At 37.5% G+C, this 67,920-nt stretch overlaps 1 protein-coding gene and 1 non-coding gene across 7 annotated transcripts; one reads left to right on the top strand and one right to left on the bottom strand.

Annotated features, from left to right (window-relative positions):
* Nucleotides 1-29,053: 29,053 nt before the first annotated feature.
* LOC132029643 (histone deacetylase 2) lies at nt 29,054-39,269 on the bottom strand. Of its 6 annotated transcripts, none has more exons than XM_059418935.1 (14): nt 38,982-39,267; nt 37,711-37,766; nt 34,040-34,157; nt 33,110-33,172; nt 32,914-32,982; nt 32,670-32,836; nt 32,508-32,572; nt 32,384-32,430; nt 32,175-32,219; nt 32,047-32,097; nt 30,766-30,852; nt 29,661-29,748; nt 29,450-29,556; nt 29,054-29,328 (listed from the first exon to the last, which is right to left on the bottom strand). In XM_059418935.1, exons 1-13 carry the CDS (start codon nt 39,162-39,164, stop codon nt 29,453-29,455), a joined length of 1,143 nt encoding a protein of 380 aa, XP_059274918.1. In that variant the 5' UTR covers nt 39,165-39,267; the 3' UTR covers nt 29,054-29,328; nt 29,450-29,452. The 6 variants fall into 6 exon arrangements, 4 of the variants coding, with proteins under 4 accessions (XP_059274918.1, XP_059274917.1, XP_059274920.1 ...); XR_009407884.1 differs by lacking the exon at nt 29,054-29,328 and adding an exon at nt 30,566-30,610 and having other exon boundaries at nt 29,523-29,556; nt 38,982-39,269; XM_059418934.1 differs by having other exon boundaries at nt 29,054-29,556; nt 38,982-39,265.
* On the top strand, nt 36,284-36,384 carry LOC132032220 (U6 spliceosomal RNA). Its single transcript, XR_009408370.1, has one exon. It is a non-coding gene; the product is annotated as a U6 spliceosomal RNA (small nuclear RNA).
* Nucleotides 39,270-67,920: the final 28,651 nt, after the last annotated feature.

The following is a 67,920-nucleotide window of genomic DNA, read 5'->3' as shown; positions in this document are numbered from 1 at the left end:
ATGCAATGCTGTGTGATATGCGAATGCAATGTTGTGTACACATGCACTCCGGACGGAAGTATCGACGTCTCGGTAGCACAACCCATGGGGGACTTGCGAAGTCCATGTACCACTCATTTCGGATCTTTGACCAACAGTCGAATGAGACTCCGGATCTTTGCCCACTGAGAATCGTTATCGGCACAAACCATAGAGGACCCGCAGAGTCCATGTACCACTAGTTCAGGATCTTTGCCCAACAGTCGAACGAGTCTCCAGATTTTTGCCCACGGAGGATCTTTATCAAATCATGTCATATAATATCACATCACCCGGAACCATTTCCCATCGGGCATTTAAAATATTTTCTCTTATAGATACCATAAGTCTTCTCATAAATCAGTTCCAAACCATTTCCATCATGTATGAATGTATGAATAGATAATGCTAAATCAATGCAATAATGCCAACGAATATGCTATGGAAGCCACAACACTATAAGCGCTATTAAGACTTATATAAATCAACTCAACAGTAAGCATGATCTCATCATCAATAGTCCGATTAATATAACAAGTACCAAGCATGGGTACTCCAACAATATCATGAAAAGGCTACACAAGCCATATAGAACTCTATCCTCGGATCAAATGTAAAAAAGTAAGATACTACAATATCATGAAAAGGTATAATAATAGTCTCCAATATCTACTATCACCATGTGGCATCGAGCCAACAACCATAGAACAAATCAAGTCACAACACAACGAGGTGGCTAACCCCAATCACACAACAGGGCCCAACCTAAGATACTATCCAACCCAACTTCATATCCGAAGATTTACATGCTTTCTCCGATAATATCATCTAAATATATGCTTCGCTAAACGAAGTCTCACCATAGGGTAAGCCGTAACCTACCTGGAAGGCCGAACAACAATAACACCAACAATCACTCCTTAGTCTTTTCTTTCCGCTGAGCCTCGAAATCAAGAAAGTCTAAGCATTTTCTAATCATGGAATTAGAATCAAGAAGAATATCAAAACCAATCCTACTTCTATCAAGACCCAAATTCCCAACCTGTGGAATAGGATTTATGAACTAGAAGAGTGAAATTAGGGATCTAAAGGTCCCAACATGAAATTAAACCTCTAGATGATCAATTACCATAATTATCAAGCTATAATAATCAACAATTCACTCTAATTCGGATTCTAGGCAAAACCCCCAAATTTGAGTATAAAGCTTAACTTCTAAATCCATAAATTAGCCTCTAATTAGGAAGAAGTTATGAAATAAGGGTTCTAATCATCAATTTAATGCTTATTGAAGCTAACCCAACCAACAAATCATGATTTAGAAGCCTAGATAAAATATCCATTGTTGACAGCTAATTTTTGACCTCCTGTAATTTATTTTAAGTGCTCGGAGTCCTTGGACAATAAATAAAATCAGTTGTGCACCCCAAAGGGTCTAGGTGAATTTTTATGAAATTATTTGGGATAATATTTCACCCTTTAAATTGATAAGGAAATCTCTAGGATATTTTAAATTTTTTGTGGAAATTAAGTAGGATTTTTATGATATTCAGGGAATATTTTTATTCAAATTAATCAAAGGAAAAACCATTTTGAATAATTATTTACTTAATTAATTTAATCAAGAAAAATTAGATTAATGAGTAATTTATTCTATTTTTTATTGTCCAAGGCACTTTGAGTAATTAAAAGAATTGACCATTTTACCCCTTAAATCTTGATTTTGTGTGTGTCTGCATAGTTGCTTAATTTTTTTTTTATCTGGTTAAGTAGTTTAGAACCAGTATCTGCAAAATGATTTTACATGAGTCATGTTTTAAATTAATTGAGTCCTAATAGGCTAATAATTGATTTTATTTTTTTGAATATTTATCCCCAACCCTCCATACATATATGTATACACCATGTATATACAAATATACATTGTGTATATATGTTAAGGGCCCAATCATTTTTTTTTATAAAAAAAAAGGACTGTGTCCGATCCGATATGGACCAGACCCGGTCCATTAACGGATTAAAGGGGGAGGATAATATACTCCTCCCCCCATTCTCATTTCAAGACCCTAGGGGTCGTTTAGGAAAAGAAGAAAGGGGGAGGCGGCTAGGGGTAAAACCCTAGCGCCGCCCTACTGCCCTTCAACCACCCTGCCTACTTTCAGTCTTGTTTCATCACGTTTGGCTGTATAACGTGAGGGAGAGGACGAAGCATTAATAACTTCGTCATTCTCTCCACAAAACCCGGCCAAACAGGCCCCTAAAGGTACAAACCCCCTCCTTTTTATACTTTCCATCATTATGATGGTGATAAAGCTTTTGAACCGTTGATTTTTTATTTCTACCTCGAATCTGGACCGTGTATTAGATTTGTAAGTGAGGACTTGTATAAATCTACAAGTCCCACATCGGTAGTGTGAGGTCTGAGATGTATTCTGGGGTTTCTATAAATAGAACCCCATTTGTTCAAGAAAAAGGAGGTTGGAAACCAAAAAGGGCTTGAAAATTATGATTTGTTAAAGTCTTAAAGTTTCCATCAGTCAAAAATTTTATGTTTAACCTAAGGGTTTAGTTTTTAGTTCTAAAATTTATGTCCTTTATTTGTTTTGTGGTGTGAGTGGCTTGAGTTTGGCATTGGAAGTATAGAAGCCTCCAATTTCGTCGTTTGCCCCCGATTGCACTCGCAAAAGGTAAAGACCTTTTAGTTTATTGCCTTCTATTTTAGATTCTGCATGTATCATGCTTATTTAAGGTGCTTTTATGTGTGGTTAGAATGTAGTTTCAAGCTAATATGCTGGTTTGATTTGGTCTTTTCATTAAGAATTTATGTTCATATCTTGTTATTTTACTATGACTAGTTGTTTTTTATATGTAGTTTAGACTGCAATTTAGGCTGATAATGTTGGTTTGGTTTGGATTTCCATATAGATTGTTGTCTTATCATGCTTGTTCAAATATAATCAAGTGCTTTATGTGGGGTCTAGAATGAGTTTAAGTTAATTTGTTTGTCTGATGTGTGGTATAATTCTTATGCTTTGAGTTGGAGTCAAGAGGGTCTGTCAAGTGTCATGATGGGTCTAGTCCTGTGTGCCCCATGTAATAGGCTTGGTTTAGAGGGGTTAGTTTGAAGTTACAGGGCTTTTGAGTGATTTACTTACCTCACATTCTTGGTTGTGTCCATTGGAAATATGTCTTGGTCTGAAGGTCGATTAAAAGAGGGTCAAGAGGCTTGTTTAAAGTGAGTTGTTTGATCTGGTGTTGAATGATCTATTTGGGCAATGTGTTTCTTTTCTTGATGTTGTTTATAGGTTTAAGATAGGTCATGTCTGGACTTAGTCGAGTCCTGTGTAGTTTTGCCTGATCACATGTCTGGTTGGGGGATTGATGGTTGACATATATTAGACCTAGTCCAATCCTGTTAGGTTTTACTTGACCATGTGTTTTAGTTTGAAAATTGAAGGTTTACTGTGTGCTCTGTGGGGTTTTATTTGTTTTACTTGAATGTGTTTGAGGGTGTTGGTGGCTACAGGTAGATCAAATGCCTTGGTTGCCCTGATCTCTGTTGTTTTATCTAAGTAATATGTATTTGATTAAAAACTTGGTATTTTAAATCACCTTGGCATATGGTGAGATAGAAGTTTTAAAATAATGATTCTGGGAAGGGAAGGGATTTAAATTTGATCAAAAGCATTTCATTTAGCTTGTCTTTATCTGATGGTCTTGCTTATGGTAAGTGTGGGAACTTGCTGAACCTACCTCTGAGTAGAATCTTTGGAGTGTGTAGTTATGTTGTGTTGAGTCTAAAAGGTTTTCAACGTTGCTAAAATGAACTGGGTTCAGAGCAGTCTTAAAGTGGTTTATGTTTTGGCTAAAATGGGCAATCATTTAGTTAAGTAGGACTGTCAAGAAGATAATTGTCATGTTTGCCTTAACCTATTAATGAGATGTATCCATCATGTAAATGGCATTAAAAGACAAGGGGCTTAAGGAGTGGTAGTTTGACAAGGAGTATGTCTATATATGTGAGTCTATTTTGGTCCATTATGTGTAGAAATAGTCATGGACATGTTGTGTGAAGAAAAAACCTTATTTTTTAGGACTGATCACCTAGTTATGCTAACTGTAAAGATAAAGAATAAAAGAAGGAAGGGTAATGGGAACCTTGTCATAAGTCTTGCTTATTTTGTCTTTGTATGGCTTCCTTGGATGCTTTTGCATTCCCTTTCTGATGTTGTGAACTAAGTTCTCTTAAAAAGAGTGATAATAAGGCTAGAATAATGGTTGAAGTCTGTTGTTGTTTCTCTCTGTGTGATTTGGTCCTGATGGAAAAAGAAATGTGTGTTTTCTTTAAAATGCAGTGTGGTCAAGAGTAAAGATCCCTTCATGGTTATAATTTGGCTTGAAGTTGCTTAGAAACACTAGTTTGTTATGGCTGTTATATGTTTATGGTGGGTCTGTTCCCAGTGTATCATGTTTGAACTTGGTAGTAAAAGTCTTTAAAAGCTGGACCTAGTTTCATAAGTTCATTGTGGGAGTTGTGACAGAGTTGGTTTGTTTTGAACCTTTCCATGACCCTTAGTGGTGTCACTAGAGTATGAGGATGAGCTTATAAAGGAGGGGAGAGAGGTCTTGGGAGAGTGAAAGGTGAGCCTGGGCACGAACTGGAGGTCAGTGGAACCCAGGATCCCTTTTGCTGAAAGGAGATTCAGGAGGAGGAGATGGGGAGGTGATGACCCCACCCTATCCTGCTTCCCTTTCCTTACCTTGAGACCCCATCCTTTTCTTTTAGAAGTTTTCCTCATGATCTTGGGACTCACAAAGGTCTTGGGTAAGGAAAAGCAGTTTAGCCATGTCTAAAAGGAGAAAGGGAAGATACACCTAGAATCAAATAAATTGTTGTTGATGTTTGAAAAGTCCAAGTATATGTGATTTCTGCCATGTCTCTTGAAAGTATGCATTCCTTTATCTGGGGAGTTTGCTTGTCTTGAGACTTATTGTTTAAACCAGTTATGTGTAAGAAAAAATGAGGGTTGATAAGTGTAGTGTAGTGACATGAGTCCATACCATGAGAGACTAAGTGTCAACTGTTGCTTGTCATCTGCTTTTGTTGTTGGCCATGTGCCTTCTGTTCATCTTTCCTTAGCTTGTTTATCCATGACATGATGTCTGAGACTTTGCCACTTTGGTTTATAGATTGAAACTTGCTCCCTATGTGATGATTGAATCCTTTGTTTGCCAAACTATGATCATGCCATAAATCTATTTCTTGTCTTATTTTCCTTTCCTTTTGGTTCTTTGAGAAAAAACTTATGGTTAGTCCAAGTATGTTGAAAGGACATTTTCTGAGTGTCAAAACTGTTTTAAGGCTTCTGTCTAAGTGCCCATACAACTTACCCACTTGAATCCCTCTTTCTTTAACAAAAGTTTTCAAAGCTCATTTATTTGTTAACAAGTAGCCCTGATTAATGAACCAGCCTGTTATATGCTGAGTTAATAAAAGAGAGCTAAGCTTCAAAAGATGCCAGTTTCTGAATATGTGCTCTAAAGTTCTAAACATTGCCATGAGCCTTGATTGCTTGTAAGGCCTTCCCTAGGCCCTTGTCTATGAGAATGTTGTGCTTGTTGTGATATTGACCTGGTCATGTGTAACCTTGAGGTTAGTTGGGATGAGATGTATGCTGACACTTGAATTAGCTTAACCTGCTCTGTTCTCTCTAAGAAATGACTTTGACCTTAATGAAGTGGATGGATCTGTTTGTTCTGAACATGTGCTTTTGGAATCCTTTATACTAGGCCTTAGAATAGGAGACCCTGAGAGAAACAAACCTACATGTGAACACCGAGAAGGCTGAAAATAGACCAAAGCCACATGACTTAAGAAGACCTTTTTAAGGGGCCTTAGGAAAATGAGAAGAGTAAAGCCAGGCCCAGCCTGGGTCACAATAGTCTCCTTCAAATAAGAGGCCCCATGGTACTTCTGTGGTCTGTGGAGGCTGAGGTTTATTGCCAAGAATTCTAGAAAATCATCTAGATCTTATCCCCTAGGCCTAGTGAGACTCCCCTCCCCCAGCTTAGAGTTAGCACTGATCTAGCAAGATTGATTTTTGGCTTTGATTAAATGAAGAACAATTGTGCACATGAATTCAATTAAGAGGCAAAGATGGGAGGTTAGGCACAGGTGCAGATTTTGCTTGCTTATCTTTCCTTATCTAGTTTCTTCCACTTGTCCTTGAGAGTATATCAGCTACCCTCCTACCCTGCCATAGTCCTGTATCTGTTTGATTCTATGTGCTCTTCTCATTTTGGTAAGAGGCAAAGATGTTCTAGTTACTTCATGGTGGTATGTTTGGTGTTGTCCCCCTCCCCCCCCCCCTTTTGAGTGTTATAGCTTGTGTGTGCCCTTGTTGTGATCATGTGCCTTCCATTTATCTACCCAGTTCATTCCACATTTGATATGTTAGCTATTTCACCTTTCCCTCCATGACTATGTTATTTTGTCTTGTCTCATTTATAAATTTATGGGCTGTAGTGTGTCAACTCATGACTGTGGGCTTGGTTTTTTACTTCTTTGACTCATTTAGTCTGCTTTGGGACCTTCCTCATAAGTGTGTATGGTCTTATTTTACTACTGTAAGTCCATGAATTTATGTGTTTGTGGAAGCACATTATGGGTGAATGTGGGCAGTTGTGCAGAGGCTTATCCTGGGTTCTGGTTGTGTTTTTGTATGGCTGAATTGGTATGGGACAAGGAAATTTGGGGTGAGGTTTAGTCTTAGCCTTCCTCGGTGACTAGCCGTGCCTGGGGTTCGTGAAACCCCTTGGAACTTTTGCGACATCGGGAATACGGGGGCAACGACTTACCCTTTCTCCTCATTGCCAAAGACCAGCCAATAGGCCTGGTGGTATTCACATGTAAGCCTTGCCACAGCTGCCTAGCTTGGCCCGAAAATCTGTTGTGATATACTTGTATATGTTTTATGTATATGGCCTTCCTTCTTAGTATGATTATGATAGTTTGGGCCTACCCTGATATACACATGTATGTTTGATGTATATTGTCCCCCTGATATACACTTGTATGTTTGATGTATATTGTCCTTTTTATTTAGTATAATAGTGATAAGTTCAAAAATTATCACTAACCGGTTCCCTTTTTTCTTTCCTCCTTCACCACATGACCACTCGGGTCGAGTCAGCCTTCCTATTAGGCCTCAGGCCCAACAAGGAAAATTCTTTCCTCGGAGGTGTTGAATCCGCAAAGATGAACAAAAAGCTTGGCGCACAAAAGGCCCAAAGAATGGGTGAAAATGGCAGGCTAGGGGCTTGGTACGCCCCTAGTCTTTACATTATCTATTCATTATTATCTTTCACCTTTTAATTTCGATGTATTTGTCAAACTTGTACAAACTCATGTTATAGTGGAATCTTTATAGTGCAAACTAGTAGTCTTAGGACAACGGTGCTCATACCGTCTAGATTGACTCTAAGTCCCCAAGAAATTTCTTTCAAAAACCCGGACTTAGCGTAATGATTTTTGATGACTTAAATTGGATTAACCAAACTATTTTACATAGCTTTAAATCTTTAAAACAAGGAAAACATAAAGAGTATTTCAAAAAATGCTTTGAGTATTGCAAATGTATTAAAACAGACTGTTTTCCCCAAAAAGCCAAAAACTAAGTTTTGTTTTTTTTGGAACCAACGGATAAAAATAGGCAAGTATTCTCGTGATTAGCTTGGTATACTTTGGGGCCAAACCCTACTAATTTTGGACAAAAAATAGACAAGGACAAGATTGGCGAAAACAAAAAGGATTCAAGGGCCGAAAGCCCATTTATAAGAGAAACAAATGGGGAGGATTTAAACACTCCTAAAGCCCTTTTAACAAATTCATCTGGGGCCCAAAATAGATAAAGTCTCTTCAAAAATCAAATGTTGGCTATAAAATCCCAAAACACAAAACCAATTTCATAAATTGTCTTAAACAATGTCTTTCCTAAAAAATGACACCTCTGTATATATACAAGTTCTCGGATAAGTTGTTCTAAACGTGTTATACGGATCACACCGAATAAAGTATGAGTTAAGCATGAATAAAAACGGAACATTTCAAAAACATATTAAGTTTACATTCCTCAAGCCAACATGTATAAAGATAACAACTTTATACTCATTTTCCAAACAAGATACACCACCTTTACATTCAAAAAGGGGGGAATTATTTTACCCGGATATTATAAATCCGAACCTACGTACCTTATACATAAAAGGAACATCTTCGAATCTTCTTCAAAAAATGATATGCAAAATGACAAGATTTTTACGAGAATAAACACTAAATAGACAGTTCAGGCAAATATTCATACTTTGGAATTCAAATGGCAACCGTATAGTACGGATCCTTAATACTGGGGTGCCTAACACCTTCCCCAGGGGATCATCAGAACCCTTACCTAGAACTCTGGATTGCGAAGGATTTTTCACGGTATTTGAATAAACCCTCCACCCCTGGTTTTCCTAATTTTCTAAAAATTAGGTGGTGACTCTTTTAAAACAAAGTCCGAAAGAGCACTAACGAGTTTGTAGTAGCTTTTTACGCCTTAACACCGCGTAAAAAGCGAACTGTTACATCCATTAAACCCACTTTAATCTTCCATTACTTAATAAAATAACAAGAGAAGGGATTCTAAGATGATTAGGAATAATGGAATAGCAAAGAGGTTAGAAGGACTTACCACCAAGAATCTTCTAGAATTGTTCCCAAGAGCTCAATTCTCGGAATAGAATTAAATGAGGGACTAAGGGTTTTTAACACTTCATTTAATGAACTCACTGCCCGTCACCCACTTCCGCAACAAGATTGACGCTCCAGCGGCGCCGCCCTAGTGGTCCCTTGACTGCTACAGCGGTCATGCCCAAATGGCATAGACCGCTTTAGCGGCAGGTTGACCGCTATAGCGGTACTGCTGCCGCGGTGCTGGTGTCGCCAAAGCGGGCACTAGACACCAGAAAATTCCCAAGTTTCACAACTCAACCCGAATTTCCGACTAGCTCCCGAGGCCATCTGCTCACAAACGATACACACATATAAAAACACGCTACGAACGCACCCGTGGCCTTGGAATTCCCAACGGAGGTGTTGTTGACCGAGTCAACCCTTGATACCTCAATTTCGACTTCCCAACCCAAGTCCAAAAATGTATCTGAGTACATCGGGAACCGAACCAGATATATACGCAAGTTCTAAAAGGACATCCGGACCTCTCGGAATCGACGGATTTCGAAAAAAGGTCCGTTTATCCAAAAGTCAACTTTGAGTCAACTCTTTTTCGCTTAAAGCCAATTTTTCTCAAAAAGTCACCAAAATCAACCCCGAACACCTCGGGAAGCATGTCAACGGACCTATCGAGTCAAACGTCAGCTAACCAAGCTCGGGAAAGAATTAAAAGGGTCGAAAATGCAATAACGACCAAACGGGTCGTTACATCCCCCAATTGAAAGTGTCTGAGATTTGTTCGCCGATTGTAATATTTCTCCATTCCTTTCTTTTGAGCCACGACTCGTAAGAATGATTTTTCACGGTGTTCTTTCGTTAGATCCAATTTCATTGCCATAGCTTCATTATTTGATTCTTCGGTGGCATGAGTGAACCTCAAACTAGGTTCCCCCTCTTCAATCGGAATTAACGCTTCCGTGCCATACACTAGAGAAAATAGAGTTTCTCCAGTGCTAGTCTTCGGTATGGTTCTGTATGCCCATAATACTTCCGGCAAAGTTTCTCTCCACTTCCCTTTTGTTAAAGCCAACTTTTTCTTCAGATTTTGAATGATCGTTTTGTTCGTAGACTCAGCTTGACCATTTGCACTCCCGTGATACGGAGTGGACATAATCCTTTTGATTTTGAGTCCATCAAAGAACTCCATGACTTTTCTACCAACAAATTGTCGCCCATTATCGCAACTGATCTCTTTCGGTATTCTGAACTGACAAATAATATGATCCCAAATGAAATCAATGACTTCTCTTTCTCAATTTTCTTGAAAGTCCCTGCTTCAATCCATTTAGAGAAATAATCAGTCATAATCAAAATGAATTTTACCTGACCGGGAGCCGCTGACAATGGTCCTATTATGTTCATTCCCCATTTCATGAAAGGCCAAGGTGAAACGACCGGATGCAACATTCTGCCGGTTGATGAATCATGTAAACATGCCTTTGACATTCATCACACTTTTGGATGAAAGTTTTGGCGCCTTCCTCTATCATCGACTAATAATATCCGGCTCTAATTAGCTTTTGTACCAATAATTCTGCCCCGAAATGATTTCCACAATGCCCTTCATGTACTTCGCGCATTACATAATCAGTTTCTCCAGGACCCAAATATCTTGCCAAATGTCCATAAAATGATCTCCTGTACAATTGACCGTCGACTATGCAATATCTGGCAGCCTTCGTACGAAGTGCTCTTTACTCCTTCGGATCAGTTAGAAGCTTACTATCCTTCAAGTAATCAACATACTTGTTTCGCCAGTCCCAAGTCAAGCTTGTGGGATTTATCTCTCTGTGGTAGTTATCTATGGCTGAATTTAGGAGTTGTACCACTTTCCCGGTGCCTACACGTTCAACATCCACTAATGATCCTAAATTTGCTAAGTCATCCGCCTCACCATTTTGCTCTCGGGTCACATGCCCTATCCTGCATTCCTTAAACCGACGCATTAATACTTGAATTTTATCCGCGTACTTCTGCATTCTTTCTTCTTTTGCATCGAAAATCCCATTCACATGACTCACTACCAAGAGTGAATCACACTTGGCTTCGACTGACTCAGCCCTCAAGCTTCTTGTCAATTCCAAACCTGCAACCATAGCCTCATACTTGGCTTCATTGTTAGTTAATTTCACAATTCTTATCATCTGTCTAATGACTTCGCCCGTAGGTGTTCTAAGCACAATTCCTAGTCCGGACCCTTTTACGTTGGATGCACCAACCGTAAACCAGGTCCAAACTCCCGATACAGTCCCTGAAGCTAATACAAGCTCCTTCTCCAACCGAAATCATACCCGGAGTAAAATCTGCTATGAAATCGGCCAAAACTTGGGATTTTATTGCCGTTCGGGGCTTGTATTCTATATCATACCCACTAATTTCAATAACCGATTTAGCCAACCTACCCAACAATTCAGGTTTATGCATTATATTTCTTAAGGGATAGGTTGTTACAACACAAATGAGATGATATTGAAAATATGGTCTTCATTTTCTAGCCGAAGTTATTAATGCCAATGCCAGTTTTTCTAAATGGTGGTACCTAGTTTATGCACTAGCCAGAGTTCTACTTACATAATAAATTGGAAATTGTATACATTGGTCTTCTCGGACTAGTGGAACACTTACAACAACCTCTGATACGGCCAGGTATAGGAACAATTGTTCGTCCGCTTTTGGTTTATGCAGCAACGATGGACTAGAAAGGTATTTCTTCAAATATTTCAATGCTTGTTGGCATTCCGGAGTCCAATCGAAGTCCTTTTTATTTTTTAAAAGCGAAAAGAATTTGTGACATTTTTTCGAGGACCTGGAAATGAACCGACTTAGGGTAGCTATCCTTCTGGTAAGGCTTTGCACCGTCTTCACATCCCCAATGACTTCTGGAATTTCTTCAACAGCTTTAAATTTATCTGGATTTATTTCAATCCCTCTGTTTGATATCAGAAAGCCTAGAAAATTGCCCGAGCCTACTCTAAAAGCACATTTCATCGGATTCTGCTTCATGTTGTACTTTCGAAGAACATCAAACGTTTCCTGCAAGTGCTTCAAATGGTCTCCTGTTTCCAGGGAATTAACCAAAATATCATCTATATAAACCTCCATTGTATTACCTATTTGTTTTTCAAACATCCCATCATTTTTTAAACCGAATAGCATTACATTATAACAATATTTTCCATAATTAGTAATAAAAGAAGTTTTCTCTTGATCCTCCGGATTCATACTTATTTGGTTATACCCGGAGTAAGCGTCAAGAAAATTCAACATCTCATGCCCTACCGTAGCGTGGATCATACGATCAATGTAAGGCAAAAGAAAAGAATCCTTCGGGCAAGCTTTATTTAAATCTTTGAAATCTATACACATCCTAAATTTATTACCTTTTTTAGGCACTACAACCACATTTGCCAACCATTTAGGATATTCAACTTCTCAGATAGAGCCAATATTTAATAACTTGGTTACCTCTTCCTTAACAAACCTGTTTTTGACCTCTGCAATGGACCTCCGCTTCTGCTTTACCGGCGGAAAATTTGGATCCAGGCTCAACTTATGAGTTGTGATCTCTGATGGTATACCTGTCATGTCTAAATGGGACCATGCATAACAATCTGTATTAGCTTTAAGAAATTTAATAAACTTACTCCTGAGCTCCGGAGTTAACTCGGTGCCCAGGTATACCTTCCTTTCAGGCCATTTGATGAACAAGACCACTTGCTCGAGTTCCTCTATGGTCGAATTCGTAGCATCTGAATCATCCAGTACAACAAATGATCTGGGAACTCGATAAAGATCTTCCTCCTCATCAATATCTTCAGTTTCTTCTTCTAACTTCTCTGGTTTTGTAACTTCTACTTCCTCCGAGAGTTTTTTCGGACCCTCCGATTTCTGTAATTGCTATTTATCCGATATTTTCCTATTATTCGCGTCTTTCTCTTTTTCCAACGTTCCTTCAATTGCAAACATTTCTTCAGCTGCTAGTTGATCCCCCCGAGTTTTCTTTATCCCCTCCGGAGTAGGAAACTTCAGCGTCATATGCAGAGTCGATGGCACAGCCTCCATAGCATGTATCCATGGTCTACCAAGTAACGCGTTATACCTCATTACACTGTCTATGACAAGGAACTTCATTAGCCGCACCGTTCCGGCCGTATCAACTGGCAGGATGATTTCCTCTTTTGTCGTTTCACTTACCATATTGAAACCATTCAGAACTCGAACTACTGGAACAATTTGATCGAGTAAAGTCATTTGCTCTAACACCCTCCATTGGATTATATTGGCCGAGCTACTGGATCAATCAAAATACGTTTAACAAGAAACTTATTAATATTAACAAAAATTACCAACGCGAAATTGTGCGGATGGGAAATATTTTCTGCATCTTCATGATTAAAAGTGATCGTCTCATTCCATAGGTAATCCCTGGATCTCTTCTCTCGAAGCGCCGACACCTTCATTTTCTTTGAAGCCACGATGGTGGTTTCGGGAACGCCTGCTCCTTCGATAATCATGTTAATAAGATGTTGTGGATTAACTGGTTCCGCGGGCTTATTTGCATCTTTATTTTTGTCGTAATTTTCCTTGGCCCGATGTTACACCTCGAGAAAACTTCCGTTGGTACGCAAGGAAAAGAACTAGTGATGAGTGCGAAGAGTGCGAGTGTGTTATGTTCATGATCAATGTGTGTAAGTGGGCGGGAATAGCTGGAATGAAAAGTCGAGAAATGTGAAAAGTTGAGAGTTGGAAAAACTGCCCAGGGGTCGTATAGTGAAATACGGACCGTAAATTGGTATACGGTCCGTAAACTGGCAGTCGTAAATTGGCATGTAAGATTGCAAGTTTCTGCCAATTGAGCAAATGATTAAAAACGACCGGGAGGACGGACCGTAAAGTGATTTACGGCCCGTAAACCATGGTCGTAAATCACCATGCATGCTGCCAAAGTTTTTGGTTCTGCTTAAGGTTAAAGACGGCCGCGAGGGACGGTCCGTAAACCGAAATACGGACCGTAAACCTCCATGGACGACCACTGTTCACCTCAGCACAGATTTCCAATTCATTAAATATGAGGACCAAGACTTATTTTATTTCATTTCTACACTACACCAGTTCTCTCTAGAATCATCTCTCTACTTACATTCCACAAGTTTTCAAGGATTAGAAGTCACCAACAACATAAACAAGTGAATCAAGTGTAAGCAAGCTATTAAGTACCATTCAAGTCAAGAAATGCAAATGGAGAAAAACTAGGGTTTGCTCGAGGTGGAGTGTTATCAACCAAAGCTTGTTCTCACATCATCTAAGGTAAGATTCATGATATTTATATGTCGCTTAAGGTACTTAAGAGTTAAAATGCTTGGACATATAAGAGTATAGCCAAATGGGTCATGAATGATGAATAGTGACGTTTTGAGAAATAGTTTGAATCAAGTTGTGATTGTTGTTGTGTCGTGGTGTGAATGCATTATAAATGACATTTAGAACATAAAATAAGCATTGGATGTGAAAGAATGAGACGATGGACTTTTAGCTATAATTATGGAGAATTGGTATGAAGTTATGAAATGCGAATAAGGCAAATGAATGACGATTGTTACTAGTGATATTATGATTGTAGGTATGAATGATTGAGGGTTGATATGGAATATGGCGGGAAGTAGTATAAACAAAGGAAACGTCGCTCGATTTTCTTTAGCCTTAAGAAGTATGTTCTTGTAATTGATTAGCTAATGACGATACGAACCCTCGAAGGTAAAGACGCAAGCATTGAAGGAGGACGAGCCAAGAATAGAGTAGCTAAACAAAGAAAGGTATGTGAGGCAAATCCTTTTCTTCCTAAGGCATGAGTCTTATGGCATGAAACTCCTCGTTTACTATAAATGTCCCTATCTCTAAGAAAATAAAGAATCCTCACTCATGACTAGCTATACGAGATAAGAGATACGAGTTGAATACGATGATAATAGTAAGCTAAAGTCTAGAAATGCTATAGCCTATGATATGATGCCTCTAAGAAGCTAATGATGTCAAGCATACTATGATAAGCATGTTATGATGAGCATATTATGATAGAATGAGTATAAGATGATATTGATTATTACACCGCACCTATAGGGTCGGGCGGCAGTTATTACGATTATGCATATATGATAAGATATGGTAGCACTATGTTAAGCCACGATACGCCCATGAAATGAATGATAGTGATGTTAAGTACGATGGAACCATGATATGCTTATAAGACGATTCATAATCATAAATCTATAAGATGTAAGATAATGAGTATATGGTATGTAGGCACAGATATATGTTTGATGACGGTAGAGTAAAACAAAGCCACAACATGACTATGAAACGAGTGATAGTAATGAGCCTATGATGCATGTACGATATGAGATATATGTGATGTGATCGAGCCCTCGTGGCCGAATACGATATGCTGTCGAGCCTATGAGGCCGAATACGGATAGTGATTAAATGTGTATAAATAGATGCGACATTATGAAAAGTATATGTATGTGTTATGGTGAATGCAAGATGATGAATAGATATGCTAAGGTCATGATGCCCTATGTGATGTATATGTATATATGTATGTGTGTGTGTGTGTGTGTGTGTGTGGGAGTACGTGTACCATTAAGTCTATCGAGCCCATGAAGGCCGAGTACGAATGTCATCAAGTCTGTCGAGCCCATGAGGGCCGAGTACGTATGCCGCTAAGCCCATCGAGCCTATGAGGGTCGAGTACGTATAATCTCACGCCTATCGAGCCCAAGAGGGCCGAGTACGTATGCCAGTAATGCCATCGAGCCAAGAGGGCCGAGTACGTATGCTAGCGATCCCATCGAGCCGAAGGGGCCGAGTACGAATGATACTAATCTATATAAGTATGAGTATGCTACATGTATGACACCGTTACGAATACGATTATGTTACCTGCATGATTATACCATATGCATCACATTCATGTGAGTACGAATGAGATAAGTATATGATATCTTTACGAGTACGCTTATGCTATGTATATGACAGTGATTAGAGTACGGATATGTTAATACCATGTAAGTGCCAAGTAAGGGCCATGTATATGCAAAGTACGTGATACGAGCATGAGTATGACAAGAGAATAGATATGAAGGGTAAGTAAGTAAAAGATATGAATGTATGTATACGAGCACGAAATAGAACATGGAACGTCCCTACGGAAAGCAGGTAAGTACTATGAAGAGAATGTTAATATCTCCCATCTTGTGTTATTCCATATATTACCGTTATGTTTCTCCATCATTACTGTTCATGCTTTACATACTCAGTACAATATTCGTACTGACGTCCTTCTCTTTGGACGCTGTGATCATGCCCACAGGTAGACAAGGAGACGGTGCAGATCCGCAGTAGCTAGCAGCAGAGTTACGGAAGCCCTCCTTTATTCCGGAGGTGCTATTTGAGACATCATTTTGTGTACATGTATTTTGGGCACGGCGGGGTCCTGTCCCGTCTGTATATCTAGTATTCCAAAGAGAGGCTCTTAGATACGTATGTGTGGGTAGCATAGCCCCATGGCTTTCATGTAAATGCAAGCATACGTGTATTATCATTTTGATAGCCGAAATGGCCTATATGTATATAAGTAAATATGATTTAAATGCAAATCGTTTTCTATGACTATTTATGGTAAGAAATATTAATAAAGGCTGAGTAAGCAATGGAATAGGTGGTGCCCGGTGGTCAGCCTCGGGTACCCGTCGCGGCCCGTAGGTCGGGTCGTGACACCCGATCACTTAAGAATTCTCTCAAGTGTCGTTCCTTTAATAGTCGTGCTACTTCATCTCTCAAGTGACGACAATCTTCAGTCCGATGGTCATGCATTTGATGGTATGCATATATCAACCTCCGATCCCTTAGGTTAAGATCTGTTCGGATATCTTTCGAGAATTTTTCCCCTTCAATACGCCCAATTGCTAACACCAACTCAGCTGCATCTATGTTGAAGTTATATTCAGACAACCTGGGACTTTCCACATTGTTAGCAAAGGAAGTCCCAGCGGCATTTTTATCTTGTAAACCTCTGCTTGAAGATCAGCGATCGTAATGCCTGTCACTATTAACTGTTTCAGATGAGAAAGATCGATTATTCTACCTTCGCTCCGACCAGAAGTTTGAACACTCTGGGGCTCCATAAGGTTTATATCTGTCTTTTAATGCCTTCAAGTCTGAATCTGCTACTCGTTTCGTCTTTTCACGTCCCTTGGCTCTTCCTACAGTCCCAGCCAGAAGCTCCGACTGATCATCTTCTACGTGTATCTTTGACTCATACCGGTTGTGCACATCCGACCATGTTACTGCTGGATACTCCAACAAGATTTCCTTCAATTTCAGTGATGCACTAGAACTTCTTAGATTTAAACCCTTAGTAAAGGCTTCCGCTGCCCATTCGTTTGGTACTGTGGGAAGGAGCATTCGTTTCTTTTGAAATCTTGTCACGAACTCCCGCAACAACTCGTCATCTTTTTGGGCTATTCTGAATATATCGGCCTTCCTAGCTTGCACTTTTTTTGCTTCGGCATAAGCTTTGACGAATGCATCTGCGAGCTTTGCAAAAGACGTAATAGAGTGCTCAGGTAAATGATGGTACCAAGTCATTGCTCCTTTAGCCAACGTTTCACCGAACTTTTTAAGCATAACGGACTCAATTTCATCCAGTTGCATATCATTGCCCTTAATTGCGCACGTGTATGCTGTCACATGTTCCTGTGGATCTGTGGTTCCATCATATTTTGGAAGATCTGCTATTTTGAATCTTTTAGGGATCAACTTTGGTGTGGCACTCGGTGAAAACGGCAACTGAACATATTTCTTGGAATCAGGTCCCTTTAAGATCGGGGGCACTCCAGGAATCTGATCTACCCGTGAATTAAAAATATCCACCTTCTTTTCATTCTTTTCTTTGCGGTTACTAAGATCCTGGAGTAATTTCAGAACCTCAGAGGATTCATTTGTATCTGAACCTCTGCCATTCCCATCACCTCGACCTTCGGTGCTTGCCTCATCGTCTTATTTGACCCATTCGTTCCGCTATCCTTTTGTTGCAACTACGTAATCGTTTGTTGTTGCTTCTCTCGCATATCAAATATCCTGTCCAAATCTGACCTGGCGACTCGTACCCTGTTTTCTGCTTCATCCTCGTTGTTATTCCTTCTGGACCCTTGAGGTGAAGCAATTTTTCCATTTCTGACTTCATCAGTCACTGTTAGCATCGTTATGTCCCTGACTCCCAGACATTTTTTATAAGAACCTAGATACAAGAAAACCTTAAAAGAAACAAGTGAGATTCAAACAAATCACCACTATTATCCTTAGCCCCATGGTAGGCGCCAAACTGTTTACCCCTGAAAAGGGTACAGTTGAATTTGTTAGTGGTTTAAAGGATACGTGAATCGATTTTTGATAAAATAAATATTAGCCAAATAATAACAACAGAACAATAAATAAATAAAAAGAAAGAGCTTGAATAGCTTAGCCAGAGTGATTCTTTCAGTCGGAGTCAGCCCGTTCCTAGTTGAGCTCGATGACCGGATTGACAATTAAAATGAATGCAAGAGAAAACTGAATATACTACATAAGTAAGAAACTATAAAGAATATTGTACACTGGAAATCTAATGATGTTAACATGAATAATAGGCTGCTATTTATAGTACAAGAATCAGCCCTTTGGCTGTGATTATCTAATAATTAAGACTAATTATGAGCCTTAAATGCTCATTCAATCCTAATCGTAACGTTCCAATCGGATTTGCTCCGATTGAGTAACGGCTGCGAGCTGTATCCTCCTCATTTAATGACCCGATCCAATGACATCCCGTGGAAATATTGGCTCAACAGATTTCCTCCGATTAGACTCGGAGACCCTTATCCTGTTCCGACGAAATGGCTAATAATGCCTTTACCTGTGCTGCCACATGTCCTGCTGCTAACACGCCACGTTTCAAGCTTTACTTTTCCATGTATACAGAAACTGGTAAAGCCTTTGCTTTAGGCCCTAAAATTGAGCCCCAAGAATTTTTAATAACAAAATTTTATGATTTAACATAAATATTCTAAACTTTAAATTAAACTATTTAAGTTTTAACATTATAAATAAAGTGTTTACAATACAATGTATTGCAAATACATGACTAATATCTTATTAACTTGAACATGTATGGAACCTAAACCTCGAACTCAAAGTCTCCCAAGAAATCTTCCACCATATAGGGCTGTACAGGGCAAACCGATAAACCGCACCAAACCGACAAACCGAACCAAACCAGAAAAAAAACCCGACTAGTGGTTTGGTTCGGTTTGGTTTGGTGTTCGGAAAAAAAACCCGACCATTATAGGGTTGGTTTGGTTTTAACTAAAAAAAGTGAACCCGAACCCAAACCAACCCGATTATAGATATACTACTTTTAAATTATGTTATACATAAAAATATTTATGAAAATGTAATTTATAAATATTTTCTTAATTTTTTTTATAATTTTTGTTTTCTTTCTTACATTTAGATTTGGACTTAAAGAAGCCCATCTAAATAATATACAAAAAAAGGCAATTCGAACAGTAATTGTCCTTTCTTTTGGGGTGGTCTTTAAATTTTGCCCTTCATATTTGAAATCTTTAAATTTTGCCCTTCGCTAAATCCCATAGGTTTCAGGTTCGAACCCCCACACAGTCAAAATTTTTAAAAAAATTCGCAAGGCAAAGTTTAAATTTCGCTATGCCCCCATCGGCAAGATACAAGCAGAAGGAATTAGCAAAGTTATGCCGACCGACATACTTATGCCTTATGGGCGACTGACATAAGTATGCCGGTTCCGGCATAACTTTGATAATTCCTTCATAAGTTTATGCCGGGATCCGCATAAAAGTTTGCCCATTAAAAGTATGCCCCCATCGGCATAAACTTGTTAAGGATTTACCAAACTTATGCCGATGGGGGCATACTTATGCCTTATGGGCAAACTTTGCCTTGAAGCATATATATGTATTTTTTCAAGCATATATACCAAAGTTACATGGAAAAGTATTATGCTACAACCAAATGTCCATCCCGTATACAAATTCACACTTTTTGGCCGGCAATACAAGGTAGATTAGCAAATCGTTGATAGACTTCGAAATATTTTCCCATCTTCTGCGGACCCAAGAAATATTTTCCCATCTTTATTTTGAATGCTCCATCACAAAAGGATTGTGGTACAGATTGTTGGTATGGCTGGGGTACACTAGAAGAATAGGGGGCTGGCAAGATGAAATCACATGGATCTCACACATTGCTAGACACAAATCGTGCCATTTACTGGTCGTATTTTTGGTATGCTAGTGGCATTGGTTTGGAGAGAAAGGAACCTACTCGCATTTCAAAATACTCGGTTTCTTCCGATAGACTCTGCAGAGAGATTGCACAACATATTCACATCCAAGGCAGAACAACTTCAAATGGCAGAGCCTTTCGTCGCTAAGAATTGCTATCCCTAGCTAAGTGTAGTTGATTAAAACTCGGCGTTGTTTTTTTAATGTAATAGTTGCTCCTAGTTTGACTTATACAAGTTAGTGAGTAGGAATTTTACCATGTACAGTTGAAGGTCACTTCAACTTTGTCTTTGTCAAGTTTTGGATGGAATAAAATAGACTTTCAACCAAAAAAAAAAGTTTGCCTTATAAGGCAAAGTTTAAATTTTATATGCCCCCTCCGGCAGACTTTTAGTTATGTTTAACTAAAAGTCTGCCGGAGGGGGCAGACTTTGCCTTGAGGGGCAGACTTTTAGTTATGCCGGATCCGGTGTTAAATGGATAGTTATATATATGTATAAGTTAAGAGTTATCCAAAATATATGACTGGGAATTATCATTCCCTTCCAGAGGATTGTACTGAGTCACTATCTTATTAATATTACAGACCAGAGTTTGTCTTTTAATTCTGCCTTGAGGGGCAGAATTTGGTAAAGAGGAATATGTTTTGGTTGTTGTAAATGTCCTGGCTTCTGAATATCTTTATCCAAAGATTATATAGGGTGTTAATTAACTTCTCTGCTGATTCCATTTACCGGGTCTATTCCGTGCTCTTTTTTTATGACTTTTGTCGTGATGTATATTCTTTGAGAGGTTTTAGCAGAGTATGTTGTATGAGGATTATGAGATAGGTTGAGAGAATGTTCCTTGCTATGCATCACCTTGCTCGTTCGCTCTAGATCATGGTACACTAGGGGTTGATTCAAAAATAATTACGATTAAAACACGCCCGCTCAAGGCAAAGTCCGCCCTCCGGCGTACTTTTTAGTTATGTTTAACTAAAAGTCCCGGAGGGGGCGTACTTTGCCTCGAGGGGCGTTTTAGTTATGCCGGGATCCGTGTTAAATGGATAGTTATATATATGTATAAGTTAAGAGTTATCCAAAATATATGACTGGGAATTATCATTCCCTTCCAGAGGATTGTACTGAGTCACTATCTTATTAATATTACAGACCAGAGTTTGTCTTTTAATTCTGCCTTGAGGGGCAGAATTTGGTAAAGAGGAATATGTTTTGGTTGTTGTAAATGTCTCCTTTATCCAAAGATTATATGGGTGTTAATTAACTTCTTATTCCATTCTTCGGGTCTCTATTCCAGGCTCTTTTTTTATGACTTTGTCGTGATGTATATTCTTTGAGAGGTTTTAGTATATGAGGATTATGAGATAGGTTGAGAGAATGTTCCTTGCTATGCATCACCTTGCTCGTTCGCTCTAGATCATGGTACACTAGGGGTTGATTCAGTTGTAATAATTACAGTCTGCTAAAAGTCTGCCCCTCAAGGCAAAGTCTGCCCCCTCCGGCAGACTTTTAGTTAAACATAACTAAAAGTGCGTACTTTTAGTTATGTCAATCACTGTTAGGGATATTATATAATTTAAACTTTGCCTTTTATCATTCCTCCAGAGGATTGTAAACTTTTTTTTTTTGGTCTGAAAGTCTATTTTATTCCATCCAAAAAAGATTATATGCCTTAAAGTCAAGCCGACCTTCTTTGAGAGGTTTTAGCCGCAGGATTATGAGATAGGTTGAGAGAATTCCTACTCACCTTGCTCGTTCGTTCTAGATCATGGCACTAGGGTTGATTCAGTTGTATAAGTCAAACTTTTAGTTAAAAAACTAAAAGTTTTAATCATATACAATTAGCAAAAGGATTTTTTTTTGGTTGAAAGTCTATTTTATTCCATCCAAAAACTGTGCCAAAGTTGAAGCTGACTTCAACTGTACATGGTAAAATTCTCATCACTAACTTGTATAAGAAACTAGGAGCAATTATTACATTAAAAACAGCGTTTAATCAACTACACTTAGCTACGGATGAATAGCAGCAAGAGCTCTCTGCCATCCTGGCAGAATCTCTCTGCAGAGTCTATCAGGAAGAAACCGAGTATTTTGAACTTTCCTTTCTCTCCAAACCAATGCCACTAGCATACCAAAAATGCAAAGTAGTAATGGAGCATGGCTCCCGATTTGTGTCTAGCAATGTGTGAGATCCACGTGATTTCATCTCCCCTATTCTCTAGTGTACCCCAGCCATACCAACAATCTGTACCACAATCCTTTGTGATGGAGCATTCAAAATAAAGATGGGAAAATATTTTTGGGTCCCGCTTGAAGATGGGAAAATATTTCTCAAGTCTATCAACAGTAATTTTGTATTGCCAGCCAAAGTGTGAATTTGTATCTGGGATGGACATTTGGTTGTAGCATAATACTTTTCCATGTAACTTTTGGTATATATGCTTGAAAAATACATATATATGCTTCAAGGCAAAAGTTTGCCCAAATAAGTATGCCCCCATCGGCATAAGTTTGGTAAATCTTAACAAGTGAAGGCATACTTTAATGGGCAAACTTTTTATTTAATCCGCATAAACTTATGAAGGAATTATCAAAGTTAGTGGCATACTTATGTCAAGTCCGCCCATAAGGCATAAGTATGCCTGCACGGCATAACTTTGCTAATTCCTTCACAACCGTATGCCGATGGGGGCATAGCGAAATTTAAACTTTGCCTTGCGAATTTTTTTTTTAAATTTTGAACGAACAAACCTATGGGATTTAGCGAAGGGCAAAATTTAAAGATTTCCAATATGAAGGGCAAAATTTAAAGACCACCCCAAAAGAAGGGCAATTCTCGTGAACACATCAGAAGCCCAAAAGCCCCAATCCCCAATTCGGCTACACAAGTACACAACCCTTCTCCCAAAATCAGATATTCAGATCCCTCTTTTGCTTTCCTCTCAAATCCCTTTCTCATTTCACAAACTTCATCTTCTCATTTTCTCATTTCAGATCTCTTTTGCTTTCCTCTCAAATCAGCAACCCTACTACAAGACTCAACTTTACACTGTAAGCCTCTTGACTAGTACTTATTTTATTGGTTTGAACTTAGCAGGGATTGAACCCTTGACGTGTTAATCGACAACAGAAACATTTTTTATTTTAAGACCATTTGCACTCGAGCCTTACATGGAGACTTGGAGAGGGTCGCATCTTCTGTCTATTAATTATGCTAAAGTGGTCATGAGTTTCATTAGTTAATGTAACAAATGCAAACTCAATTCTTTTTAGTGCAAAGATGTTAATTTATTAATTTATCCGAATGGAGTGAGATTAGTGATGTTTACTTAATTATGAGCTTCTTGTGTGCAATTAATTAACCCTATATTTGGAGCCCGGGGGGGGTTGCCTAGATTTGGCTTTTCTAACTACGCTTCAAGTAGCCATATCTTTAGTAAGCCTCTTGTTTTTCCTAATTAGCTTTAACGTTTTACAAATTTATTTATATTGCTATCAATTTGTTGATTTATTACAAATTACAACTTTTTTATTATATACAGAAATTGTCTTTGGCGATGGAAGCTACAACTTCTGGAACTAAATCGCTAGTGATTGACAACAACCCTCCGATTGTGCCAACAGAATCTCAACAACAACAAGGTAAGAACATTCCTCATCGACGCACTCCTCCTAAAAAGCAAAAAAGAACAACTCCTAAAGAACCTTCTAAATCTGGGAATAGTGGTAGAGAGACTTCCGAGATTTGGGATCACTTCTCCAAATTTAAAGCTAAAGGAGGTAAAATTAGGGCGAAATGCAATTACTGTCCAAAAACGTTTGCTGCCGAAAGCAAGAATGGGACTACTACATTATGGTCACATCTAACTGGTAAATGTAACAAATCTCCCTTTAGAATCGTTGATAAGAGACAAACAACATTAAAACCTATTAAAGAAGGGTGGACAGAAGGGCTTTCGGGTTCTAATGAAAGGGTAGTGTATAATGCAGATGAAATTAGGAGGGCCATTGCGGAATTTGTAATTATTGATGAGCAGCCATTTAGAGTTGTAGAGGGAGAAGGCTTTAGGAAATTGATGGCTAAAACCTTACCAAATTTTGAACTACCTTCTCGTGTTACTGTTGCAAGGCATTGCTTGAGGATTTATCAAGAAGAGAAAGATAAGCTTAAATATCTTATCAAGGACCAACGTGTTTGCCTTACTAGTGACACGTGGACATCACTCCAAAATTTGAGTTATATGGTTGTCACCGCACATTGGATTGATGACCGATGGAATTTAAAAAAGAAAATTCTGAACTTTTTTCCAACACCAGATCACAAAGGCGAGACTATTGCTAAGGGAATTGAGGAATGTTTATTGAGTTGGGGCATTGATAACTTGTTTACAGTAACCTTAGACAATGCGATCGCAACGATGTCGCCATTAAGCATTTGAAGGTGCTAATGGATGATTGGAATGGGGTAATACTTGGAAATGAATTTTTACATGTTAGGTGTAGTGCTCACATATTGAACTTGATTGTAAAAGAAGGGTTAGATGAACAAATTGAACCCATTTCTCGTGTAAGGAATGCGGTAAAATATGTTAGATCTTCTCCTTCAAGGTTTGCTTCTTTTAAGTCATTTGTTGAAAAACTAAGATAGACACTCATGGTCTTGTGAGTCTTGACGTTGAAACTAGATGGAACTCGACATATACAATGTTAAATACAGCTATAAAATTTGAAAAAGCCTTTACAAGAATGTATCTGGATGACCATAAATACCAAAAGTATTGTCGAGAAATAAGTGCATTAAGAGGAAATCCATCAGCAAATGACTGGAAGAATGTGAGAGCTTTTGTCAAGTTTCTTGATCTTTTCTACCAGACCACTTTAAAATTTTCAGGGACTTTGTATGTTACTTCCAACTGTTTCTTCCGTGAATTTTTCACTCTTCGAAGTTCTATTAAAAAATATTCTACATGCGAAGATCTTATTTTGGTTGATATGGCAGACAGGATGAAAAGTAAATTTGAGAAATATTGGGGAAATTTTGAGGATATGAATATGTTATTGCTTGTTGCTGTTGTGTTAGATCCTAGATATAAGATGAAGTATGTGAACTTCACTCTTTCCAAAGCATATGGTTCATTGTTGGGAAGATTAAAGTCGGAAGATGTGGCAAGTGTTTTAACGCGTTTGTATGATTCTTACAATAACTCTGTCGTTGATGCTTCTTCTAATGACAATATTGGAGGTGATACTAGCATGAGTGAAACCGATGATTTGTTAGAAACTGAATGGGAGAAACATTTGGCAAACGAGGGAAATATTGCAAAAAAAACTGATCTTCAGATATACTTGATGGATGATGTGGTGAAGAATAAAGATTTTGATATCTTGTCTTGGTGGAAAGTTTCGTCTAGTAAATATCCAGTTGTTTCAAAAATTGCGAGAGATGTTCTTTCTATTCCTATTTCCACGGTTGCATCTGAGTCGGCATTTAGTACAGGTGGTCGAATTCTTGATTCTTACCGGAGTTCTTTATCGCCAAAAACAGTAGAAGCTCTAATTTGTACTCAACAATGGCTACGATCACCTTCTAAAGAATACAATTTTCACGACAGTTTGGAAGAAGTCCAGAACATGGAGCAAGTTGATGAAGGTATTGTCAAATAGCATCTGATGAATATTTGCATGCTTGACCCTATTTTTTGATCCTGCTCATGTCCTGATGGTACTTATGAACTTATAAAGTTAGTGAACAGATATGCAATTAACGCTTTGGCTTCCTTCTTCCATGCAGAAACTGAATTGCACCAATATTCCAATACCATATAATACTTGTTTAAAAAGTGGATATTTGAGAAAATCAGCTGCAGGACTGCAGTAGTAGCAGAAGCAAAAAATATTTGGAATCTATGCCTAAATGCATATATGGTTTCTTTTACTTATTTCTCAAAGAGCTGTTGGTTTTCTTTTATGAATGGAGAAAGAAATCATGGACATATAGCATTGATTAGCCAGTTTTCTTTTACTTATTAATTTATTCTTTTTTCTTGCAGAGTATGGAGACTCACCTTTGAGCATTGATTAGCCAGTTTCGTTCACGATGCACTATCTGTGTGAGAATTGGTATGTTAATTACATAGTGTATATTTCGTGTATATCAATAAGTTGTCACCCCTGTACTCTGCAGCTGCAAACCTCTTGGATTTCTGCACTTATTTCTCTGCTGTGTTTTACTGATATTGTTTTCTAGCTGGTGCAATTTTTTTCTCTGCTGGTTTTACTGATATTGTTTTCTGCACAGTTATTTCTCTGCTGTGTTTTACTGATATTGTTTTCTAGCTGGTGCAATTGTTTTCTCTGCTGGTTTTACTGATATTATTTTCTGCAGGTATAAGTGCAGAAATCCAAGAGTTTTGCACTGCTTGATTTTCCTGGCATTAGAAATTTGTACGAAATATAAATGATTTATCTTGTTTTAGAATTGGCATAGAAGTGTAGAGAACTAAACAATTACAGTTTCTGGATCATGTTGGACTTTAAATTGGATTTTGAACTTTAAGAAAAAGTTTATCATGACCTATAGTTTAGAATTTAGCTGTTTGTTTACTTCTGTTTAAAGGCTTACTAGCAAAAGGACATTGGAGGTTGACTACAGATTTAGTGCTCAATTTAGATCTTTTCTTGTTTGCCTTAGTATCTTTTCAAGATTCAGTTTTCTTCACTGAATTACACTTCATTATTAGGCAATGCACATGCTTCCTTTCTGATCTCTTCAATTGTCAAATTTTACAGATTGGAGGAGTGATTTGGATTTTTGCCCAATCTTCAAGATGCAGTGATTTGGATTTTTGCCCAATCTTCAAGTCTGCAGTGATTCCTTTCATTCTTTGTAGTATATTGCACGATTTGGATTTTTGTTTTTGCTACATCTGACATTTTACGGCCATTTGACATTTTAGTTATATTATGAAGTTAAAACTTCAAACAGTGTTTTGCCTCCATCTTATATGTTGATATTTTGTACTAGAACTCTTTTTAAGAAGCACTGTTCTGTGCTTTTCATTAGATACTATGAAAAACCCGAGAAACCCGAAAAAACCCGAAAAACCCGAGAAAAATTGATATCGAAAAACCCGACTTTTATTGGTTTGGTTTGGTTTATAGATTTAATAACCCGACACAAATGGTTTGGTTTGGTTTGTAAAAAATCCGAACCAACCCGGTCCATGTACACCCCTACCACCATATTTTCTGCTTCATATAAACTCATATGTCAAAAAAAGTTTTCATTCATATGAAGCATTACTTTCAAACATCATAAAATGAATAAAGTAAAAATAAAAAATTGTAAATCCAAGATAATGTATTGCAAATACATTGCTAATATCTTATTAGCTGGAACAAGTATGAAACTTGAACCTCGAACTCAAAGTCTTCCCAAGAGATCTTCCACCAAATTTTCTGCTTCATATAAACTCAGATGTCAAAAAAGAATTCATTTATATGAAGCATTACTTCCAAACATCATAAAATGGACAAAGTGAAAATAAATAATACTACATAATTTCCCCTATGAATTGAAAAGGAGAGGGCCAAGATATATTATAAAAAGAAGAAATGGAATAATACCTGCATTCTTCTGTTCATAACAATGAAGTGGAACCTTGGAAGGGCACTCCTAAAATAATACTAGTACACATACTCGCACGATGCGCGTATCGTTTCAAAGAAAAAAGAAGCAGAGAGATAATTGTAACAATCTTAGCTTTAAGTTCTGATCATCTTGAATAGTGCTAATAGATTAAGAAATTATACTAACACAACATCATAATAACATCAAATAAGTTGAATCGCAAAAAATTTAAATTCATCTTAAAAATCTTAGTGATGCTCATAATTCAATTTTCTAATTTGCCTATGCACGTCATCGTGAGGTTTTTAAATCTACACAATTTGAAACAAATTGTGTTCTTAATATTTGATTTTTCAAATGATTTCGTTTCAAGCACTTCTACGTATAAAATAGAAATAGATATTTATTTTACATTAGAAATATAGACAATACGAAAAACATCTTGCTCGTGACAAAAATAATTGCTAGAAATAAAACAAAAAATTGAGATTTAACTAAATATACTTCTTCAGAATCACTAATGACTTTGAGTATTTTATAATACATCTTACTGGTCGTTGAAGTCATTGAGATGTAATTTTACCACAGATCATCTCCACCCATATAGTTGCTACCTATATTCTAAATCAAGCCCTCATCTAACCAAATTTATATAATAAAAAATTAATTAAATGCTTTACACCATTAAAGGATTAAACATTTTAATTTCCAAAATTTTTGCAATGTGAGTACCTTTGGTATCTCTTTGTTCGTTACGGTGATATACTTGGAGCAATTAGTAACGCAACATCAAAGAAAAAATAAAAATTTAGCATTATTCTAACAAAGATGGGACTTTTTATTAAAACACAATTGAGAACCTCAGTAAAACATTATTAGAAGTAAAATTGCTATTTTGCATATTGAAACGACTCGAGTATGGAATGTCTTTAACGAATACGCCTTTATACTTCTTGTGTCTTGTAGTCGTACGGAATGTTTTAAGGAATACGCCCTTATACTTCTCGTGTCTTGTAGTCGAAGACGGACCGTCAGTCTACAAAAGCAACACCCTTTCATTTTTCCAGTGGATTATTGGGGTTGCTTGGGCGTATAGGAAACACTTCCTAATGAGTTGGGGACACTGCATTTGAAGGGCTATAACTTGTCGACTAACAAAATGACGTATGTGTATATCAGTTAAACATCATTATCATATAGGCTACTGAAAACATTGATATCGGACGAACAACAAGAATTTGACTGCACAGCCCTATCAATGATCAATATAAGCAATCAGGCACAAACAGGTTTCAATCTATTACCAAGAGTTAAGCCACAAAATTAAATTATGCTCCTTCATGCATCACAATTGGGCATTGTCCATGACAGCACATAGACCACATACTTATGTGTTAAGGATTTCAAGCTACATGAGTTACTTCATACAAGGACTAGCATATACACAATTTACATTCTCGTAAATGCATCAACGTACACAAATCTTAACAAGCTCCTTCTTGCTTTTCCCATCTCTAGCATCCCGATAGCATATAATAAACACCTTCACTATCAACGGAGATTATTCTCTTTTATTAGAACACAAATGAGCAAGCTCCCTGATTTTGACTTAAACGCATAGGTCAAATTTCAGGCCTTTAATTCAAAGTAGCTATGCAAGGACATTCACCTATTATGCTTTTGCAGTTGGTAAGCTCTTCATATCTATCAGGGATTTATTTGAGAGATTTATGATGGAATCAGCAATAACTTTGGCACTGGATTTCATGTAACCACCTGAAAATGTAATACAAAAGTTCAGTTGCTGGTAATATATGGCACAAGTCCACCAAGATGATCCAATGGCAGGGTGCAACAGAGAATAGGAGATTTGGTTGAACCTGATGTGAGCATGATGAGGGGGATGTTTCTCCCTCGAGCAAACCTGAAAACTTTTTCGTCCCTACTAGCAATGCCTTCAGGACTGATCTGCACAGACATGTATGTAATTAATAATGACAGTACATACAAACAATTTTGGCATAAAGTCAGTTCCCTCCCTCTTTTTCACATAGAAATGGCAGAAGACTCTATGGTCTGCAATTGCATGAGTATTATGTTGGCAGTTTCATTCATACAGAAACTGAAACTGCTTCAATTAAACCAAGTAGTATAGCTACAAATTCAGGGCATGCATACACCTCTACCTCTATTTGGTTCCTTCACACATTTGAAAACAGAAAGAAGCATTATTTATATTTTTCCTCTCTCTGGCTAAGTTTACGTAAAATCCAAATACAAATCCTTTAGGCCCCAACCTATATACAAAGGCTGGAGCAAACATCAATCATACTTTATATGACACATACTAAAATGTTTACCATTATTTAATAATTTTATCTATTAAAATTCATAAGTACCAAGAGTTTAAGTTCATTTAACTAATCAAATAAAATTGACTTCCCCACCAAGCTAATATTCACCAACTACTCAACTACTTTCCTCCACCACTTAAAAGTCAATCTAATATTTAAAATTACATGTCCAGAAATGATATCACATAAAATTAGACGTTAAGGAACGTAAACTGCATGTATGTTCCAATTTAGTTACTCAATAAAATTGTGTCTTATGCTTGGAACAGAATTACTGCATGTATGTTCCAATTTAGTTACTCAATAAAATTGTGTCTAATGCTTGGAACAGAATTGGGATATCTCATATCTTCACCCTTCCTTCCAAGCGAAAAGCATGCAGTTGATCCTTCTATATTTTGATTTGAAGGAAAAAATACATTCTTACATACCAAAATTTATGATTTTCTGCTTGTTAAACATACTCTTCCAATTAGCTGTATAAAAAATGTTTAAAATTCTATGAGCTTGTAATTATTAAAAGATCTAGAATTCCATCTCCTATGTGGCTTGCCACAGAAAGAAGCACAACCTTCTGTTAATGACAGACATGCAAGCCACATATAGCTTGTTTCCCGTCGGTGAGTCTTACCTTCAACCTGCCCAGTGGATCCCCATCCAAGATATCCGTGCCAGCATTATAAACAACTAATTCGGGTTCAAATTTCTTCTCTGCAACCTGGAAGTTGATTAGGACAACAGTCAAGTCATATATTACATAGGAAATCAACACAATAATATTGGAGAGCTCACTAGCAAAGAAAAAGTCTCTTAGACGCGTTTGAATGTTTCTGACAAATAAAAAAAAGCCTAGAAGAATGTAGACACTTTACAGAAGTATGGTTTTACATCGAAGCTCCAAAGATATTCATCCTACTGCACAAAAAGGGAATATCCTTCTTACACAAAAAGTATTATAGGAACAAAGAGGAGCTTTTGACCTTTTTTTTTTTTTTTTTTTTTTTTTTTTTTTGAGAATGGAAAGTGTATATACACCAACATTAAGGAAATGCAGGACACCATATTTACAACGTCGATTAGCACAAAAGGATAACCTTGTTCTACTTACAAGCCTGCCACAAGGATCCTAAAAAATCTAGTTAGGATTCATCATCTTCTACACATCTTTCTTTACACCAAAAATATAATAACTGTACACAGTTTAAAAGGGAGCTTTTGACTCAATCACAATGCACTTCCGATTCCTTTAAAGGTTTCTTGTTACTCTCACTCCATCTCAACCGAAAAGCAAAGAGCTACCCTCCACAAGCCTTCTTCCTTGGGAGTTCTAGGTGATTTTTTAACACTAGATATTGCAAAATTAATTCATAGAAACCGTCAAAACCAAGGTACATTAGTTCCTCACGCAATCAAATCACCAAAAAAACTGAGGTATTAAAGACAATGTTCACATAATAATCTGCAACTTCGCTAGTGAACTATTTGCAGCAGCCCTACCTGTAGCCATCTAACAAACGGACATATCGAACTTTTGGAATGACCAGAAGAAATATATCCATTAACCAAAATAAATATCGCTTTTATGCCGGAAAATAGTACTAAACACAAAATAGAGGACTTGAGTTCAAATATAAAAAGTTGCATAACTTTCTAGATCAGCATCAGAGAAAATCCATTTAGCTTTTAACAGCTACATACACGAAAAACCAAATATTCCCATTCCATTGATCTATAATAAAATTAGTAACATAGTTCTCATAAGTACTTATAATTAACAATCACCAGTTTGTGCTAGGACAGGTCACCAGCACATGGGTACAACAAAGTTTTGCAAGAGTATAAGTTGCAACAAGAAGTTATACTACTAAGTAAGAAAGGAAATAAAGTTGTGCCAAGAAGTTCAATTACACACCTCAAGTGCATGATCTAGCTTAGCCAAGTATTCATCTGTCGTAGTCCCACTCTGCCAAAGTTCGTAAGCGACAGATGTCAGTATAGTTTTAGTATAGAAAAAACTTGTTTTATAAATTTGAATCTAACCTTAACTTCGACTCCTAGATCAATGTACCGCCTGGCTTCAAAATCCTAAACGAAATGAAATAGATTCACAACAGATCTGATCAGATAATGCTACCCTTTGATGCTATCAGTGCAATTGAAAGAGAATCAGAAATAAAGAGACAACTATTTGGGTAAGGGATGGGGCATGTGACAAGCAAGGAAGCAGATTGTTCAAGACGGAAACTCACCAGTGGATAAATTCCAGGATTGTACATATCAAGGATAAAGACTCTTCCTGCATGCATCCAAGCAACACCAATTATTAACATAAAAATGGCACACAAAATGCAAGATGAATGACAAGAAACATACTGTCCTCCGAGAAGTCCATTTCATGGCCGTTTCCTTGGTGTGCATCAAGGTCAATTATAATGACTCTATACAAGAAAAAAGTTTATTATTGATTTCATTGGGATGTCATGACTTTTGTGCGTACATAGTCACACATTAAACATGAATTACCATGCGGTGTACCTTGAGATATTTAAACGCACAAATGCATAATGTATACAAAGAGATATATCAGCATAAACACAAAAACCGCCTCCCCTCTCTGCTGAACAATGATGAAATCCACCACCGACATTAATAGCCCATCCTCGTTCTTTTGCAAGCTTTGCAGCCAAAATTGTTCCTCCCACCTACAGAGAATTATCAACAAATGCTGAACCAGAGAAGTAGAAAAAAAAAAGAATGATCTGCAAATGACTAAATTCACCTGCTTGCGGAATGGGTGAAGCACTTTCTTTTGTACAAGGAAATTAGGAAGCATCGCAACAGGAGGGACCTAAAAGATCTGGTCATGAGATAATCAAAAGTATGGAAACAAGAAAACCACCTCCTAATGAATAAGCACTGGTATGATTCTGAATGGACCTACACCAACAGCAGCAAACTTCAGTTCTGACTCTTACCTCAACAATCATGGAGACATTCAAGCTGCTGTTCAAACTTTTCAGGTATGATTCTGAATGCACCTACACCAGAAATGACAAAACATTTACCAGTCACCCATCAACATTGCCAGGTTCAAGGACAGTCCATATTAATGCTAGGCCCACTGACTACAGTTACAGCAGCTAGACTGTAAAAAAGACCAAGAGTATCCTAAAGTGGCTAGTAAATTCTGTACATGCAAGAAAAGTAAAAGCGGATTTGTTGTAAGTCACCATAACGAGATTGCAAATGGACCGCAACATTGACGAACTTAGATATAAACAATGAGGATCCTCATGCTTGGCTAAAGATTTTCAGCACAGGGCTTAAGTATTATTGGTGACAGAATCTAGATCAGATCAAAGAGCAACAATATCCTGTTTGATTACTAAAAATTGCAACTATATAAGAACCTAGAAGGCTAGAACTATGCATTAACATATCGTATATCACCTTGACAGAATTGCAAATTGACCTCGACATTTATGGAATCAAACGTAGGAAAATGAGGCGCCATATGATACTTACATAATTTTGCATTACAAGGCTTCCAAAGTAATTATTCAGATCAGCGATCCTCAAAACTTAGATATGTGAACTCAAGTGACTGGTGGATGGGATCAGAATATCATAAATGATGCTATCTAGGTTCAGTGGATGGACGTGATTATTACTTAGATTTAAAAGGTACTGGTACCATCTTCCTCAGAAAATGTCAGTTCATCAAATTGACTAAATTATTAAAATAGCCCACAAAGATGCAAGCATGAAGAATACATAAATGTATTTCAGGGAGAAATGAAAGAGCATGTTTGAGATTGACTCAACCACTTGTTCAAAAAACAGAAAAACAGGATTTGATAACTCATTAGATGACTATGTTGCTATTGACCAGTAGAAGTTGCTACCACTAGTAGATCATCTTTTGTTGCCTCCACAGGCTCAACTACATGCTTTTGGTCCATGATACCTTCCTTAGTGAGAAACCGGCAGATTCGACCCCATTTAGAAGAGTCAAATGGATGCCTGTGAAGTTAAATCATTGAATGAAGTATCCAGTTAAAATTTCAAACCAGACAAGGCAGAAGAGCTCTTTTAGAAGAAATATAATATCTTTTTCAGAAGGAAACTTAATACACACTGTTCCCTCAAAAAAGAATAGACTAAATAGAAATTCAGCACTGCGGACAAGGATACTCACCTGAAGTGCAGGAAATGCAATGTACATACGTGAGGCCCTTGCCATTTTATTGACGAGTTTCATGCACACCCATGACCTTCGTATGTAAGTGCTAATATCTCTATTTTCAAGTTTTCACCCCACCCCACCTTTCCTTTATACAACTCTTTCCTGGAGGCAAGCGAGAGTTTGGGGGAGGATAGGTTTTAGGTAGTTCTTATGAGTGACACAATGTTTTAGTTTCAATAATGCATATCTTTACATTCTTAGGTGCATTTGGCTGAGAAAAAGTGAAAAATCGGTGGGGAAAGTAATGCTTGGCTTCAAATTGAAGCTAAGAAAAATATCAAAGCCATGATTCTAGTCCTCTCTAACTATTCCCATTTACGGGATGGACAAAAAAAGTAAAGGAAAAGAGTGTTATGAAAAGGAAACCTAAAGAAACGCAAGCTCTATATAATGACACTGTTATACAGAAGTAACATTGAGTCCCCAAAACCCAACGTATACACAAGATGAATGTTGTCAAATTTGGATGTTTAACACATTTTTTTTATATATAACCATGATGCCCGGGCCAACTTGTGCTCACCTTAAATAATTCCACAGGATATCTGCTACCCCACACCAACAACAGGTACTGGGTAACTCTATCAACCAAGGCTTGGATAGATATGAAGAAATCACCTAGTGTTTTTGTTTGCATGACTGAATGAATAAAATAAGAGAAGACCGCATGATATCATTTGCTCGTATCCTCTAAAAGCATCTTGTTAGAAAGTGTGACTAGTGATTGATTGTGATAAAAAGAAAAGAGGTAGGGATAATATCACATTAAGGGAAGTTATCTCTAATGACCTACAAACTCTTGGAACATACGGGAAGAACTGATACATACACGCAACACTATCCTTGAAATGGCCCAGGCCAAACTGCCGGTGTTGTGCACTCTTGACCCAGCCTTTTGGGTCTCGTGGTTTATCCCCTTGAGCTTTAACCCAAAAGGTGGCTTGTGGTCCAACAATGTTCAGGTACAACGGGGCTCTCACCTCCGTTGCTCCCCCTTTCAGGCTTCCAGGGGACTTGGGCCCGATCTGCAGCTCCCTTAGAGCCATATATCAACCATGGGTCCCAAACAAGGAGTGAATCCATAATACAAGCCAAAAAAAAAAAAAAAAAAAAAAAGGAAAGAAATACGACACCACAAGGTCTCATGGAGCATTCAAGAGTAATCAATAATGGGATGCAATCCATTCAAAAGAAAAAAATCAAATGCAAGTATTAGACTTCCAAGGGAGGACTGCTTAGGCTCTTGACCCCTCGATTCCCGAGAAACTCAAAGATCTCGAAGTTTGACTCACCATTATAGCTAAAGCAGGTGATGATCAACTGGAGGGTTCAATAATACCTGGCATGGAATCTATAGATCAAAGATTTAAGGGAGAAAATCTACAAGACCCAATAAGTACTACAAACTACTTCTAAAAAGAGGGCACAGGCCTTTGATGCAAGAAAATACCATAAGTTGTAAAGTAATGCAATACAACATATTGTATGAGACCCCCTCATACTTGGGTGCATTAATGCTGTGATCCTTTCAAAAACATTACCAGACAGACATATATTAGACATTGAAACCCCATGTACACGACCACTCGATCACTAGGTGTACTACCATCCACTCAATAGTTAAGTGTCACAGTATGTACAGTACAGTGGTAGGACCGTTAGTGGATCCAAAAATTTGTCACACATGACATGCACGTGACCTAGCATAACAATCTGCACCTATATGTGCGTTCTGGGAAAACGCTTGTCAGTATAATGTTGGGCCACTTGGTTATCAAAAAAAGTATAATGTTGGGCCACTTGGTGCCTCTTATATGTGTTGTGAATAACAAGTGTTATTGGATAGGGGTTTTTCCAAGGGGAGTTACGCTGTCGGATGCCGATCATAGCCCTACTTTATGGGTCGTGACAAAACGGATCCGATAAAATTGGAACGACATAGAGTAGCTTAGCATGGACTTTGTGAAGGATGAAAGGAAAAATCAAGAAATAGTCCAAATTTTGAAGTATAGCACCCCATAGCCAGCTGGCTATTGAACTCGAAAGGACATCACTGTGAGCTTGCCTCAGGCAGATCTCACATCGAAATTGGAAGAGAAAGCTAAGGCTATATAACGCGAGATCAAAAATTTAATTGTCGACGCGCCTTTTGGGTTAAATCCAAGGGATCAAAATTGAGGCCTTAAGGTTGGGCAAAGCCGACAATATCTTGGTAGTTTGGCCTAGGCCGTTATAAGTGGTATCAAAGCCAGTATCTCTTCTAGTATAATCAAGGGGAAAATCTGAGCGAGCACGCTGAACCTCCAAGGGGTGGATGTAATAGCCTATGAACCATTGGGGTTGACAGAGGTTGTCTTGAAGTTTGCCTTAAGCAGATTCCATATTGATGGGAGGGAAAAGTTAGGTGTTATATAAGGCACGAGCAGACCTCCAACTATTGAAGCATCTTTTAAGTTAAAGCCCAACCGAAAAAGAGAAAAAGAAAAAAACGTGAGGCACCAAAAATGGGCCCGAATGGACAATACTTTAACAGTTGGGCTGCACCGTTACAATCCATTTGGGATTAAAACTTAGTTACTGTTGTTATACTTACATTAGGCCCAATGTTTGTTTATGAATATTTTAACTCCTCCTTGTTTTATTTTCACATGGACGTAGTTTTATTCTCATCAGAAATTAGATGTCCTTTTAGGAATAAGTAAAAGAATCATAGAACCCCTAATTTCTCGTTTCCTTTTTTCTTATAAGACAAATTGTTTAGTTTTGAATGAAATGGACTTAAACAGGGCAGAAAGAATGTATCTCGAATAGATTTAAAGGTACTGTTCATTCAGGTTGGAATGGACTATACTTCGGTCATCTTTTCTCCTTTATTAATCCCCTATTACATTCCATTCGACCTTTCACAACATTAAATTTTCTTCCACTTACGTGTACATAGAAAAAGTTAGTTATCATCTCAATTTCGATCAAATTCACATAATTTAAGGTTCCATATCTCATATAGTCATGATTTACCAAGATTAAATGCCAATCCGTTCCAAACACTGGCAAATGTAAATTTGCGACACTCAATTTCATGAAATTTATATTCTTAAACTAGGATTGAATAATCAGCTTTAGTACTTGTATTGCATTTCTAAAATTTAACCAACTACTTTCTCTCATCCAGAACTACACACCTTAGACCTAACCATTCCTAGAACTTTTTTAGGTATTGGTAAGGAATTTAGCACTCACAACAACAATCAAGTACCACCACATTCACAGTCAACAAATTATTTTTCGAACAAATTTCATTTTGAAGGTAGCATAAAAAGCAGTACTTACAGTTTTTCAATCCCGAGAAAAGAAATGTCGTAGGATGATGAGTATATCAACGGCACCTAACAGAACAAAATTAACATGAGAGAGATTCCTCGAAAACTCTTACTTTAAAAATTGAGATAATTGTAAAAATCACACCTGAACTATCACATTTTACACATCCCAGGTATCGGTGGTTCCCTTTCCATTTTACCCCCTGTTTGGATGGTGGTTTCCCGTGGTTCATTAATGTATGATTTTTCTATGAAACCATGTTTGTTTTTATTGTTCTTAAAATTATTTGGTATGGTGTTGTAAACCCATGGTTATATAAACATGAAAAGTCCCAATTTTTATAAACGATTTGGTGGTTTTTCCGTGGTTATGTATTTCATTTCTCCATTATACCCCACCCTCCACCATCCACCCCACCCCACCCCCGCCCTACCACCCACCCCCACCCCAACTACCCCACTCCTCTCCACCCACCCCAACCACCACCCACTACCCCTCACCACTGCCCAAACCCACCCCACAACCACTCACCCCCACCCTCCCACCCACTACCCCCACCCTCATCCCACAACCACCCACCTCACACCACCCACCCTTCCACCACCCTCACCCACTACCCCTCACCACCATCCAACCCCATTCCCACAACCACTCACTCCCACCCTAGACCCACTACACCCACCCTCATCCCACAACCACCCACCCCTCCACCACCACCACCCACTACTAACTTATTTTTTAAAGTTCCTATTTTATTCTTTACCTGAGTCTTATTAATATATATAAACTAATTTCTAATTAAGAATTAAGGATATTTTAGTGAAGGGGAGCCTTGGCGAACTCGGTAAAGTTGTCGCCACGTGATCGTGAGGTCACGTTCGAGCCGTGAAATAGCCTCTGCGTAAATGCAAGATAAGGCCACAATAGACCCTTGTGGTCCGCCCTTCCCGACTGTAGCTTAGTGCACCGGGCTGCCCTTTTAATTAAGGATATTTTAGTAAACTTACAAGTTATTATACAGTACCATACAGTCAAACCAAACAATACAAATGTTATTAAATTACTAAAAATGATACAGTCTATTCAAACATTGGGTTCATTAATACAGTACAATACAATACAATACAACACCATATTGTACATTAATCAACTAGGTGTATTTTACTAATACATAGCTGATAGTTAAGTGTGTGACTTGCGAAAAAAGTGATAGTTAAGGGGGTATGTTTTCATCTTTGAAAAAATTGAAGTAAAAACAAGCAAGTATGGGTTGTACGTACCTTAGAAGGAGGAACATCGAAATACAGTTGGCTAGAGAGAATACGGTGCCGGCGTAGAGCTTCAGCGTCGTCAGTTTTCGATGAAGATGGTTTCGACATTCGGCGAGCGAAGTGTGGAGCTACTTTAATGGCCACGGCGATGAAGATGATGCCAGCTACTAACACAAGAGAGGTTGAGGTCATTAGAGAAGAATCAGAAAGTTGGACACAAAGTGCTTTTATGAACTTAATTTTAGACCAAAAACTTATCTAATTAAGCAAAAAGTCAAAAGTTTAATATTACTAAGGCCCAACCATCGAGAGCCGCTCGATATCATTCACTTACCCACCTCAATTCAGGGTGTTTCTAACTTTCTATTAAGCACTTACACTATTTAAAATTTGTTTCAATTAAATATTTTTTGCATAATTAGCTAAATATATAAAGTTAGTGTAACACACTCACTGATAACGTGGCAATATGATGAATTAAATAAAGACACGTGGCATATGTATTCAAAATAATTATTAAAAATAAAATATGACTAGAAGCAATATTTTTACACTATTTAGTTAATTAAAAAATAATAAAAGAACACTCTGCCACTGCAAAGCCACCACGATCCAACCTTCTCTGCTCCTTACCGTTGTGCATTAATTGCAACTGGGTTTACTGCCAAACTTTCAGGGAAAAAATTGCAGTCGTGAAGGCTGCATTTTAAAAGAAAAAAAATATGACCTACATGGAAGGAGCTTAGAAGCTCAAAAAGGAGCTAATACTCAAAATACCCCTCAACGTTTGATCAAAATTCTAACTACACACCTAACCTTTGCGTTGGTCCCATTACCCCTCTGGACAATTTTTTTCAGTATTAAAATGCCCCTTTTTTGCTGATGTGGACAAGAGCGTGACTACACCGCCCAGTGGCGCGTTATAGCCTTTAAAAAAAGCATCTGACATGTTTTAAAATGCCAACTGGACTGCCACATAGATAAATTTAAATTCCCTCCATTTTTAGGCTACTTCATCTTCTTCTTCACCCTATTTAGTACCCATCTCCATTTTTTTTGTCAAAATAATACCCATTATAAATTTAGAGCTAGGATAATGATTATTCTTATAATCACTATTTTCCCAAATCAAATTCAAAAAAAAAAAAACTGAAAAAAAAACCCGAAAATCTGGAAAGAAAAAAAAGGTTGAAAATCTAATCTTGTTAAAGAAAATCTGATTGGAAGTTGCTTGTTTGGAGTTGCTACTTGTTGCTTGGTTAGAGTTGTTTAAGCACTAATTCTTTGAGTTGATTTGGGGAGAAAATTAAACTCATTGCTAGGAATTTTGGAGAAAGCTATGAAGAACACCAAGTGGGCTTTTTAAATTCTTGATTGTTTGATCAAATTAATGGATGAACTTTGTTCTACTTGGTGTTAGGAAACTTCCTTTCACATTTGGGTTTTTTTGGATTAGATTTGAGGAAGTTGGTGTGATTTTTTTTTTCAACTCCTAATGAAGATGATGATGATGATGATGATGATGATAATGATGTTGATGAAGATGATAATGAAGATGAAGGAGAATTGGGTATGGGTTTTCGGATCCTCATAGTGAAAATGAAGTATGAAAAATTGAGATTTTTTTTTTTGAAGAAGAAGAAGAAGAGTAGATGGATGGAGGAAGGGGGGAAATTAATAAAAAATGGGGGAATTAAAGATGTGGCACGTGGGTCAGGCCCGTGTGGACAAGACCGTTAATAATTGTGATTGTCATATCGGATCGCCACATCAAAAAAAGGGGATTTTGATATTGGAAAAAATTGTCCAGGGGGGTAATAGGACCAACGCAAAGGTTAGGTGTGTAGTTGAGATTTTGGTCAAAAGAGGGGAAAAAAATTAATTTGGTGTGCTAAATATTGTTCTTAAGAGAATTAAGAACTTGGTCATGAAGTATCCAGGAGTTTGGTTGAGAATCAAAGTTGTTTGAATGATTTTTGGAGCTGGGTTTGACGAGGAACATATTGCACAGTGAAAAAAAAATTCTGCAACCAGTTTTTGCATATTCTTTGAGCAGATTTGCTTCCTTTTCTGATTTTTCTTGTTGCAATTAGTTTCTTTTGATTGTCTTAACTCGTTTAATATTGGTAATTAGTCCTAATTTGTCAATCTAGTAATTTGAAGTGTGGGTGGTAGCGGGTGACCACTACTTCCGCAACTTTCAATTGACTCCAATTTATGAAATCTAAGCAAGAGAAATCTTTCCTTCAATTATGATTTTCCATCTTTAAAGGAGCTTTAATGGAGTCATCATATTTTCATCTCAATTTCTTCAATCCAAACTAACAAAACAATGATTTTGATGACTCCTTCAATTGATTTTGAATTATGGAAAGGTGAAATTATGTTTTCTCTTTAACTGGGTTTCATTTTCTTGAATATAGTGATGGCCATGGAAAGGGCCAATTCTTAACCCAATTGGGTCTCAATTAGAAGGATGGAGATTTAGTGATTCTTGTGGGAGATTTAGAGGAGGAAGAAATTAGGTTGAAATTACAAGAATCTTGAGAATCCTTGTGGTTTTTATGGCCGTCATTGGAAATCCATTTGGTGGCTTTGAGAGATATGGTGAAGAAAGTGGTAGGAGGGAGGAAGAAGACGAAGGAGAAAAAAAAAACAAAAAAAAACACAAAATTATTCTCTTTCACGCTCCAAAAAAATGTGAAGGACATGCACATTCAAGAAAAGGTGTCTAATAACACATTTTATGTCAAGTTCGGTATCTAAATGTAAATGGGCGTGTTGTTGCCTGTGAAAGGTGCTTGAATCTCGGTGGCTCCGATAGGTTTGGCATATTACTAACTTGTCTTTTAGCTTTTGGCTTATAAAACTTTTTAAAAGCATATCTAAACACCCTCCAAGTCACGTAGAATACCAATTAATGGGACTAATACCTTCTTTACAGGGAAGAGAAATTATAGACGCCTTTCGGTGATTTAATTTTCAAAATATGATCAAATGTATAAGTTATAATCATTTCTATAATAACAGCGTTTGTCCAAAAATTTCATGGTCGCTATAGTGAGGTGCTGTTATGTATGTATACTGACATTTCATGTTTAGATCTCATTTAGCTGTTATAGACAAAAGTATGCAAAAAATTATTTTTATGTTCTTTTTATGTTATAAACTAAAACAAATACTTGTTAATCTCAAAATCTCACTTGATTTCATATTTCATTAATTAAAAATGAAACGACTAGTAAATTACTCATAAATCCATAACTAGCTATACTGTACTGATAAAAAGGTTAAAATCTAAGGAACATATGCATTAAAAATTAATTAAAAGTTTTAATATTTCAAGTTCGGCATAAGAATTCTACAATTGTAGGTTATTTCGTAAATTTCAGTCTCTTAGTGATAATATAATACTTGAATTGACGAAGATTTTTGTCCAAACTTTCAAGAAAAGAGAATTCATGAGCTTTCCCTTGAACGCTGTCAAAGAGATTTTTTTTATCAAGTAATATTATAACTAAAATATCTCCAAATCTGATTTAAGCAACTCTTTAAAGAGCTAAACTGAGATTCTTCTAATCGGCTCTTGTCTAAGAGCTTAATAATTGCCTCTTCTATTTCACCCCAAGTAGCAGTAGGTTTCGGCTCTTTCGTTGTCACATTTTGCATCTATTGTCTCTTGTTCTTCCACTCCAATGATTTGTGAAATAATCTCTTCATCAGTATAAGTTTCAAGATTGGAAGTGTTGCATCAAACTCCCTATAAGTGGCAGTATCCTTTGCTTGATTGGTGTTATGAGATGGATTTGAATTATAATTTTTTTCTTTTAGATATTCGTACTTGAAATTTATTATGTGCATGACATCAATGATGATTACCATATATATTTTAATATTTTATATACATAATATATTTCTTACAAAATATTATTACACAAAGATTTGAGTATGGCTGTTATAGAGAGGTAATTTTTCAAAGAGTGTACCGCTATAATGAATGTCATTATTGTTATAGAGAAGTAAAATATAACATGAAAAATCGGTTCCGAAGAAAATCAGACAGTTATAGTGAAATGTTGTTATAACGAATGACAATTATAGAAAGATTTGACTGTATATATATAGACTATGTTGATAAATAAATTTGACCGAACTGTACATATTTAAATTTTCCTTCTTTATATTCCCTTTATAGAAATAAGCAACGGGTATCAACGTAGAGTCCTGAATGGCATAAACTAGTGCTAGTATAACAAATTCGCATTAGATAGTTATTTCTCATATTGTAGCTATTAATAATTTTCGTATTATAACCGCTAAGGTGTTCTCTAAAACAGGTTTAAATATTTCGGACTCAATTTTTCTTTCGAAAATTTCCCACTCTCTCAAGTCATCTACCCCAATCTCTTAATTTATAACCATAAATCTTTTAAACCATATCCACAATTTTCGTTATCAGTATTTCAGTATCAATAAGTGATATTCAATAAAAAGTTTTGACTGTTTGACAGTATCCCAGTATCCACAATTCTCACCATCAATATTTTGAAGACGGAGACTTAAAACACCATTAAAGACTATTAAAACTTGATTTGAATTTTTTCGATCTGTGCATTTGTAATTTTTCTCGATTGTGTGACATTGGATTTTGTTGCAATCATCTTAAGGAGCTTGAATAACAATTTTGGAGGTGTTCAGAAATGATTCAAGGTGGATTTGAGCTAAATTTCATATTGAAATCAAGGTCGAAGACAACTTCGTTTGCGTATCTCTCGTTGTATCCAATGTATATCTTATGTATATTAGCGTATATCACTCTATACGGATGTGTATCATGTACTAGTTGCTGGAGGCCCGTGCTTTTCATATTGAAATCAAGGTTGAAGATCACTTTGTTTGCGTATCTCTCATTGTATCCAGTGTATATCTTATGTATATCAGCGTATATCACTCTATATATCCGTTTATCTCATGTGTATCTTGTACTAGTTTGTTGGAGGCCCGGGCTTAAATTCAAAATATAAATATAACATAATTTTTATCAAATAAGTATAATTTGTTTCACATTTTTCTACTACATAATTTATTTATTTTTATTTTCCACCCGATGTCAGGTACTCTCATTGGAGCTGACTATATCCGGATTCGGGCAGCGTAGGGCCCCATTCGGGGGGAAGCGCTCCCTACCAAGGACTTTTTCATGCCCAAGTCTCGAACTCGAAACCTCTGGTTAAGGGAGGAGCATGCCCTATCCGTTGCATCACATCCTGTGGCGGTTACTACATAATTAATTTAGTGTAATTGTATGTTAACCACATCTTCTTGATAAGTTTTCATATTTATTAAATTTTATTCATCATATGATTGAATAATTGTTTTTTTTTTTTTAAATTATGAGGAAGTAAGTTTGGTAGGAAAATTAGCAAATACCAAAAGGACATGATTGATTCGATATTCTATAAACTAACATGATAAAGTATGATAATTATAACTCGGGAAACATCATAAATTAGAAAATATTTTCGTATTTTATGAATTTGTGAGCATGCGATTTTTATTTATAAATATAAATAGATTTCTTTTGATATTTATTAATTTTCACCCATTATTTTATGTGTCAAATGCTAGTCAAATGTGGTCTTTAACCTTAGTTTTAGATGAAATTCAATAAATAACCTAAATTCGTAAAAAAGAATCGGAGGAATTTCTCAATAAGTGGAAAGAAGAGATTCTTAAAAAAGTTGCGCAACAAACCAATTATAAAAATCCATGTGGAGTAGTATTACAAAATGAAGAAGAGCAAAAAATGAAAAATAAAATATGCAAGGAAAAGTCAATTGGAGAAGTCACATGTAAGCATCTTATTAGAGTTGTGAGGATGTGAGGACTACAAAGTACGTTTGATTGATTTCAGTTATTTAGATATTTTATAATAATTAGGGGTAATACGGTTATATTATCATTTTATTTATTGCTCCTTAAGGGGTATGTTAATTCAAACATCGACAAGTAAAACGGGAAGGAGGGAATATCAATGTAACATGGTTTCTTGGTTATACAAAAATTCACTTTATAAATATATATAATTGAGGATAGTAAAGTTTTGTAGTCCTCACAACTTCAATAAGATGCTTACATACTTTTTCCAATTGACTTTTCCTTGCATATCTTTATTTTTCATTTTATTTATTGCTCCTTAAGGGGTGTGTCAATTCAAATATGGACAAGTAAAACTGGAAGGAGGGAATATCAATGTAACATGGTTTCTTGGTTGTACAAAAATCCACTTATCCAAATAAGGGTAAATTTGAAGAAAAAAATACTGTATTGATTATATAAAAAATATATATAGGAAACTAAATATAAAAATTAAAACTAACCATATAATATGAACCGGAGGAATTACTCAATAAGTAGCAACAAAAAGATTCTTAAAAGAGTTGTGCAACAAACCAATTATAAAAATTCATGTGGAGGGTATTAAAAATTTGAAGGAGAGCAAGAAATGAAAAATAAAGATATGCAAGGAAAAGTCAATTGGAAAAGCCATATGTAAGCATCTTTTTGGAGTTGTGAGGATGTGAGGACTATAAAACTTTACTATCCTCACTTATATATAGTTATAATATATGTGTAATCCATGAAATATTGCGTCAGATATACACTTACATATAATATGATATACACGTCGCAGTGGATTCTACAAAATCTATGAGAGATATACAGTAATATAAAATGATATATAATGTGATATACATATCGCAGAGTCGTTTTCGAGGTCTAATTTTTTACTTGTAACAAGCACAAAACACTTCTAATCTTTCTCAAATTTTGTATATTGCTTCATTTAGTTATTTTTGAATCAGTTCCTATCACACCCAGAATACAAATACAAAGAAGAGGAACAGGAAGAGGAGGTTGAAGTTTATGTAATTTTCGTTTGTATTCAATCCTCTTAATCGAATGACAAGTTTGTTTGAGAAACAAATAAAAGCATAATCCTTGTCGACTATTACTGAGAAGAAGAATATTGTGAATTTTGTGTATCTAAATAATATTATGAATGAAATATATACAGATAGAGCATGAAATAAGAAAACAATATTTACCGTCCTATTAAATCGTTCTCTTTATTCCCATCTCATGCTCGGTCATTGGCTGTCCTCCTTAATCGGTTAGACTACAGCGAATCACTTGTGTCGGTTAGAGATGGAATTTTCTATACAATATCAAAAAATGTCAATAAGTATTGTATATAGGTGATAAGGTTCTGTCACGACCCAATTTTGCCTAAGTCGTGCGGGCACTTACCTTTCCACCTCGGTAATCGAACCCTCAACCCAACAATGAATAAATACATAAAAACGATGAAATTAAGCAATGGCATGGAGTAAACATGTAAGTCTCACGATGTATATGTAAGTAGTAGAATAGTGCAGAATGACGATAATTCCCCCAGGGTCTAGGCTGAATAACACAAGAGCATCTAAAAGAGAAATAATATAATCTGAAATACTAATACATAAAGTGTCTATGTCTCTGAATAGAATAGGACATAAAGATATAAAAGTCTTCAAGGCAGGGGACGGCCATGCTCACCCTAGAAACTCGAAAAGGAAGCTGAAGCGACTATCAGCCACACGTCACAGAAGTGGATCCAACCTGATACTCTGTATTCATAAAAGAATGCGGCAAGTGCAAGTCAAGCAAACAACAGTACTAGTAGGCATCATCGGCCGACTAAGCATAGCTAACACAACTCAGATAATAAAGCAGATAAGCAAATAATCCAACAAGCATAAATCAATAGAACCAAATCCAAGTATTCGTCATCTCCTATGTAAAGCATCTAATCCCAAATGTGCCAAGTCCGAATATATCCAATCCAATCCAACATCACGATACAACACCAAACATCTCAAAATCAAGCCATAATGCAATGCAATAATGTATGAATACAATGCAATGCCATGCAAATGCGGTGTACACATGTACTCCGGACGGAAATATCAACGTCCCTGTAGCACAACCCAAATAAGTGACTTGCGAAGTCTAGTGCCACCCATCCCGCATCTTTGCCCAATCGTACAAACGGACCCCAGATGCATCTTTGCCCACGGGGTTCTCACCGCACCACTGGGGACCCGCCGAGTCCATGCACTATCAACGATTTCGGAACGAACATCGGATATCGGCCATACAATCAACGATTCCAGAATTAATCATCGGATATCAGACTCTCACGTCACTCAAGTAAAAGAGTTTTATCAAGTATCCAATTCACTCAATCAGTGATTCCGGGATGAACATCGAACATCGGACTCTCACGTCACTCAAGTAAAACTGAGCCTAACTCATCAAGTGTTTTATCAATGTCATCAATATATTATGAAAATAAGAGTGCGTGCAATGCATGTATCAACATCAATAATCATGCTCAATATCACAAGTGCCAACGATGGGCACGCCAACGATATATCAGAGTCACAAATACCAACAGTGGGTATGCCAACAATATATCCAAATCACAAATACCAACAGTGGGTATGCCAACAATATATCCGAATCATAAATACCAATAGTGGGCATGCCAACAATATCGTAATCAAGACGATAAACAGAATCCAATATCTATCAACAACTCGCGACGTCAAGCCAACACAATAAAACAATCAAACACAACACAACGGGGTGGCTAGTCCCAACACACAACAGGGCCCAACCTAAGGCAATATCCAACCCAACTTCATACCCGAAGGTTCACATGCTGTCTCCGACAATATTATCTAAATATGCACTTCGCTATACCAAGTCTCACCAAGGGTAAGCCATAACCTACATGGATGGCCGAACCGCAACACCAACAACTCACTCGTTTGCCTTACCTTTTCGCTGAACCTCAGAAACAAAGTAGTCTAAGCATAATCGAATTCTAGATTATAAATCATGAAGAATGATACTAATATTGCTACTATTCAAATTAGGTCAATTCTAGCCCTAGAAATTGGAAAAACCGGCCCACAAGGGCAAAACGGGAAATTCAAAAGCAAAATGCCAAATTAAGTACTAGATGATTACAACCCAACTACTAATTGCTGATTTAAATCAAAGATTAGCCTAATTTCTAATTTCAAGCAAAACCCCGAAATTGGGTATAAACCCTAACTCTTTGATTCCGAAATTCAACATTAGAATGGGAAAATATATGATTAACAAGTTTAGAATCATTAAAATCTAACATAAACATCATCAATATATCATTAATAAGCCTAGGGACAATGTTCATCAAAACCCTCTTTCAACTTCCCTCACTATGGGCTTATTAAAGGGAAGGGGGGAATCTAAGATGATTATGATTAAAGGAGTAAAGGAATAAGCAAGATTTACCTCAAAGAATATCTCTAAAAGATCTCCAAGAACCATTCCCCAAAGCTCACCCCGAAACGGGAAATAACCAGGTCTAAAGGCTTTTAACACTTCATTAATTTTACAACCGCCCGTCACCCACTTTGGGCACGGACCGCCCCGCCGGCGCTCGTTTCAACGGCCACTGACCGTTTACGGCGAAGACAAGGCTCTGATCACCCCACAGGCTTTCTACGCTCCACGGCTACATATTTCAGCGGCACATTGTGCCGCCAAAGTCGGCACCAGACACCAGAAATCTCTCCAAGTTTCGCCAATTGATCCGATTTTCCATCTAGTTTTTGAGGCCATCTGTTCACATACCATACACATAGACACACATAAAAACGCGCTACGAACACGCTCGTGGTCTCGAAATTCCCAACGAAGGTCTCGTTGATCGAGTCAATCCCCGATGCCTTAGTTTCAATTTCCAACCCAAGTCCCAAAATGCATTCGAGTGCATTGGGAACCGAACCAAATATACACACAAGTTCTAAACGACTATCCGGACCTCTCGGGACCGATGAAATTTTGAAAAAGGTCCGTTTACCCAAAAGTCAACTTCGGATCACCTATTTTTCACTTTAAGCCTATCTTTCACAATAGTTGCCCAAATCTGGTCTAGAAAACTCGAGAAGCGTGCCAATGGTCCCCTCGAGTCAAAATTGAGCTAATCAATGATCGGAAGCCGGTGAAAATGCCGAAAAGACTATAACGACCAAACGGGTCGTTACAGATTCCTAAAGGGCAAACTCTAGAAATCTAACCTAGATGCAAAAATTGAAGATAATAAGAGAATTTGAGATGAGAAGAGAAAGGATAGGAGCAAGACCCACTTGATTATGAATCTATGGGAAAACTTAGGTATATTAAACCTAAACCCTCCCAATTGGATTTCAATCAAGGAACCTATACTATTTGAATTCAAGTATGACCCAATTTGAAATCCACAAATGAGCAACCCGATATGAACTCAATAGAAAATGATTCAATTAGCAACTAAGAAATCACACTTAGTCAACCAAACCAACTATATCAATTGTCTACTAAATAAACTCTCACAACTTATCCGTCTTTCATCAATATTCATGGTCCCTAGTATAAGTATAAGAGGGACTATTTATAGTCGAGGCTTATTACAACTATGCCAAAAGTGACCATAGCCTGACTTAAAAGAAAGCCCAAAATGAAATAAGGGAAACACGGGATGCAGTCACATATGCGGCTGCATATTGAGTTTGCGAGGTCGCATCCTGGCTGCATTTTGTCTTAGCCATTGGTTGGGACATGGTTGAGTTTGCGGCCACATATGAAGTTTACGCTCGCATTCTGAGTTTACTGAGCCGCATTCTTGGCTGCATCTTGCAATCCTTCTTCCTTCTCATTCCACGCGATCATCCAAATGTTGTAGACTCTCGTGTGTTGGTCTCCAATGTTCTCCAAAGCCTCCATTTGCATGAACATGGTTTGAAGGGCTTGAAGCTCCTTGGCTTGACTCTGAAGGAAAAGTCTTGAGCTCGTTAGGAACATATCATCCTCCCTTTCTTGGAGAAGATTCGTCCTCGAATCTAAAGCTATAACACAAGAAGATAGGTCACTTACATTGAAAACATTATAGACGTTATACTCACTCGATAAGTCGATCTAGTAGGCGTTGTCATTGATCTTCTTAAGGACTTTGAAGGGTCCGTCTTCTCTTAGGCTCAACTTCCCCTTTCTCAATTAAGGAAATCTCTCTTTTCGGAAGTGCACCCAAACCCAATCATCGGGTTGGAAATCCGCTTTCTTCCTTCCATGGTTTTGTCTTTTTGCCACCTTAGTGTTGATGTTGTCAATGCTTGCCTTCACTTTGGCATGGATCTTCACCATCTTGGCGGCCTTTTATTTTGCGTCTAAACTCATAACAAGATCAGTAGACAAAGTGGTTAAGGTTAAAGGGATCAACGGGTTAAAACCATAACACACTTCAAAAGGAGTCATGCCGATAGTTTAATGGAGAGACCGATTATAAGCAAACTCAATCAAAGGTAAACAGTCCTCCCAAGAAGTGGGTTTTCCTCTAATCATACACTTAAGCATGCTCCCAAGAGTCCTATTCACTACTTTGGTTTGACCATCTTTTTTAGGGCAAGAAGTAAAGAACATGAGCTTGGTACCAAGTGTACCCCAAAGACTTTTCCTAAAATGACTAAAGAACTTGGAGTACCTATCACTAATAATAGTGCAAGGTATTCCATGCAATTTAAGCACATGATTCACAAACAAAGATGCTACATGAGATGCATTATCACATTTATGGCATGGTATGAAATGAGGCATTTTTTAGAACCTATCTACCACAACAAAAATACTATCATGATTGTTAATAGTTGTGCATCCACCAAATAGTGTATGAGGGACCTGGTTGTGTACCAGTTCCCTTATGCAATGCAGTAAGTAAAGAACGCAAGATTTTACTGTGGAAAACTCCTTGCTTGAGGAATTAAAAACCACGACCTACACCAGTAGGATTTCAACTCCACTAACCGAGCAGCTTCAGGTTACAACTATATCGTAAGTTAGGAATTAATTCTCATAATCCCCCACCCTTATAATAACGCTTATGCAACCTAGGAACTAACTCCCATAGTCCCTCGACCCTTACAATACACTGATTGTAAGCACCTCCACTTGACTACCTCTAGCCAAGGAAACTAATACACCTACTCACTCTAGCCTAGTGTACCATTCAAGCGCTTATGGAAGCAAACTTGAGAATTTATAATACCTACAAACAACTTCTTTTTTGGGAAGATTAGGTTTAAAGTTTAAGCATAAGTAAACAAAGACTTACAATAACCTAAAGAACATGGACAATATCTTCACCATAGATGCTTGCGGCTTAAGCAGGACACAGAGACTCTCATGGGGCTGCCGCATTTTGCACACTTTGGGTTAGGTTTTTTCACCACTAATACGCGTCAACATGTTGTATATATAGTGGGAGTACGTGGATGGATAGCGACCACTTATCACTTTGACCTAAAGCATGGGCCAACTCACAATTGTATTCAGGACAAAGAAGTCGTCTTAGCTTACAAATATTCCCCACCGACGGCGGCAAGTGCACAGAGAGCGAGGTTGCAGCATCAGGTCTTTATTTGGTTTTGAAATAGTTTGACAATCATCAAAACACAACGCACTGACTTATCACTTTTCGATGACGACAAACTCATGTAGACGATGTTCCCTTGAACCAGCCCAACTGGTTCCCAGAATTGCCATTTTAGGAGACTCCGGCATGATGTTGAAGAAGAACGCAACACATTTCTACAACATGTCCTACAAAGATGTCTTCCAAGACACATCCATCGTATCTTTTCTCACAACGCAGTAATCCCATCACCATACTTTCACTACATATGCACAATATTTATCATATTCTTCCCCCCGTTTGGAATCATCGAAAAGCGCAAATACCGCAACTAGTAAAGAGGTACAAGCCAGAGAATATTGCGTTTAATCAATACGTACAAGCAAGCACAAGGTATAAAAACAATGTAAAAGCCAAGAATAAGAAAAGAGGTTCAAACAAGACCAAAATATGTCAAAGTGAAACTACTAACACAATGCATGCTATACAGAGAACATTGGGGTTAAGATATTGAGCGATGAGGACAAGAAAGGAACAGACTCAAGGAAAATGCTAGAGCTGACATCGGGTGATCCAAGGCTTGAAGAAAATTGTCAATTTTTTCAATATAATCGCCCCGATCTTCGAGCATCGTTCCCGAGATCTTCCACTTCGCTATCTTCTAACCACCCTCGGCAGATTTTGATTTTGTCGTTAAGATGCTGGCCGTCAGTGGCTTCACAGAACATGTATTATGGAGTTCGTCTCCCGGATGCGTGCACACTACAATCTTACAGAGTAGCCACGGAGATCACATTTCTTCTCGTTCCTGCAATGCTGTCACAAATTCTCATTAAAACGTCAAAGACCTTTGTCGAAAAGCCATAAGGAAGACCAGATCATTTTCATTAGTGCTCATTGCATTGACCGCGTGATTGATCATAATTTGCTTGTAGATTGATAGTCCTTCAAGAGAGTTGACAAAGCTTCCACGAGTACCATATGTTCAAGTTGACACCGTTATCCCTTCCACTTTTGTGATGTATATTGCCTACAAACTCAAAAACCAGCTTGACAAACTGGCTCAAGATCCCTTCGAGGAAAGCTTTCCTAAACGGATCGACCTCGCCTTCCTTAACAACTGTATTTTAAAGGAGGTGGAAGCCCTTCTAGTCACATACCTTAGCCCTTCGGTTGGTGCTCCCGCATTTTGGCTACATCGTCTCCGCCGATGATAAAGTCCGAAGCCACATCACATCGCTGTGGCTATAATCGTTATCAAGACGAAGTAACTCAGATACGCTTCCATTGCTTCAGCCTCATACACGTGGTTTTGCTTATGTTAAATACGCAGTCCACTTTCAAATTCACCATTTCAGTTTTAACGCGTCTCCTCTTTCAGTGTTTACATCAATCATCATCCCAAAGAGAATCTTCTGCGTTTGGAGATATTCCTTTCTCATTTCAATTTCATGTCTCTCAATAGCACTTGCTCTCTGTTTCTTTTGCGAGGCAGATTAAGTATCACTCTCTTCTCTTCCTATCTCCTCCTCTCATCTTGTCATTCCCTTTGATTTTCTTTTCTTGTTTTCCTTTATACCCCTAGAGATCTGATTGCGCACTGAGCGAAGTACGATATCACCATCAGAGTCAATATTTTATTCGGTGTTTTCTTTTGAGACACCAGGTGCTTTAGCAGAGATAGGACACCAAGTTTTCTTCTCAGGGTGAGAGACAGGTATGACATATGCAGCCTTTTCTTTCCTGTTAATATTTTCGACCTGTTGTCCTTCTGAGGTGTCGATGTTACATCTTCCCATTTCAACCTCCCCACTTGTTTCGTTTGATTCTTTTGAAAAGGATTCTGACGATCTTTCCTCAAGATTCAAGGTCCTCTTTGTTCGAAGACACCAGATAGACGTAGATATACTTTGGTTACAGTGAGATTAAGTACTCCGATACGACGATTGGGAGTTCATTTTGATTTGACTCGCGGAGCTGAGATATTTGTACTTGCAAGATGGATGCAGATGGGGAGCTTAGTCTCGTACTCGCCCCGTGCTTTTGGTCAGAGAACGAGAAGTTCGACGGTCCGGCTATTTTAATGCTCGCAGAGAAAAGGACAAAGAGACAGATTTAAGGTGTTCGATATATTACTTGTGGATGCGTGTCGTGACGCAGACAAATCGGGTCGAAGCGTGAAAGGTCGATCGGTGCGATTAAGGTTTGAAATTTGAATTAGAAGACATCAACGACTCGCACCTCGAATAGTTCGTAACATAAGTGAAGGTACCGAGCATCAACTAACTCGAGTACACAGAGACCGGAAATCTCTAGATAGTTTTCACCGTGCCGAGCAGTGCTTTGCTCTTTGTTCATATGTCGTCCTTCACTACTACGTGTGCATACCCTTCTTCTCGTTACATCCACCTTCCTCTTCTCTCTTCAACCCCGATACGATGTCGTTGTTTATATTTAACCCAAACCGCCCGGGGTCCCTTATGGGCTATATGGACGGATCAAGTTCCTCTTCACCCAAAATCGGTAGCACATTCTTTTTCTTCTTCTGAGGTCCTTTCTTTTGAGAACTAGTTCCTTTTGTGCCCAAACTTTCTTTCATTTTGATGAAGTCTCTATTCCTCTGAAAAGATTCAATTCTTGCTTTGTAAGACTCGACGCAAAAGTGACCTGGCCGCTGCAATAGTGCAAAGCCAATTCTCAGTGGTGGAGACATACTTGCTGTGGGGGATTGTAATGTGTATTCTTGTAACCAATCCCTTTCCTACCACTTCCTTTACTCTTGTACATGAAGGTAATTATGTCGAGAGGACCGCAGTCTACTCGGTAGTTTTATCAAGATCAGTAATTTTGTTCAAGTCTTCCTCATTGCTTCGTTTTCTCTCATTACAAAAGAGTAAGACTTAGTTTTGCCTTTTTGATCTCATCTTCAAGCTCCAAGTTTTGCAACCACCCCTTCCCTTTTAAGAAAGCTGTCCAGATCCCTTTTATTTGACCTTAAAGTGATAATATTCGGCTGATTGGTATCAACTTGCTCTCTCATCTCTCCAATCGACACCAACAAATTGTCTCTTTCAAGTTCGGAATTACTTATTTCAATAGTTAGTGCATCCTTTTTAGTAATAAGGGCATGATAGACATCAATTAACACACCTGACAGTGACATGAGTTTATTCAGAGAGTAGGCTTTTAAGTTTTTCTTTACCTCTAAGAAATTTACCTTTTCCACTTCATCACTCTTGTCACTATCGTCTCGAATCACTTTTACATGAGGGGGCAAGGATAGACTTATACTTGGAGGCTTCATTTCCAATGACCACCATGGATGTATCCTACGTAATTGCCCCTATCTTCTGATGGAAAAGTCCCTTAATGCGCAAGTGCCTTTGCTATTTCATTAGCAACTTCCTTTCTTGAACTTGGTCGGGGAAGGCACGATTTCTCCTTGTGGTCTGTCACTAACTATCTGTTTATTTAGAGAACAACTACGTGAGCGAAGTTGGATCGCCCCACCACAACATGGCGATAGTCATTTGCTCCGAGTTTATTTCGAGCTTTCTGCCGTCGGATTCACGACTTCTTCGGATCGGTGAATAAATGTTGTGAGATATGCGAGCTCTCGATTCATCATCACTTAAGTCTTCTCTAGAAGCTTGAGAGCAAGACTCTTTTCTCTTTTTACTTCATTCTTTTAAATCTTTCTTCAAGGTCATCTTCATCTCATTTCATGGGTTTTGCGGTTTTTCCAATAAGTTCATCGGCCGTCGCCTTGGTGAGGTCTTGGGCTTTAAATAGTATTTACCTTCTTGTCTAAGAATGAAACACCAAGCAGCTTCTTCACCGATAGTAGTTGTGATGTCCTCTCTTAGAGAATGAAGCTCATTGGTGATAGAGGTGAATCTAGTGTGCATAACATAAATAGATTCTCCCTTTTTCATTCTGAACATTTCATACTCTGTGGTGAGCATGTCGCTACTGGAGTTTTTCACCTGTGTTGTTCCTTTATGGGCAGTTTGAAGAGCTTCTTAGATCTTTTTAGCAGTTGAGCACGCTATGACTCGATTGCATTCATCAGGTCCTATTCCACACACAAGTATCTTCTTGGCTTTATAATTTTTTTCTCCTTTTTTCTGCCGGCATCATTGTATTCTTTCCTTTGTTTGTTGGTTTTTAAACCATCTTTACTTGTGTACCGGAATATAGGGCCATCACGACGATATCTCATAGCTCGAGTCTTGACCTACGATGAAGTCATCGTTCTACTTTCCACTACCTATAGTATTTTGCGTTAAATTTGGGGCGGCATTGAGTGATTGACTTTCTTCCGTATTGGGTGGAGCAACCATTTCAAATTTTGGTAGTGTTAACCTTTTAGAAACATGACCTACTTCGATACCAATCGTTAACGCGCCGCGCGTCCAATTGAAGGTAGCGATGTGGACTCCGGGGTTTTGTACCAGCCTTTCCAGGCGAAGTGTTAGCAAAGTATGCGCATTTTTCCATCGAAGAAACTCCCCGGGATTAAAAATCACGACCTACACCTGCATAATTTCAACTCCACTAACCGAGCAATCTGCGTTACAACTCTATCGTAAGTTAGGAATTAACTCCCATAATCCCTCACCCTTACAATAACGTTTATACAACCTAGGAACTAACTCCCATAGTCCCTCTACCCTTACAATACACTGATTGTAAACACCTCCACTTGACTACCTCTAGCCAAGAAAACTAACACACCTAGACTCACTCTAGCCTAGTGTACTACCACAAGAGTCAGCAAGAACTCAGACCCACCCTAGAATACCTACAAACAACTTCTTTTATGAGAGTCGGTTTAAACTTAACCAAGTAAACAAGACTTATAACAACCTAAAGAACATAGACAATATCTTGTGTCCGGGACTGTGTTCTTCACCGTAGACGAATTTGTTCTTGAGAGATCTTGAGAAATCAGGTAGCAAGACATTTGTACAATTTGGATTAGGTTTTTCAAGTCTACTCAATATGCTGTCAACACGCCAGATATCTAAAGGAGCAAGCCAACGGAGAGACCACTCATTCACTTTGACCTAAAGTTACGGGCCAAACTCACCTGTACTTGTGTGCAGAATGGCTCTTGGATGATAGCTATTCTACCGATAAAGGTGCACAGAGTGCAAGGGAGTAGCCAGGACAGTGTCTCTACGTGATTTTTGAAATAGTTTGACAATCATCAAAACACAAATGCACTTAGACTTATCAATGACCCCTTTTGGTTCTTGGAATACCCAATATAAAATCCATAGAAACATCAATCCACGGACTAATAGGAGCGGGAAGGAAAGTATACATACCTTGGGGACGAGTCTTTGATTTTGCTAGCTTGCACTCCAAGCATTGTCCACAAAGCTTCTCCACATCATGCTTCATCTTGGGATAATAGAATTTTCATTGAGGATGTCAAGTGTTTTGAACATTCCAAATTGTCCCATCATGCCACTACTATGAGCTTTTTTGACAAATATTTCTTTCCATGAACTCAAAGGAATACACACTCTACCATCTTTGAACAAAAACCCATCTACAAGTTGGAACCAGCCAACTCTTCTTGAAGTCGGGATCTTGAGAATATAATCCCTCGAGGATTTCAAATCCTATCATTCTAGAAGTCATAGTATTTAGCAAAACATACCTTCTAGACAACGCATCCGCCATCATATTTTCTTTACCCTTGTTGTAATGGATCACATAAGGGAACACTTCAATAAGGTCCACCCATTTTGCATGTCTCTTGTTGAGTTTGGATTGGCTCTTCAAATGCTTCACAGACTCATGATCTAAACGAATCACAAATTCCTTATGCCACAAATAATGTTGCCAATGGGTCAATACCCTCACAAGTGCATAAAACTTTTTGTCATAAGTAGAGTAATTCAATGAAGCCCCTTTTAGCTTTTTACTAAAGTAAGCCAATGGCTTTCCCTCTTGCATCAATACTCCAACTATACTAACCTCGGAAGCATCACACTTAACTTCAAAGGTCTTCTAAAATTTGGGCTATTGCAATAATGGTGACGAGTCAACATAGACCTCAACTCTTGAAATGCCTTTTATTGCTCATCTCCCCCCAAAAAAAGGAACATTCTTTTTAATCAATTTGGTCAAGAGAGGCAATAGTACTAAATCCCTTCACAAGTTGCCTATAGAAACTTGACAACCCATGGAAACTCCTCACATCAGTTGCATTTTTTGGAGTTGGCCAAATTCTAATGGATTCCACCTTTTCCTCATCAACCTCTACACCGTTCACACTCACAACAAAACCCAAGAATACCACTTTATCAACACAAAAAGAACAATTATTGATGTTAGCAAGCAATCTTTCACGCAACAAGACATCAAATACTAGCTTCAAATGGCCGACATGCTCTTCAATTGTTTTGCTATACACAAGAATATCATCAAAATAGACAACCACAAACTTATTGATAAATGGCTCAAGACATGGTTCATCAATCTCATAAATGTGCTAGTGTGAACACCTAATTTTTGGCCAAACCTAAGGCATTACACTATATATATATACACACACTCACACACACTATATGTGTATATATGTGTGTGGCGTCACACATACACTATATGTGTGTGGGTATATATATATGTATGTGTGTGTGTGTGTGTTTTCTTTTAATTCAGGTCTTAATAAATAAGCTAGTAACTTTTGTACTTTTTTAGTTATATTTTATTTAAATGTTCTAAATTTTTATTGAAGTCTAAAAATAGTTAGCTAATATTTTTATCATTGTACTTTATTTATTATTATTCAATAAAAATGAAAAAAAAAAGATAAAACAAGAAAAGGAAAAAATGCAGTAGTCAAAAACATATCTCTAACATTAAATGCATTATATCCTTGTTTGAAAAGCGGCTCCAAACATATCTCCCAATTCCCTCGTAGGATGATTTATACACTCCTCTAATTTTCTATTTTCACACTACACATTACACATACTTCACTCTTTTCCCTTACTATAAATAGACACACAAAACACAAACAAACACAGATATAGAGAGGAAGAGAACAGGGGCGGACCTATGCCCAATGTAATGGTAAGTCTCCAAAGACCTGCTAAACTCGAATAGCTTCAGACATGTTTATATAAAAAATATATTTAAAATCGTAAAAAAACTCGAAAGCACCCAAATAAAAACACAAATGCTATTTTGAACTTTAAAAGATTGTAAGGACTGCGAATCCTGCCTCAATCTCGCCGTGATTTTATTTTATTAAATTTAATGAACATTAATTTAATTTTAAACTTGCACCACCTACATAATACTTAACTATTGTCCAAAACACCACCTCTCATTTTTAAACCACCATAAATAGACCCATCTTTTACCTTTTTTTCTCCATCATTTTCTTCCAATAATGTTCCATCACTGAAACATCACAACAACCACCATCATTCAAGCCTGAAAGTAGCGATAAAGCCAACCACCAATACCATATAAACCTCACGAATTCACCGTTAAACCCAACCAAAAATCTGAACCGTTCAATCACTGGTCGAGTCTAGAGGTGCTAACGTCGATTTCACAGGCTAGAGTTTGCTGTTGAGATTCTTGTGGTCCGATTCTTGATTGTTTACGTCGTTTAAATCTTGTAGTTTTCTGGGATTTCTCAATTTAATAGTGAAAAGCATCTTGAAAGGATAAAAAATATAATTGTCTCTACTGATATGCATGCGTTTGATTTCCATGAAGGTCAATTTTCTTAATTTTTTCTTTGATATCATTTAGTATAATTTTCTTTAGTTAGTTTGTTAATAATGTTGGTCTTTCAAAGTTAAATGCCTTTTGGCATGCTTTATCTTGATATGTTGTTAGTTTAGTGTTTAGAGCAACATGTTTGTCTGTTCTGCTAATTTTTTTATTAGTTTCTTTAATAAATTTAGAAGGAAATGGGTCCAACACTTCGCTAAAATTTAATCAGCACTGTTTAAGTTAAAATTTGAATTAAGATTGGTGCAAATATATAACCTTTTAGATCTATTTCACTAAATTTTCCTACGTTTTTTTAAATTGAGAAGTGAATATCGTGGTTAAAAGTTGTTTCATAGTGTTAAATGTTGAATAATGTTATAGGCTACATTTTAAATATTTTCTATAATATTTGTTGGTAATTTTTGAGTTAAAAGAAGCAGACGCTTGTGTAGATGAATTTTTTTTTTTTGGGTTAAGTTTACTTGAGAAATAAACATGTAATAGGACATACCATGCTTACAAGTCAGCATTTTCGTTATGACGACCTTTGCTATTGGATTTGATCATGTTCTGGTTCAGGTGATACTATTGAGTCGTTTTGTTGTAAAGCTTCCACTAATTTTTGAATAATTTGACAAGTTCAATTAGACTCAAGGCGGTTAACATCGGTCTCGTACAATACTATGAGCCTAAGCAAAGGTTTATGGCCCCATTAATTATTTGTAAGATGGGCGATAGGGGGCAGATTTATTTCAAATCCCGTCGATGAAAGAAAGAGATCATTAGCATTTCAAGGCTCATAAGCACATTTTATCCAAGAGTAACTTCAGCTTAGTCAATAAAAGCGACCGTGCTCGAACCACGGGATTCGGGGAATGCCTTATACCTTCCCCCCGGTCAATAGAATTCCCTACCCGATCTTTATTTTCGCAAACCAATAATAAAGAGTAATTTTCTTTTGATTAGAGATTCAATAAGGTGACTTGGAACACCAGAAAATCAATTGCAAGTGGCGACTCTATTAATTAAATAATCCCTTTTCAAAACCGTCACTTCAAGTGGAAAAACCCTTTTAAATCATAAAATCTTTCTTTGGGGTGAAAAAGGGTGTGACAGCTAAGTGCATTGGTTAGGCCGAATGACATGACAAGCCACTCATAGAGGCTAACATTGGTTTTGAAGGCCGTTTTCCACTCATCATCGGGGTTTATTCGAATTTGGTGATAGCGACTTCTAAGATCAACCTTCGAAAACATACTTGAGCCACATAGCTCATCCAACATATCATCTAGTCTAGGGATAGGATGTCGATACTTTACCGTTATTTTGTTGACGGCTCTACAATCAATGCATATCCTCCAAGTGTCATCTTTCTCTTGAACAAGGATCACCGGGACTGTACAAGGACTAAGACTCTCCTTCACTAGACCCTTCTCAAGGAGTTCTTCCACTTGCCTTTGCAACTCTTTTGTTTCTTTCGGATTGCTCCTATATGCCGGCTTGTTTGGAATTTGAGATTCGGGCACAAAATCAATTTGATGCTCAATCCCTCTCAATGGAGGCAATTCTTTAGGCATATCCTCCGTAAATAGCTCATCATATTCCTGCAAAAAGTTAAAGACACAATTGTCACGACCCAAATAGCCGTGAGTGGCACCTATCCAAATCCCCTAGTGGGCGAACCATTTACTTAATTAACCATTCAAACCATTATCAAATTACTTAGCCAAATTAAAGCATTCAAGGATATAACAAGTATAAATATCTTCAAAAGTCTAGTCATGCTATAATTATATAAAACCTGCGGAAGTCTAAATTATTACAACCCCAAAATCCAAAAGTCACCGTACAAGGACTCTAATATAACTGTCTAAGAAAGAACCATTATCTAAAATAACATAAATGTCTGAAATGAAATAGACATCTAAAAATACAAAAGATCTTCAGCGGTTCAAGGATAATAGCTCTCACCCCTCTAATCATTCGAACCGGCCTCAAGCTAAATATGAGGTCTCGTAGAAGTCTCTAGATCACAATCTGCACTCAAAAGAATGCAGTAAGGTAGTATCAGTACAAACACTATATACCGGTAAATATCATAGGCCAACTAAGATTAGTATCATGCATATAATCACAAAATCAATAAAATAGACAGATAAACACAACAACACGTAACCACACGAAATCACCAACAAGAATCACCCAACACCAAGGTATCTGCCAACACAGGGATAAGATAAATCCATACAATAGAAATCAATAGGTGTAACTCAACCCACATAAGCACCAAACACAATCGTAAAGCACAAATCATCTCATCTCTGTCACATATCCGTACACACATACTAAATGGTAGTATTCAACCCATTAGCCATGACCTCCAGGGGAACCATGGTGTCCATGTACCCTCGCTTTGGAATCTTACCTCGGATCACGAGCCTTTAACTTAGACCACATCCCCAACCCTTGTCAAATGTGCCTTTTTATATTTATCATGTCTTTCTCATCACAAAGGTATTTTCGTTCCACAAACAAACAAGTAATGGGAGCAATCAATAAATCAATATCAGGGAACACAAGTCACTATGTCACAAGTCATATCAAGACTCACCAATCAATAACATGAATAAGGGAATTCTCCAAGTCAACAAGAAGAGTACATATGAACTCCTTCTTTATCAGTTCATATCAATTTATCATATAATTAATCAATCTATATCAAACTATAGGAATTATCAACCACACTGTATGCCCAAAGCCTTAATCATGCTTCTTCTATCAATTTTGTAATACACACAATTAACTAATCAAAGTCTACCTCAAGTAGACCGTAACCTATCTAAAGGCAGAACTGGAACAATATAATCATTCTGCGATAGCTTTCCCCTTTTGCAAAGCTTTCGAACGTTCAAAGGCTAGAAATATAGAACCATATGAGCATTCAATCATCTACTCCAACAATGCAACAATTTAAGGAAAAGAACCCAACTACTTCTACCCTTTTCAAATGGGTGGACTATCACTAAGCATGAATTCATCATAATATTAACCCTTATAATCATATTTTATCCGTTCATAGGTTTTCTAATCATTCTAACTCTTTTACAAGCAATTTTTGTACTAAAGTTATCATCTTTATGAAACCCTAGGTCTCAATCAACAAGTTCCACTTTTAATAGACAAGTTCTCATCCTAGAAAGCAATAATATATACTCCTAGATGATTAAACAACAATAAAATCAACAACCCGTTCATTAATCAAGGGTTTTCTTAAGTTCTAAGGTTTTAGCCCTTTCATTCACCATTAATGGACCTTTAACTACTCATGAAATCTATCATGATGATGGGTTTAACAAAGTCAAGGGTTGAGACTTACCTTTCAAGCGCACTTTAGCCCTAGCCTTAAATTTTTATCACAGCAGTTCTTGGAAACTGTTTTGGTGTTATGGGGGGAATGAGTTCGAAATAAAGAATATAAAACACGAATTCGCACTCGTCGACCGGCTAACACGCGGTGTCTTCGTCGTTGGTCTCGCTATTAAGGAAAGCTCCCGCTATGGCGGACCTCATTAAAGTCCCGCCTCCTGCGGTGGCGACCCCCTGACCGCTATGACGGACCTACTGCAATGGTTCCACACCCGCTGTAGCGGTCCATTTTGACCAATAGCTCGGGTTTTTGTACCAGTTTTCACCCAAAAATCCCAACACTAATCCAAGGCCCTACAGACGCAAACAAAATATCCACAGACACATAAAATCACGCTACGCCCGCGGCCTCGGAATTCCCAACGAAGGTCTTATTTTCTAAGTCACCCTCCCATAACGACCTAGCGGGTCATTACAACAATACTTAGTGAAGTGCTAGTATCTTGGTTAGTATGTAAAAGAAGGTCTTTGTTTACAAGGCACACCATGAAATGCCTTTCATCAAGGCTTTTCAAATAATTGCTTGGCCTTGCTAACATACACCTCTTGGGTCCATCTTGAAATGCAATCAATGTCTCCTTTTCACGCTTTCTCATTTCCTCCTTTTGAACCCTCTAGTGGAGTTTCTTCATGATTCTACAGTCTTCACTCACTTGATAGGGTGTTAATGGGACAAGAGTAAACTTCAGACCCCCCAAGTACAAATGTATAGTTGTTGGACCTTCCACTATGTTGAGCATCCCTATCAAATTGTCAAGGCCTCCCAAAAAAAATGTGACGCGCTTGCATAGGTACCACATTACATAAGATCTCATCTTTATACCTACCGATGATATACTTCATAATGGCTTTCTTGGTTACCCTCATTTCACCAGAATCATTGAGCCATTGAAGTTTGTAGGGACTAAGGTGTTTCCTTGTGGGAAATTTCATGTTTTCAACCAAGAATTGGCTCACCGTATTTGTACAACTCCCACCATCAATAATCAACGAACACACCTTGTCCACTATTTTGCATCTAGCATGAAATAGATTTTCTCTTTAGTCAACCTCTTCTCTAGCTAATGCACCCATGACTCTCCTAGCTACATTGGCAAAGTTAAATCTTTCTTCCATCCTCTCTTCAACTTCATCCTCTGATTTTCCCTCATGCTCCCTCTTTTGTTCCTTATCATCACTACCAATGCCACCCTCTTCTTCGCCGTCAGTATGGTACGCATCACGATAGGCCACAATTGACCTCCTATTGGGACAATCACTTGCAATATGCCCTCTACCTTGGCATTTGAAACATTGAACGGTAGATGGAGAAGGGAAGTTGGGTTTAGTATTGTTACCTCCTTTTGCCTTGTCATCTACTTTGACCTTATAGTCAAACTTGGCTTGAGGAGTTTGAATAGTGATCTTGGGCTTTTCTTAAGTGGACGACTTCCACTTATCTTTACCTTTGCTCCATGATGAAGTTGTAAATTTCTTTGCCTTGTACGATCTTTCTTCTCTCAAATCCGCTTCAACCTTAGAAGCAACATGAAAAGCTTCCTCTAGAATCCTATAAGTTTGTAGCCTCATGGGTTTGGAGATGTCATGATTCAAATTATCCATAAATCTTATGAGAGTATAGTTCACATTCTCTTTGATCTTGGATTTCATTCTCAAATTTTCAAACTCATCGAAGTACTCTTCAACACTCTTGGAACCTTATTTAAACATGTACACCTTCTTAAGCACTTCTTGATAGTAGTTGGGAGGTACATACCTCGTTTCCATAAGCTCAACCAATTCATGTCAAGTAGAGAGATCGAATATATGTTGTTGACCCCTATCTCGCCTTTTTGATTCCTACCATGTCGATGCATACCCCTTAAATTGAGTGAGAGCGTACCTTGCTTTTAAGCCTTACGACATATATTGGTGAGGAATATCCTCTCACTTTACAACTTCCATTCAAGAAATTCTTCCGGATTACTACTACCTTTGAACTTGGGTAGTGTCATGTTGATGGTATTCAAGTTTTGATCATTATCTCCATGCTCCTCAAGTCCTTGCCATCTCCCTTGGTCTTCATAACCTCGGAACCTTTCTCGATCTTCATGACCTTGGAATCTAGCATCATGGCCTTGAAATCTCCCAAAGACAACATGTCTTCCTCTATCCCAATATGCCATTGGACCACGTCTTCCTCCATTACGCGGTTCATCCCACCACCTTTCTTGTTGAACCTCTTCACCCTCCTCATCAAACAACGGGTTTTGGAATTGGTTTTGGAAGGGATCTTGTTGTTGGTTTTGTTGAGGTGCTTGGGGAATGTTTTATGGAGTTCTTTGTGGTATTGGATCACTTTGAGTTATTCGGTATACTTAGGGGTAAGTTTGGGGATTGATGTTTTGGAAGGTGGGTGGTTGGGGTTGTGGAGCTTTTTGGGTAGGTGGGGTGGTGGTGTGGGGAAAGCATAAAGCATGTGCTTGCCCGGGGTAAGGGTTAGAGTGGTCTTCGGGTTCTTACTCACATCACCTTCAGCTTGAGAACGGGGAGTGCCCACTCTACTTGAACTCTCAACTTGCACTACCTTCGTCTCTAAACTCCCTAATCTCTCATTCATTTGTCCTACATCCGATGTCAATTCCACTAATTGCCTAATGATCATGTTCAAGGAGTTCACCACGTATGATAGCTCCTCTACACCTTGTGTACGTTCTCCTTGGTTACTCTGATTAGACATTAGAACCTGAAAAACTAGCAAACGATGTTAGTAATAAAAGCCTCAGTTCACTTGTATTGAACTCTCAATCCTTACCACACCCCCGTGCTCTTTTCAAGTTGTTGATAAATCACTTAATCAATCAATTTCACACAATTGCTTATCCTTTGTGGAAGAATGGATTCTTATTTAGATGAAAGAAGGATGACTCAAAGCAAACGGACAAGAGCCAATAAAGTTTTCAACGATATTAAAACGATAAAAGCTAGAAGAAATTAGCACGAAAGAAAAGTACGAACACAAGGACTAATTAACAACTAAGTAAGGTCGATTACTAGTGTTAATTAGCTTAAGAAGGTCAAAGAATTGAAGACGAATAAAGAAAAGAAACTCGAAAAATTAAACCTGAGATACGCCCTAAAATGCGGTACTGCAAGTTGTGTTTGCGGTGGGGAATGCGGCGTTGCAAGTTGGGCGCGTAACTCTGAAAATTTTCCAACTTTCTGTCTAATTTCGTCTCAGTTTACGATCAATATGCAGCAACATAAACTTGATATGTGCTCGTAAACCTAATATGCGACCGCAAATTCGACGGGTTTCTGACCTTGCAGATCCGATTTGTACTTCGAATTTTTGTTCGAAAATTTGACTTGTACCTTCTTTTACCTCTGCAAATTACCCCTTCTGGTAAATTCCTTTTGCCTCAACAACCTTGTACTTTTCACTATACCCCTTTTTAAATCAAATGATACCTTTGGAAGTTGCTTCTCCTTCTTCAAGCTATGAAGATCCACAAGAACACTTATGAACCCAAAACTTGAACTCTTCAATTTCAACTCAATTTTTTTTCCAAATTTCAGATTTGAACTCCTAATAACATAGAGAACACACCTCCATATCAATTGAATATAATTTCACCTTCAAACACCAAGACCCATTTGAGTTCTTCAAAAAACTTGAAGGTCTTCAATGGTGATTCTTCAATTCTTGTCCAAATAACTTAAAATTTTGGATTTAGTGGTTTTCAACTACAAGGAACTCAATTCTAACCTCAAATCCAACAAACAACAATATTTTTTTTTTTGTATATCAAGGATGAAGAATCTATAGAACAACTCCTCTACCTCGCTCTGATACCAAATGATAAGATTCCTAAAGGGAAAACTCTATAAATCTAACCTAAATGCGAAAATTGATGATAATTAGAGAATTTGAGATGAGAAGAGAAAGGATAGGAGCACGAACCACTTGATAATGAATCTATGGGCAAACTTAGGTATACTAAGCCGAAACCCTCCCAATTGGATTTCAATCAAGGAACCTGAACTATTCAAATTCAAGGATGACCCAATTTAAAATCCACAAATGAGCAACCCAATATGAACTCAATGGAAAATGATTGGATTAGCAATAAGAAATCATACTTAGTCAACCAAACAAACTTTATTAATTGTCTACTAAACAAGCTCTCACAACTCATAAGTCTTTCATCAATATTCAAGGTCCCTACTATAAGCTTAAGAGGGACTATTTATAGTCTAGGCTTATTACAACTAGGCCCAAAAGTGACCATAGCTTGACTTAAAAGAAAGCCCAAAATGAAATAAGGGAAACTCGGGATGCGGTCACATATGCGGCTGCATACTGAGTTTGCGGGGTCGCATACTAGCTGCATTTGGTGGCATTTTGTCTCAGCCATTGGTTGGTACGAGGTTGAGTTTGCGGCCGCATATGAAGTTTGCTGTCACATTTTGAGTTTGCCGAGCCGCATTCTTGGCCGCATCTTGCAATCCTTCTCCCTTCTCGTTCCACGCGATCATCCAAATGGTGTAGACTCTCATGTGTTGGCTTCCAAGGTTCTCCAAAGCCTTCCTTTGCATGAACATGGTTTGAACGGCTTGAAGCCCCTTGGCTTGACTCCGAGCGAAAGATCTTGAACTCGTTGGGATCAAATCTGTCACCATGCCTTCTTGTATATATATATATATATATCTTTTTTTTTCTTGGGACTTTGATTTTTTGGTCAAAAATAAAATATTTCTGAACATAATCATAAGAAAATTTTCTATTGTATTGCAAATTTCTGTTCTTCCAAGAAGCAAGCAAAAAACTGATTCATTTAAAACAAAAATATCCTCATAAAAATTATATTTACCAAACTTTTTCCATTAATTTAATCAATATATCTCTTAGATAGAAATATTACCCTCTTCTCCTCCTTTTTTTCCGTCTAACTATTTTAATATTGATTGAAAACTTCAATGTACATTCTTATTTTAAGTTTTTAACTTTATCTAAAGAAATATAGAATTCTATTAAAGTCTTTCTTAAACAAATATTTAAATTTATTTCTCTATTTAAATAATGCGAATGGTAGAATGAGCCTTATTAGTCTTTCTCCTAAATTGATGGTTAAATGAACTTTTTGAAAAGATTGGCCAAAAGAAAACTATTTCTCCTCAAATTTATTTCCTGAAAGGCTATATTGACAATTTTTTTTTATTAAACTAACCAGTTTTTAGAAGTCCGACCAA

Source organism: Lycium ferocissimum, chromosome 9 (genome assembly GCF_029784015.1).
Source record: "Lycium ferocissimum isolate CSIRO_LF1 chromosome 9, AGI_CSIRO_Lferr_CH_V1, whole genome shotgun sequence".
Lineage (NCBI taxonomy): Eukaryota > Viridiplantae > Streptophyta > Magnoliopsida > Solanales > Solanaceae > Lycium > Lycium ferocissimum.
The sequence above is the reverse complement of the archived record's forward strand: the minus strand, read 5'-3'. Positions and strand labels throughout refer to the sequence as shown.

Bases quoted from the DNA above. Each gene is read 5' to 3' on its own strand.
- LOC132029643 (XM_059418935.1), bottom strand. From the start codon at position 39,164: ATGACCTCAACCTCTCTTGTGTTAGTAGCTGGCATCATCTTCATCGCC. The intron at 32,098-32,174 runs GTTAGATTCAAA...GAACTTTGGCAG, and splicing joins ATCTAGGAGTCGAAGTTAAG to AGTGGGACTACGACAGATGA. The intron at 29,557-29,660 runs GTTCAACCAAAT...TTACATTTTCAG, and splicing joins CCTCATCATGCTCACATCAG to GTGGTTACATGAAATCCAGT.